At 37.2% G+C, this 72089-nt stretch overlaps 5 protein-coding genes and 1 long non-coding RNA gene across 6 annotated transcripts; 2 read left to right on the forward strand and 4 right to left on the reverse strand.

The window, feature by feature from the left end:
* Nucleotides 1-4498: 4498 nt before the first annotated feature.
* LOC145158374 (uncharacterized) lies at nucleotides 4499-5065 on the reverse strand. Its single transcript, XM_079077283.1, has one exon. The coding sequence runs from the start codon at nucleotides 5063-5065 to the stop codon at nucleotides 4499-4501; it is 567 nt and encodes a 188-aa protein (XP_078933409.1).
* An 11858-nt stretch (nucleotides 5066-16923) lies between these two features.
* Nucleotides 16924-22146, forward strand: CSLA02 (cellulose synthase-like A02). The gene is made up of 9 exons (XM_079079968.1): nucleotides 16924-17578; nucleotides 17741-17839; nucleotides 18317-18569; nucleotides 20236-20346; nucleotides 20442-20578; nucleotides 20677-20790; nucleotides 20885-21084; nucleotides 21165-21368; nucleotides 21461-22146. Exons 1-9 carry the CDS (start codon nucleotides 17246-17248, stop codon nucleotides 21621-21623), a joined length of 1614 nt encoding a protein of 537 aa, XP_078936094.1. The 5' UTR covers nucleotides 16924-17245; the 3' UTR covers nucleotides 21624-22146.
* Nucleotides 22147-24797: 2651 nt separating this feature from the next.
* Nucleotides 24798-30924, reverse strand: LOC145160687 (AP-2 complex subunit alpha-1-like). Its single transcript, XM_079079971.1, has 21 exons — nucleotides 30544-30924; nucleotides 29573-29704; nucleotides 29337-29462; nucleotides 29198-29260; nucleotides 28540-29112; nucleotides 28345-28442; nucleotides 28175-28256; nucleotides 27996-28084; nucleotides 27800-27905; nucleotides 27625-27690; nucleotides 27437-27543; nucleotides 27239-27343; nucleotides 27026-27146; nucleotides 26575-26928; nucleotides 26396-26476; nucleotides 26144-26308; nucleotides 25986-26072; nucleotides 25776-25901; nucleotides 25611-25691; nucleotides 25359-25510; nucleotides 24798-25259 (listed from the first exon to the last, which is right to left on the reverse strand). The coding sequence occupies exons 1-21, from the start codon at nucleotides 30673-30675 to the stop codon at nucleotides 25142-25144; spliced, it is 2964 nt and encodes a 987-aa protein (XP_078936097.1). The 5' UTR covers nucleotides 30676-30924; the 3' UTR covers nucleotides 24798-25141.
* Nucleotides 30925-45044: 14120 nt separating this feature from the next.
* LOC145158376 (uncharacterized) lies at nucleotides 45045-45443 on the reverse strand. The gene has a single exon (XM_079077284.1). The coding sequence runs from the start codon at nucleotides 45441-45443 to the stop codon at nucleotides 45045-45047; it is 399 nt and encodes a 132-aa protein (XP_078933410.1).
* Nucleotides 45444-49432: 3989 nt separating this feature from the next.
* On the reverse strand, nucleotides 49433-50389 carry LOC145158377 (uncharacterized). The gene is made up of 2 exons (XM_079077285.1): nucleotides 49922-50389; nucleotides 49433-49819 (listed from the first exon to the last, which is right to left on the reverse strand). The coding sequence occupies exons 1-2, from the start codon at nucleotides 50387-50389 to the stop codon at nucleotides 49433-49435; spliced, it is 855 nt and encodes a 284-aa protein (XP_078933411.1).
* Nucleotides 50390-63946: 13557 nt separating this feature from the next.
* On the forward strand, nucleotides 63947-66484 carry LOC145160688 (uncharacterized). Its single transcript, XR_013738200.1, has 3 exons — nucleotides 63947-64289; nucleotides 65366-65423; nucleotides 65877-66484. It is a non-coding gene; the product is annotated as an uncharacterized LOC145160688 (long non-coding RNA).
* Nucleotides 66485-72089: the final 5605 nt, after the last annotated feature.

Raw genomic sequence — 72089 nt, forward strand, 5'->3', positions numbered from 1 at the left:
GCGTACTAGATGTGTACGCGGGGGGTAATGGTTAAGCTGGGTGCGGATGGTCTTTGAGTACGCTTAGCTTACTAAGGGGTATGCGGGGCATACTCCCTTCAACACCAAACCCTAATTTTGGGGTTTTACCCCCTATATAAGCATCATTATAGCCTTCCTTTGGGTCTTTTAAGTCAGCCTCCATCCCCTTTAGCATACATTGAAACCCTAGAGTGCCTTGAGTGAGTTTTAGAGCTTGGAAGAGTGTTTATGGTGGTTTGTGTAAGAGAAGAAGAAAGTTGAAGACTCATTTCTTGGAGAAGAGCTTAGAGATCCAGTGTTAGCATCTTCATTTCGTGACTTTGGAGGTAAAATGTCCCTATATTGTCTACTCATTGTATAGATCTTATTTTGGGATTGTTTATGGTCATTTTAGCCTCTTTTGGTTGGTCCTTGTAAGCTAAGATTGTTCCAGAGGCTTAATCTTGTAGATCTAGACGTTTGAGGTGTCCCAAAGGCATAAAAATGTGATATTTATGGTTTATTTGGACTCATTCATGTGTTAAGACCTTTCATTAAGCTCTTTTGAGCTCTAGAGCCCCATTAAGTGTAACGACGTAAATTTCCAAAACAACTTTTCATTTTAAAAACATACTCTCATTCATAAAATATCATAGTAATCCAATGTAACACATGTTATCTCAATAAACAAATCCCAAGATCCTCAAATACATAAATCCTCTCAGTGTGTACGGATCATGCCGGCGCCTTCCCGCAATCCTCGCTAGTACCTGAAACACATAACACAACAACTGTAAGCATAAATGCTTAGTGAGTTCCCCAAAATACCACATGCAACACATACGCCACTCGAGGCTACAATACGACCCTCCGGTCGATGTGTCTCAGCGGGACCCTCCAGTCCTGTAGCTCGTTGGACCCTCTGGTCCGGTCATAGCTCGTCGGACCCTTCGGTCCAGTCTGTGTCGTTGGACCCTTCGGTCCGGTCTATATCGTTGGGCCCTCCGGCCCGGTCTATTCAACACATAGCATACATATAACACAATGCACATAACTCATATATATACACATGGCATACAAGACCCTCTGATCTACACATAAATACCACTCTAGGTAAAGTATAGTGAGAAGACTCACCTCAATGAAATTGGATAAACTCTCGTGCTCAACGTCCCGACTTAGCCTCCTCCTATTATTCAGATAACATCCCCGATCAATATTCACTCATGATCTCATCTCTACAGATTGGGTAGAAGGCCATTCTACCCTTCCCTGAACTCTCCTGAATCAGTCTTGACCAGAACCCTAAAGTCAACGAAAGTCAACGGTCAACTTTGACCCGACTCGTCGAGTGCACAAGGGCGACTCGGCGAGTCCATGCGGGTCCTCTGAATCCTTTCAGCCTCTCTTGGCTCGTCGAGTCATCCTTCCACTCGACGGGTTACACCTGTCACGAATCGCGGGGCAACCCCGACTCGACTCATCGAGTCCCATTATGGACTCGGCGAGTTGCCTCCATGTTCATCCTCAAATGACCTCCTAAGGTCAGATCTGCTTCCCGAACTATTAGATCTACCCTTCAAATGTTCAAATGTCACGTAAAGGTGCAACCTTTACGTGCATGCAACCCACAACAAGTCATAAATGGAGAAATAACTCTAAAAATGGCAACCTAGTCCCCAATCTTTCATTTGCTTGCATAAAGCTGAGGGATAGTGACTCTATGGACCTCTCATGGTCCAGATCTGATGCTATTAACACAAAGGGGGCCTCATACTCACTAGATCTTACATAAAAAGGAGGTAAAAACCCTAAAATCATGAAATCTATCATATCAACACGAAATAGAAGGGATTATACCTCCAGAGATGAACTCTCAAGATGATTAGCCCAGATCCAAGCTCCCTTCACGCTCTATATGGGTGTTTCCTTCTTCCTTCTAGCAAAACTACACCAAACGTGATGTATTATCCTCTTCTTGCTCTCAACTCTCTCACTGCTCTCTCTAGGGTTTCTCTGGGGTGCATTGGCCACAAATGGAGGCCATAAAGGCCTTTAAATAGGGCAAAGGCCCGAGGATTTAGGGTTTCACTTTACAGCGCGGACTCGCCGAGTCCACGTATCTACTCGTCGAGTCCGGTCATTAATCCAGTCAAGAACTCGCGATCCTACTCGGCGAGTCTGAGCGTCTACTCGCCGAGTCCCTCCATAAAACCCAAAATAAATAACTAAAATAAGATACCTGGGAATCCGAATGTTACATTAAGCCATGCATGCAAGTAAAGTTGCCAACTTTACGTGATAAGTCATCCATAGGAATCAAATCGGAGAGTTTGGAGCAAGGACTTAAGTGGTTAAGTGCTTAATGGAGAAAAATGGGGTCCAGGGGAGTACGCTTGGCGTACCCATCTGGTACGTTGAGTGTACTTACAGTTGTGGTTTATGGTTTTCAGGTACTTCCGGTTCGAAAGGGAGGGCCCGGCTGGCTCACAGCGCATACACCCGTGTTTTCCGCAACTCGTGATTTTGGGATTGTACTGTGATAATTGTTTTATTTTGAAATACCTCTAAATGTTTGAATAAAAAATAAATGAGTGTTTTTATTATATTAAAAATGAAATTTTTACCATCGTATTTTGGGATGTTACAGTACTAGGGCGCGCCCTAGTACGCTCAGCGTACACACATGTATGCATGGCGTACTCCTCCTGCCCTAATTTTGAAATTGCCATTAGGCTTCAAAGCATAACTTCTTGGACTTAGGGACCAAAATGACATGAAATAAAATTATAGGGATGGATTTAGAAATACGTGAACATAAGGATTTTACAGTACTCCCATAATTGCATTTTGGGCCATTTTTGGGCCTTAGGCTATGTTTAGTTGAGTTTAGTTTGGAAAGGGTAGAATGGTATTTTACCCTTAGTAAGAGAGATTATGTTTTGGATGTTAATTATGGGTTATTACACAAAGTATTAATTAGGGTGGGTTTTGGATGTGTTTACTGTGAGGACCCTTAGTAGCAGCAAGCGCGTGTGTGATTTAGTTATCTTCAGATTAAGGTGAGTAATCTCACTGTACTCGTGGGTCGAAGGCACCAATGTCGGCCCACTGGATTATGTATGTAGGATGCTAGCTGTCATTGTGACTCTTGCATGTTTGTATGATCGGGTTGAAATACACACTAGGGCTGGGCCCATGAGTATATGATGGGTTGAAAGAAACCCCAGGGTAAGGCCTCAGGGCTAGGCCCATTATTGTGTATTGGGTTGAAATAAACTCCAGGGCTCGGCCCACGATTGTATATTGGGTTGGAATATACCCCAGGGTTGGGCCCAACTGTATGTTTGGTATGTGGTACTTTGGGGAACTCACTAAGCCTTGTACTTACAGGTTAAGGTTATGGTTTCAGGTGTTGGGTTTTAAGCACTATAACACTCCTATGGTGCACATGTAACCCTAGATGCTTTGGATCTATGTTTTCTCTAATTATACATGCATTTTCAATTTTCCAAAGCATACATCCTAACTAGCATACAATTGAAGCTATACAATATAAAAACTAGTTTAGATGTATACCTCTTGATGTAGGGTGTAGTTCTTGGCCTTTGAAAGCTTGAGCACCTCAAGTGTGATGCCTCTAATGTGTCAAAAACACCAAATGCAAGAGGAGGCTTGAGAGAATAAGTTACTTAGCTCAAAATCGATTATGACTCTCTCAGAATCAATGGTGCAACGGATTTTGGCCATGAGGGGTTCCTTTTATAGTGTTGCAAATGCTAGGGTTACATCCATGCAAACCCTAATGCACCATGACCTTTCATATTACTTAGGCTCCATGTGTTAAACCTCCATGGACTATCTCATTGGTTTAGCCCATCCTAAATAACCATGGATCATTAGCCCACACTATAAGAATCTTTGATTTACATAATCAATCCCCATATATTTAATTAGTCTCTTTTGATCACAAAATTAATTATTGATCAATACTAATTAAATAATATGATTTCTCAATTAATATATTATACTTATAATATATTAATAAATCATAAATAACCTTATTCTCAGAAGTCCATCCTATCAAATTGCACTGGTGAAGGCAACCTAAAAGGACCATGCTACTATCGGGTCAAGTACATCCCAATTATAGTTATGGGCTTAGACACCTAATCCAACATCAAGTACTTCCGGCACGAAAGGGAAGAGTTTGGCATGATGACACAACATCCCCTCATGTTTCCGCACTTATGATTACTTTTACTCTGATGTTTTGGATAGTTTGTATCATGGTCGACTTTGATACTTATGATGTATGGAATTAATGATTTTAAAATGAAAAATTTGATCACTGGTTTTGGGTCATTTCAATGTGCTTCCGCCTTAATCTCAATTGGGTTCATGTTCTAGCTTTCATTGATCATGATCCCATTAATCTTGTTCTTCCTATTCTTATTGCTTACCCATCCATGAAAAAAGCTTGTATTTTCATCCCCGTTTATGGCCAAAGAATTCTGGATTTCTGTTTTAGATCAAAACTTATCACTTTTTCGAGTTTCGTGATTTTTTTGAAGCCATCTCGCCTTTTTACTCTTTCAAAATCCATGAACGCCCTTGATTCAACAATATGATCTAGCGAGTCCATCTTCAGATCTTCCAACTCTTTTGGATAACTAATCGCCCTCCATTCTTTAAGCCTCAACTTTAGATGTTTGAATTTGGCAGCAAGCAAACTATCTGCCATACCAAATCCTTGAAAATGAAGCCATGCGTTAGCTACGATACTAGAAAATTTATCCCTATCCATCCACGAGTTAAAAAAGCGAAATGGTGTGGGTCCAAAGTCAGTTGTTGTAGATGACAGAAGAACTGGGCAATGGTCTGATGTCTCCCTGAGGAGGACGGTGACAACGACATTCGGGTGAAGAGATAAGAAATCAGAGCAGACAAAAAATATGTCTAATTTACTTAATTTCAAGTCATCATGACAGAAATAAGTCATCCTGTGACCGCCCATTTTGAGATCAATCAACCCTCCTTCATGAATGAATCTATTAAAGCCCATTGCAGTTTGTGCACAAAAATTCGAGTCGAACCTTCATTAGCTCTGCAAACAGCATTAAAATCACCCATTAATATCCAAATTCCACCTTTTCGTTCTTTGAGATTAAGGAGATCCGCCCATAGTTTCTCTTTATCAGATATGGTTTGGGGACCGTAAATATCGGCTAAAACAACAGGTTTGTCAATTCCAACCCAATTGTCAATGTTGATCAGACAGTAACGAGATTTAATAACCTCCTCGGAAGTAAAGACAAGAGGATCCCAAATGTTGATTAGGCCCCAGATCAACCTGTTGCGTGAACTCTGTCCGCTGCGCATTGATCAGATCCCCAACAACTCGCCACATATATTTTATTTGTGTCCATCAATTGGGTTTCATGTATACTAATGAACTAAATGTTATGTTGTCTGACCAATCTACATACCCAAGATACCTTATGTTCTCCTGTTCCACGAATATGTGATGTCAAAGATATTCATTGATTAACATTCTTCTCCCCACCTTCACCCATAATTTCTTCTAAGATTGGTCACCTTTGCTATCTCAAAACCAAGTTCATTTATTATTTTGATTGTTTTCTATCTAAGCAAAACTTTTATGTTTATCAATATTGATTGACCTTGTATTTAAATAACAACTACAAAATTTGTATCATAATTTCTATTCAAATATTATATTTATTTTAACGAATATAAAATTTATTTACAACATGATCAATACGATTGTTTTTTTTGTATTTAATGACTAATTACTTTATATGCCGTTCAAAAATAAAAATAAAAATAACTATATATTTTCAATTGACGTGTCATGTCTTTTGATTGAATTTCACATGATACTTCATGTATTTGAACTTTTAGTTTTTCCGACTTTTATTTATGACACCATAAAATATCCCATGAACTCCTATTTGTATTTTGAGGTTAGTTTTTCTTTTTTGCAATATAAATATTTATTCTTATATAAATTATAGAATATTGTAATTTTACAATGGTAAATCATTTTAGTAGAAATGCAAAAGTAATAAAACTATATCTCGTATAGTTGTATTTATTTTTAAAAAAATGTAAACATAGTTCAATTCTAAGATAAAATAGGTTCTTTATAATCTTATCATTAATAACCATATATAAATAAAGGTTTCTCAATATTAACGATTAAGCTCGTTGATATATGTATCGATCTAATTAAGAATGACACTGATGATATAATATTTGAAGTTGATCTTTTGAATATTATATATATCGAACTTCCAAATTAATCAAAATAAGACATGGATATGAACTGTTACGTACATGAAACATTTAAATATAAGACAAAGTAATTATTATATATGTTTGATATTTACAATGAGTGCTAACTTATTATGTATCCTTGCATCAAAAACATCTATTACATTTTTAGTACACATAAGTGCTCCATGTATGCCTTTAGTGTAACGTCTTATTTTCACAACAAAAAATTTCCGTTTTATTAAGGTAAAACTATGTATTATAAAATTTGTATTATAAAAAACCATTCGTTCCAAATTACATTTGTTGAAAATCAGAGTAATATAAAACGTGGAATCTTCATTGTTGCTGATGAATGTGTACAGTCACGCCTTCGCTTTCCCACGATAACCGATGATACCTGAAAAACAATAACAACTGGGTAAACACGAAACTTACTGAGTTTCCCCCAAAATACCCCACACAACAAACAAACAAGCATGCATATTGGTTCCTCAATCATCGGACTGGAATACCCCGGCCCACAGTCTCCCGACTGGAATACCTCAGGTTTGTTGGTCTGCCTCTTCAACCCAACCGCTCTTCCCGAGCCTCTGTGCCTACGGCTTATAGCGTACCCGCACCTGGTCTCTTGGCCTACAACACACAACAAGACCGCCTCAACCTCAACCGACACAATATGTCGACATATAAACAATCAAGGATCAAGGCACATAATACATTCAGTTATAAATCATACAACTTACTACTGCCTACTAGACTCCTCACAGCACACTACTCCGCTACCAACTAATCTTCATGGAATGCATAATCATAAGTAACCAGATGTGAGATAGCCACCCAAACAGATGATCCTACTCTAGAGTCACAACCAAACAAGGAACATGAAATAAAGCCTAGATGAAGAGTTCTCTGGATATCCTACATGACTACATACAGCCCATAGGGAACTCGACTAGATGATAACTAGCCTATTGGTATTCTAACTAGCATACCACTATTGCTGCATCCTAACACACAAGGATATATATATATATATATATATATATATATATATATATATATATATATATATATATAGAAGATTACTACATCACAACAACGTCCTATACATAAGGATACATAGCCAACTCTCCAAGGAATGCATAACCATATGTACCCAGAGGTGATATAGACACCCGAACAGATGATCCTACTCTAGATCCACAACCAAACAAGGAACATGCAAGAAAACCTAAATCAAGAGTCCTCAGTCTATCCTATGTGACTACATATAGTCCCTATGGCATCCCTCTACTAAATGATAACCAAAACTAGTGGGCTGACGTTGGTGCCTTCGACCCACGGGTATAGTGAGAAAAACTCACCTGAAATGAAGAACCCATAACATTGCGATGTGCTTCCCTTTCTGCATTGCTTTCTCCCGTGAGCCCTCAAACACTAAAACATGGAAGAATCTTAATCAACAACCCAAATTCTTTAAGTTTGACCCAAAGTCAAACTGATCAAAAAGTCAACTGTCGACTACCCCTCACGATGTGACCATCTTTTGCTCACGTCGTGAGCCACTAAATAACATAATAATTGAGACTCTTTGATCCTCACGACGTTATAGGCATAGTCTCACATCGTGAGATCTGTCTGAATGACATTTTGATGAATAAACTCCTTAATCCATTAATCCACTAATCCATCTTCTCTAGAAGGCTTCCTAACGCCCCCAAAGACCATAAAAATCAATGATTTAAGGTCTTGAATGTCCAATGCAAGACTTGAGCTCAAATTAGGGCATTCATGAAGAAAAAGGAGGTCAAAACTCAAACATGAGCTCAAACATTACCCAAACCTCTGATTCATCACATATAAAAACCAAGGGACTCTAAGCACCCATAAAGTTGCTAACTTTATGGAGTCCCAACACTCTAACTCGTCTAACCATGGATAATCATTCAAAAAACCTTAGATTTAGCAACAATGACTCATAAAGCTTGAATATTGGTTACTCATAATGGTTTAGAGATGTTGCTAGAAGATGAAAATGAAGCTTCGAAGTTGGATCTATGCTCCAAAGGTGATCCATTCTTCTTCAAGCCACCAACATACCACCAAAAGCTCAAAAATCACAAGGAGAGGCTAGAGTTAGGGGTATCATGTGTTTGAGGACGAAGGAGGCTGTAAATGAACCCTAAAATGAAGTTTATGGGGTTTAAATACGAGGGAAACCCTAAAAAATCAACATTTTTCATTTAATTACTTGTCACGTAGTGACCTCTCTATGGTCAGGTTGTGATACTTGGTTTTAACTAAAAACCATGCTTTTGACTCCTTGAAGCCCTAAACTGTTCTGTTATGGAAACTAGGTGTTACATTTAGTGAGTAAGTTATGTAGATTTATGATCTATGTAGTTTTAGCGGTCCGAAATCAAATATCGGTTAAGGGCCTATATTTGTGATATCGGTTATCGCGGTGGGATATCAGTTTTTTTTATATCAAGCATAATATATATAATTATATATAGATATTGTAAAACATATAGTAAATTAGAAAATGTTCGAAGCAAATGTTTGTCAATCCCATAAAAACCCACCATATATCTACATTTTAATAATAAATGAAGTAATTTAATAAAAAATTTAGCTATAACCGCTATTTCACCGCTATCCCACCGATATTTGCCAAATATCATTCAAATATCGGTCAATATTTGCGATATTTGCAGTACCGCTATGTTGGACCGCTATTTTGCCAACTACCATTAACCGTTATCCCACCGCTACTGACTGCATAGTTTATGATATGTATCGTTTGGTGTTGTAGGGTTGAGCAACAAGTTGTTACAACATTTCTCTTTTCTCTTGGTTGATTGATTCAGTTGTTGTCCATAGGTTACGGGCTTTTTTTTTGTTGATCCCTCTTAATTTCTTTGTATTGTTGTAGTTGGAGTTTGTTTTTCTAAGAAAAATATGAGTAAGAAATTTTATAATCTTTTGGTATGAATTTGTTGTATGGTGTTTTAGTGGTGGTTTAATGTGTATACTATTGTATTTTTATACTGGTATGGATCATGAATATGTTAGTAAATCCTATAATTATGAAATGGAAGTGTTCAAGTTTTTATGATATGGTGTAATTGTAATTTACAGTTGTTTCTTTATGTTTATATATTTTATGTATTACGAGCATGCGGTAAAATATAATTTATCATAAGTATATTAGTTTGATAGGTGAATACGTGTATATGTTCGATACAGACGTTTTAACTGCTTTATTCATATAAGATTCAACCGGTATGCACGACCCATCCACGATGATATACATTGAAGATAACTACTTTAATTTTCCCTATAGAATAGTATTGCTTCCAATGCAATTGAATTATATCGTCGTTTATTTTTAGTTATTCAACCGGTATGCTCGAACCATCCACAATGATAGACATTGATGATAACTCCTTTAATTTTCCTTATATAACATTATTGATACCAATGCAACTGAATTATACCGATGTTTATTTTTAGTTATTCATAAAGCCCCAAATTATCCATGGTGTTGTCATCCATGAATCAAATAGGTCGTTGGGTTCCATATGTAGAATGCGAAAATGTGTCTCATATAATCAAATTGACATATGATGGTGGATTTGATCGTCATGAATCTCAAGCAAGCAAGGTAATTATGAATGGAAACTTGATACTTCAATCTATCAATTTTTGTATATTTTTTATTTCTGATATTAAATTGTTTGTGTTTGGTATGTATGTAAAACGTAATTGATGAGAGGGTCAATCCTTATGAAGTGGAACACCTGGATTTGTATAAAGATTGAGGTGACTAATTTTATGATTTGATTAGTTTATAATGAATATTATTTAACAAATATGGTTTATTTAATACGACTAGGAATGTTTAATGTAGTTAGATTTCGTTATTCTTATGTTTTGGGAAAAAAAAATGTTGATTTGTTATATTTTGTAGGCTAAAAAGAATAAGAATGAGGATGTTGAAGCTAATGTACACTATGTACGTCTTTTACATTTGAGTTATTTTGTTTGTTTTATATGTGATGTTATTAAGGCCATCTCAAATGCATTGAACTCAAATGAGTTCAATGGATTGTCACATGTACATTCCACTCACTATACAATTTACCTATTAAACTCTACACTCCATTAAACTCAATACAATTTAATGGATTGCCACATCATTTACGTGTGTGTGAGGAGAGAGAGTGTAGAGTTCAATGGGGATTGAACTCTCCATTCTATTGAGTGTCATGTCATTAACCCACAATGGGGATTTTGAGTTTAATGGGATTAAACTCCCCATTAAACTACCATTGGAGATGGTCTAATATGTCATGCCATGCATGCATCAATTCATCTTGAAGCAATGAAACAGACGATTGAACAATCCGATTTATATAAAGTCGATATGAAACAAAATGTATATAATCAAAATTATATATAAAGTACATATTCATTTATTATTTTTATATTGACTTATCTGTATTTACAGGATATTAAGGTTATTAATGAAAAGAAAATATCTTGGTTGATTGCATCTGTCCATGTTGGATGATGTTATATATATATATATATATATATATATATAGAAAAGTTCAATAGAGAACCATAATTATTGGTTCTTCAAGGAACTAAATTTTTTTTTCAATTTCTAGAGCTTATTCTTTATCGAAAAAAAAATCTAAAAATATCTAAATTCATATATTAACATTGTGAATGTGAAAAATATTTTCCGGATTCACCGTGTGAATCCGGATTCATATTGTGAATTTTCAAAGATTCACATTGTTAATTTGACGTAAAAAAAATCGAATTTGATATCATTGGAAAAATGATAAAAAGTTATGAATTTCTGTATTTTTAGTTTTTTTTTGATAAAAAATAAGTTCTAAAAGTTGAAAAAAAGATTGGTTCCTTGGTTAATTATGGTTCTCTATTGAACCTCACCCTATATATATATATATATATATATATATATATATATATATATATATATATATATATATATATATATATATATATATATATATATATATATATAACATACAAAAAAATTAAGGACTCATTTTAAAGTGAGAACTCGTGAAAACACCTTAAAAAAATTGAAAAAATACAAATCATAAAATCGAGCATAGATCTATGTCCGAGAGAAAAAAAAATTGGAAAATTTTTCTTGCATCATTATGATCCATGATTCAATTTTAATGATCCATTTTTTTTCCAATTTTTTTCTCCCGAACATAGATCTATACTCGATTTTATGATTTGTATTTTTTTAGATTTTTTTTTTCACTTTTTTTAAGGTGTCTTCACGATTCCTCACTTTAAAATGAGTCCTCACCCGATCTTGTTTCCATATATATATATATATATATATATATATATATATATATATATATATATATATATATATATATATATATGGAAGAGTATAATACTAGTTGCTGTTAGAGATTTTAGTGTTATCAACATATTTAGTGTAATTATTTATAAATATTGAGATATGTTGAACTTCATTTACTCACCGAGACATGAGGTGCGAGGTGCACACTCGGAATGATAAATATGAACTCGGAAATACGGGGGTGCGAGGGACAGAGCCCCTGGGTGCAGGGTTCCAAGGGGTTGCGTCCAGCTCCCCTTGAGGGGTCCAAGGGTAAGAGCCTTTGCGGTGACCTAAACGGATTTTTATATCTAGAAAAGGTATAGTCATGCAAATTCCCGCTAAAACTATTAATTATATCATGATGATGTCATAAGTTTGTTATGTCATAATAACCAACTCATTTTGAAGCCAAATGCATGTAACTTCCGTCAACTAACTTTCAACCGATTTTTCTATCATCCATTTAAGGATGATTTAAGTTCCAAAATTCGGTTGGAACTTATATACTCTCGAAAATCATTCTTCTGATTCTATCTATCTCTACAAAAACATAAAACAACAAGTATATTTTCTATGTTTCAGATTTAGAAGTTGTCTGACTTCTAAATTGTTATTCTTTTGATTATCCTAAATATGATTTCGTGATATCCCAGACTATAGGGTCAAAATCACAGATTTTGCAAAGTGATTGCAATCACGATCCTAGAATTATTCAAGTTCCTAAGACCCCAAAATCTAACAGTTATTTTTTGTTATATTGTGTTAGTTACGTTCTTTTATTATATTTTAATTTTAACAGTCAATAACTATTAATATTAATAATTCAAGTATTCAAACTCTAATCCACCATGATTTCCTTGTTTTCTTTTAAAAAGCATATTTTACATTGGGTAATTAATTATCAATTCGAATTTATGAATCTTTAGGTTATACAAAAAAATGTTTTTGGAATTCGTGGGATATACAATATGTTTCACTATTAACTAGTTTTCTTATCTCCTAACAGCATAGTAATTATTTAGACTATACTCAATCCTTTTAGTAAGCCATGTATTTTTATATATAAATATAAATAAATGTCAAATATAATGAAACATTTTATCCTATAATAAATTTAGTTTAAGACGGAACAATCAACCAATTTTATTTTGAAACAATACATGAATCAACCAATTTTATTTTGAAACAATACATGAATGTTATTGGGATTAAACAAAACAAGTTAAAGACAAAAAATAAACAATATAGGTAAAACATATGGAATAAACTTTTGAAAAACAATAATTGGAAACTGTAAAACTTAACATAATATTTATCGTGGTTCAATCGATGTAACCTATGGACACGACCGATTATGTATGTGTGTGTGTGTGTGTGTGTGAGAGAGAGAGAGAGAGAGAGAGAGAGAGAGAGAGATAGATGTGAATTTTATTAATCTTCCAAGAACAATTAAAATCACTTACAAAAAAAGGTTGCACCTCACTTGAGCTCTCAAAAAAAGAATCTCTCTTAGTAATAAACTACTCAAAAGATATGTTATCAATCTTACAATGATTGTTTTCTTGAAACCAATGCTCTCATACATGAACATATCTTGCATATTCAAAGTTGATATAGATGTGTGTGACTATTTATAGACAAACATAGAGATACCCTAATTATGATGGGCAAAACTCATCCATAATTAAGCCCTAAAGAGAATCACTCACTCACATGACGCCATACAGTTGCTTCTAAAATCTTCAACCTTGATGGATATGCATCGTCACATGCATGCACCTAGGTTGCGATTCTCCATGTATAGGGCGCATTCACCATGCATGGAGTGCATTCAACATCATATTAGCATACTAGCACACCACTGAGCCTCCACGATCAAACATATCACGTTCATGGGTAACATGGGAATCCTTCAAGGTAAAGCGCATTCACCAAGTATGGCCTACATTCTCCATGACTTGGAGCGCATTAATAGGTACCAAAGCATCCATAGAGTGCATTCATCTCACATTGGAACATTCAACAAAAAATTAGCGTGTCTTGGAAGGCTAGGAGCATTTGGCTATGCCTAGAGAGCATTAGTCGAATGCTCCAGCGCATTCTCCAAATTTCTGGTCACTTTGCCAAATGTCGGGTCATATTAAAAGACTTAGAATTATTTCGCCAATGGAGCATTCTCATTCCGACCATTCTCTCACCGGTCATTCTGATCAAGACTTCACACCCCCAACAAATATACCAAACATGTTACAAGATCATAATTATATAAAATTGTTTTGTTGGCACAGACAATAACTAGGTTAAATATTTATTGACCGAATATCTATAGTGTAATTCCGACGATGACGATGAGTAAAACGATAAAGAAGCCGGAATACATGCCATCAAGTAAGTTTTATTCACACACACACACACACACACACACACACACACACATATATATATATATATATATATATATATATATATATATATATATATATACTATATTATTAAAGATATTGTCTGCTTCTTGAAATTTAAGAGGTACAATACCTACTACCTCATGTACAATTTATTATTCAATACAACGAATTGTTTACGAAATTAATGTGGGAATTAAACAATATTTTTTATTCCTAGACTCACAATTAGTCACTAAAACCCTAAATCAGTCTTCTTCGTCGAAAAACCTTAAATCAGAATTACCTCATGCTACCATAACCCTTCTTATGCATCTGTTACCACCACCATCTAGACGCCGTCGTTACCACCACCAACGCCCGCTACCCCGTTTCTACCTTATGTCGAGACCAGAAACCCTAACCCTTTACACCGGAAACCCTAACCTTAAGTTACCTCCACCATCACCATAATTTCAAATATATTTGGGTGAATGAGTTTTACAAAATAGGTGTTGTGGATGATAGTTTTCACTGAATAAAGATTGGTTTGTCAAAGTAGAGTGTGGTCGCATGGATTTTATATGACAAGAATGTCTAATTGGAACCGAAAGAATTTTTTTTTACAGTGACAACAAGTCGTAATTTGTTGTATCTGGCCGAATAAAAAAAAAAGAATAAGAGGAATATGGAAGTTCTGGAAATGAGGAAAATGCAATGGATTTCTGGTAAAACGGTGGTGGACAAAATACTGAATATGATAGGCAAAAATTCGTTAAGAGTGACATCGATTACGGGAAGATTAAGGATTAGAAGACTATATTGCTTCGAAGACATCCAAATGAAGCAAGCGACGACTGTAGTTGGAAAAGTTGGTGCGCTCGAGGTTGATTGTGTAAGGAGAAAAATACCCGAAAGAAAAAGTATGAAGTTAATGTAAAGTTACAATTGGCTTTTACCAAAAACATAATCCCGGGTAAGAGGTCATAAAATCATTTTGAGTTAATGTTATAATTTTTTTTTCTTGATGAAACATTTTTTTTTTCTAAAAAACTATTGTCATAATATAAGAACTATAAGAACTGCAATTGTTTCTTAACAAAATTCCCTTATTATGGTTTTAGTGATATTTTATGAACAAAAACTTTTAGTTGTTTATTTTCAAATGACAATTTAAAAAAAAAAAAAAAAAACCGCGGTATTTTATAAAACGAAATAAATAAATAAATAGTTCGATACTAATTTATGTCATTAATTTTTTTATTTTTCACATTTTATGCTATGTGTATATTGTTTACATTGTCTACTTTTGCATCTCTTTTACTTGCATATTTATTGCTTTTATTTTATTTTTCTCTTTATTCACACCTTGTGTTATTCTCCATTGTCGACTAATATTACTTTTCTTTTGCAGAATGTTATAGATTTGTGGGTTAGCATTCTTATTTTGGAAATCATCATGAATGGAAATAGTCTTATTATCCTTGGATAGAATATAGATGTTCGATTATTTACATCTTACATGTCGCTTCCCTCATTCATATAAGAGCATAGGACTGGAGTAGTGTTGTTACTGTTGTATGATATCTAATCAGAATCAAACAATCTCTAAATGCAATGAATTTAGTTTATAATTGTCTTGTAATATTGTTAATTGTCTTGGATAGAATATAGATGTACATATAACATATATACCGTAAATAATAACACGGAACAAAGTCGAAGCAAACCTTTTCGTTTTATGAAATAAAAACGTAACAAACATTACTTTTTAAATTACTAATTATAACGGGACTTTGATGGGATTTAGTTTGTACGCCGGAATATCCTTACCATGCGACGTCGTTTCATTTGATGACAGCCGATGGATGCCGTTGACTCCGTTGTACTAATTCTTTTATTAAAGTTTCATTTTGGCCCCGTATCCTTATGAAATCACATTTCCACTCTTCTAAGTTTCAACATATGCATGCACAGTTGCACACTTCATTAATATTATTATCTATAATGATGAAGTTGTGGTCTACATATATAAGTCACAAAGTTGTAAGTGAATGTTGTACAATGGTGAAAAACTACAACTAATGTTCATGAATTTGTTTTATTGCTGAAATGGAAGGAAACATCGATTAATGAAAGGTCAAAATAATACTACATACTAACATGAAGTAGCAAATTTCATCAGTAGTTCATTGTCTCAAAGAATTCAATAATATAAAAATTTTCATATTTTCGTTTGGTTATGTGGGAATCCTCTTTTAGAGACATAAATTTGGTGTTTGTATCATTAAAAAGATATAATTAAAGTTTATATCACTTATATTGACGTATCTATATTAAATCGTTTGCAATACACATAGGTGATAGTAAATCATAACACATAAGATATCCTTAACGTATTCAACTCATAATGTTAAACCTTGCTATTCAACTCATCTTAGGATTTTCAAAATGAAATTAACCGGTGCAGAAATAATAATAATGAAACATCATCTATAAGGCACTTGATTTGAATAACTATACATAAACAAGATTCAAAAATTATGAAATTAAATTAACAACATAAGTGACGGTTTTTAAAACCCAATGTAGAGAACTATCGATTAAATTTTTTACCGAAGTGTCTAAAGCTTATAACTTCTATGCGTAGGATGCTTAAAAATGTAAATACAAAGAAGTAGAGGGACTGGAATTAACAGAATGCACAATAAAGAGGAAGCAAGGTAGAGTCGAAAGTCAGTAGTAGTAAAATTATTATAAAAAAAATAAAAAAATAAAAATAAATAAAAATAAAAAAAGTTATAAATTTAACTATAAAAAACCCTCCATCTCTCTCTCTCTCCTTCACTTGCTCCACTCCTCCCTTTCTCTCTCTACCCCTCTTCACTCTCCTCACCATTTCCTATCCTCTCTTCAGCAATGCCACAACACACCTCTGCTTCTCTTCTATTATGATTCGATAGAAACACAGAAGCAGTACTGTTTTGGCATAATCTGTAAGCAGAAGGAAGGAAATCAAGACAGTGTGTGTCAAAACCAACCACTTTCTCAATCTGGGTAGAGAGAGAAACCCCCAAATCTCACCCACATTTAACGAATCTCCATAGATCTACTTTCCCCTGTTTTCCCCTATTTCGGTTGAAACCAGATAGTGAAAATGGGAGACGTTATATCCGGGAAGAATCTGATACCGGAGAGTTTTCCGGGGGCGTCGGTGGACTTGGCGGCGCAAATTGGTTTGTTATGGGACCTAATCAAGGCGCCATTGATCGTGCCGTTGTTGAGATTGGCTGTTTATGTCTGTTTGGCGATGACAGTGATGCTTTTTCTCGAAAGGCTTTACATGGGTATTGTAATTGTCCTTGTTAAGCTGTTTTGGAAGAAGCCCGAGAAGCGATACAATTGGGAACCCATTCGTGACGATTTGGAAATCGGGAATTCTGCTTTCCCTTTGGTTCTTATTCAAATCCCAATGTTCAATGAGAAAGAGGTTCGTCATTTATCATTATTGTGTATGTTTTGATTGTGCTTTTTTCCGATTTCTCGTAATTCGGAGTAATTCCGTGAGTTTCTTATGTCTTCGTTTGTTGATTTATGAGGAATTTATGTTACGTTTGGTATTGATTAATTGAATGAATGGATGATGTCACAGGTATACAAGATCTCAATTGGGGCAGCATGTAATCTCTCATGGCCATCCGATCGACTCGTGATTCAAGTACTTGATGACTCTACTGATTTTGTCATCAAGGTACAACTCATTAAAGCCAATTTTACATCTTTGGTTATAAATCTATACAGTACTACTCATCAAAGCATAAAGAAGATTTCAATAATTATTCATCACATTCAACCTTTTTTACTTATTCAAATCATTACACCATTTTTTATTTTTGAGACCGAGTTTGGTGAATTCGTTGCCATAATTTTGTTATGTGTCATAAACCAAGTAAAGTTATTAATTTGGTTTTCATTACTATTAATAGTGTTTTTCCATATGAATTTTTTTCCTAAAAATCCAAGTGAACAGTTTTTGATTCAAATAATCTAAAGCAATAACGACTTTGATTGTGTTTCTACAAATTAATTAAATTTTATCTTATCAAACAAGGGAATAAACTCATTTCACATTTAAAAACTTAAAAACTTGCATTTTTCAGAAAACGACAAAGGCTACTTTCACGATGTTGTTGTTTAGATTTTTGATTAGATTGTGTTTTTAATTTAGGATATGATCGAGAAAGAATGCCAAAGATGGGCAAGCAAAGGAGTTAATATTAAGTATCAAATCAGAGAAAGCAGAGGAGGTTACAAAGCCGGTGCTCTTAAAGAAGGATTAAAGCATGATTATGTCAAAGACTGTGAATACGTCACCATTTTTGACGCCGATTTCCGACCGGAGCCAGATTTTCTCCGGCGAGCCATTCCTTTCCTTGAGTTCAACCCTCAAATCGCACTAGTTCAAGCTCGGTGGCGTTTTGGTAAGTTTCTCATTCTGATTTTTCTGTTAAATCTTGATTAAATTAAATAATATTTTATTATTTTTTTCTTATTTAGTTACACTTTTTAGATAAATTTTAAAGGGTAAGAAAGGGTACAGTTGACGTTGAGTCTTGATGGCTAATGTTAAAAGTGTCGGTGGTAACATTTTTCTTTTTTAAAATAAAAAATATATACTCCTTTTTTTATCTCGTTAAAATTATTTAAATCATAATTTAATTATTTATTAAACATGTACATTAATCATTTAATAGTAACACATTTAAAATACATTTTTTCTGCAACCTAATTAATGCAATGAATAAACATATAACTTATACGTTGAAGTCATGAGAAAAGACATGCCAACAAGAACTACATAATTTCTTTTCTTATTTGTAATAATGCCCAAAAATTAATTTTCAAAGACATTTATTTTAACCAACACCGTTTACAATTTCAAACCTTTGAATACTTTTCCTGATAAAAAAAAATGTTATTATCTTTACTAAAAAAGGCATTGGAAAGTGAGTTATATTATCTAAATAATTGAATAAAGAGTTGTATCGTATATGAACTTTTGACATGTACATATTTGATACCAAACTCCATCTATTTGCATGTACAAACTTTCGTTAACATTGAAACAACATTTTTGTGTAACATTTGATTAGATTTTGTGTATGTGGTGGTTTTGTGGAAATAAACCAAGTTTAGAAAGTTACAGAGAGCATATCTAGAAAGTACAAGGATGAATGCTAAAAAAAGAGTAAAGTACAAGGCGATAAGATGTAAATTAATTGTTGTCCGTTGCCCAATTAGACTCCTCCAATCACGGAATCGTAGCGCCCTCCACTTTGTTTACTTTGCGAGCTTATCCAGGGTTGTAACATGTGCTGAGAAAGTTGTACCCTAGTTAAAAAAAAAAAAAACAAGTATTGGAGTTTGGAGTAAATTGACATAAATGTCCGGAAATAACTCATGGGCCACCCCACAACAGTCGGCATAAATGTTGCTGGTACAGGGGATGGTTTCGTCATTTCTACATTTATCATTCATATATATATTTTTTTACTTTCACACTCAAAAGTGACCTGTAATTTTTAAAGAGGAAGCAACTTCAATGTGTACAAGGGCAATATAGTAATTAGCTATGTCTGCAGTCCACGTGCATTTATGCTTCCATGATGTAGTGTACTCTGCGCATTGTCGTTGGTACAGCTGCTAGATTCTAGTTTCACACCGACGCTCTTTTTCTTACCATCTGAAATATCATTTTTGTATTTTACCTACTTCCTTTTCATTTCTAGTCTAGAGTCTAGTCTACTATATATTGTTAATAAATAATAAATAGAAGAACGTTATAATAAAAACCAATACTTAATTATAAAAATTGAAAAATATCAAGATTTTTTTAATTAATGATTAAATAAAAAGAGGCGATGATGATGGTGTGGTTGATATAAAGGTGATCGTGGGATGTTGACAAAAAACAAGCTGTGAGTTCATGTGCTGAATGGCGTGTTGTGTTTGTGATGTAGAGACATGTGTCATGTAGCTACGATTGGTCATGGGCCCACATTATTCACACATGGACACCGCATTTACTTACTATTCACCTTTTTTCTTAAACAATATTAACAATAATTTATTTTTTATTTGTTGCAGTGAACTCTGATGAATGTTTATTGACAAGAATGCAAGAGATGTCGCTAGATTACCATTTTACAGTGGAGCAAGAAGTAGGATCAGCTACTCATGCATTTTTCGGATTCAACGGTAATATAAAAATAAATAAACAAATTTCGGCATTTATTTTTAAATAAAATAATCAAGGGGTAAGATGGTAATTAATTAATTAATAAAATATACAGGAACTGGTGGCGTGTGGCGGATTGCTGCCATTAATGAAGCCGGAGGATGGAAGGACCGAACGACGGTGGAGGACATGGATCTTGCTGTTCGAGCAGGTCTTAAAGGATGGAAATTCCTGTATCTTGGTGATCTTCAGGTAAGTACATCAATTTTTCATCAAAATCAAAAAAAAAAAAAAAAAAAAAAACTTTAATTGATGAATTGATTTTTATGATGATGAATGTTTTTTTGTAGGTGAAAAGCGAACTTCCGAGTACATTCAAAGCCTTTCGTTATCAGCAACATAGGTGGTCCTGTGGTCCTGCTAATTTGTTTAGGAAAATGGTGATGGAGATTGTTAGGAACAAGGTTAGTTAACTTCATTTTCATTGATAAAAGATAATCTCTCATCTCCCCCCATGTGTTTATTTTTAAAGTGATATTCATTGCATTAATGTTACAGAAAGTGACATTATGGAAGAAGCTTTACGTGATCTACAGTTTCTTCTTTGTAAGAAAGATCATTGCTCATATGGTCACTTTCTTCTTCTTTTGCGTTGTTCTTCCCCTCACGATATTGGTCCCTGAGGTTGATGTTCCCATTTGGGGCGCCATTTACATCCCCTGCGTCATCACCACCTTGAATTCAGTCGGAACTCCAAGGTATGTCTATATTTACATATCATCACATCACATCAAATGATTATCAAAATGGATTGCTAATTCAACTTTTGTTGTTTCAGATCCATTCATTTATTGTTCTACTGGATTCTGTTTGAAAATGTGATGTCCCTTCACCGAACTAAAGCCACATTCATTGGTTTACTTGACGCAAAGAGATCAAACGAGTGGGTCGTTACTGAAAAACTCGGAGATGCTCTCAAGAACAACAAAGCAAACGCCAAAGCACCAAAGAAATTCAAATTCAATTTCAATTTCGGTGACAGGTAATTCAAATCGTTATACCTTTCTTTCATCAATTCAACTTGAATGTTTGAAGAAATTAGCTTAATTAGGGTTAATTTTTGGTGATATGTAGAATTCATCTAACCGAGCTAGGGTTTGCTGCGTTCCTGTTCTTCACTGGATGCTATGATTTCATGTACGGGAAGCACAACTACTTTATATACATCTTCCTGCAGACGATTACCTTCTTGATCGTTGGATTTGGTTATGTTGGCACCATCGTCCCAAGCTCTTGAAGATGATTCATGGTCTGAAATCGAAAAAAAAAAAAAACAAAAGCCTACATCTTTTTACTCTTTCCATATCTCAAATTATTCACAGTATATACAATCTTTCGTGTGATTGATAAAACAAACACATGCCCATGCCGTTTGAGAAAGGGAAGAGGAAAGAGATTGGAGTTTTTGGTTGGATGTTTGTGAAAATTTTTAAGGAGACATAAGAAAATTTAATTAGGTTGTTTGTTAGAGAGCATAGTATACAGTTGAATCGAGTCCAGTTGAAGAAGAAGAAGAAGAAGAAGAAAAGAAGATGTTTATTTCTTATGTTGTTTTTGTTTTTAAATATTTATATGTTGAGTTGGGCTTTTTTTTAGATTTATGTTTTGTGGAGGGAAATAATATGGTGGCAATAGGAGAGTGAGTCGACTGATTGTAATGTGCCATCTATTATTGTACTCTCTTTTTTATTTATTTGTTTTGGAACTCATGTATCTGTAGTACAACTTCATACCATTAAATTAAACAAATGTTTTGTCTACTTTTTTTTTCCATGTGCAAAATTTTTAGAGATGATTTATTTGCATTTCTTGGATATGTATTTAGGTCCTTAAAACGAACTATAACAACTTGTTTATTTTCATTCGTTTAGGTTTAATCGAACAAATGAACCAACATTGAGAGAGTAATAAAAGATAAACATCCATAGTCATACCAAGAATTAATAAACCACTAGCAAGGAACTAGAGAGAATCCATTACAATAAAGTGCATGCCAAAATTGGATTTTGAAGCCAAGTGACCCTATTAATTTTAGATTTTCTACTCGTATTGGAAATCGAAAAAAATAACCTATCAAACAAATCAGATTTCCTAGGAATAGAAGACAATTTGGAAGCACTATAAAGCATAAATAACCACCGTATCAAAAGTCTTCCGTTTACTTTCTGTCAACCTAGTTGAGTCCGTCCACTGAAAATCGAGAAACCGTTGCAATAAAGTATGTTGACAGCACTTTAATATTTTTATCAAATCTTAAAATTGTAAAACTTGAACAATTCTTAGATGTTCCATTTAGGTTGTATAACATCCCTATTCTAATAAATGAATAGTTTTAATCTTTTTGTGCCAAGTGTCACTCTAATATAACTCTTTATTAATATTATGTCATGTGTCATGTAGATATATTAGACAACTCATTTCAAAATTCAAATTTACATTTTCTAATTATATGTTAGATTGGAAGTTATAATAACTTTAAAATTTTGGTATATCTCTTAATTAATAGTTTATTTAAAATGACTTATTTAAAATAATTGATTAATAATTATAAATTTTTATTATGAAAGTTTAATTAATTTTATAACTGTGGTTCCCACGGATTATAAACTAGTTATGTATATATTATATAAATAATAACTAAACATAAAGAAACAAACATTCATGAATATACATAAACAAACAAGACCATAATTTACGTTCCTTCATTTAATTAGACAAACAAAAAATCTTATTCATACTTATTTAACTAATAAATAATCAAACTTTCCTTTGAACAGATAAATGAATATTCCGATGAGCAGTTGGTTTGTTAACAAACTTATATAATTATATGTATTTGCTTTAATGATTTCTTATTTAAAAAGTATATTGTACTCTCTTACTTCCACCAAAAAATTAAAAAAAACGACTTTCAATATTTTATTAATTATATATAGATTAAGCATTAGACGACCTACTACTTTTGAGAATCTTAAATTGTTACAAGACATTTTGCTTTGGACAAAAGTCAAAAGAATTTTTATATGTAATACCAAAACCATAAATGGAATATGGTCATAATGAATTTGATTAGGAAGATGCCCTATATTTGGACATGTCTATATCATTATAATATTTCATTAATCAAGTTGTTGGAAATTTAGCATATAATATGTACGCATGTGACTGCTGAATCGTTTTCTAAGAACTTGTGATATGAACATGAACACCATCCTTATTTATTTTGCCATAAGAAAGAGTAACTGTTCAAAATAAATCCTGAAACTTTAACCTCTTTTAAAATAAAACCATCTTTTTTTCTAAACATAAAAAGGTTACAAAAATAAATAAATAAATAAACGTTCATTCAATTGTATCGGTACACGAACAAATAATTTTTCAATGGTTTTTCGAAAATAAAAAGCTGCTTTTATTAGAAGAAAAGTCAGTTTTTGAGAAAGAGAATAAACTAAGATTATATTAATTATTGTTTGAATTTTTTTTTAAACCGGCAAAAGAAGAATATATTAATAGTAAAAAAAGAACCCCAGCAAGCTGCTAGGATTAAAAGTACAATCTAGATTGTTTGAATTAGATAGAAAAAATGCAATAAAATTAATTCTAAGACAGAGGATAAATAAGATTATAATAATATCATTCTGTTTTAAAAATACAGTAAAATAATATTCTATATAAGTTATTAACTTCTATCTTATTTTGTTTTAGACATAAAAAAATACAATAAAAACCCGGTAAATTTATAAAATAAGATTAAAATAAATTTATAAAATAATATGTGGTAAAAATATCCATAGTTTAGTTTTTCTTTTTGGAAGTACATGGTACTGGTTAAAATCCCAATAGTAAAAAGATTTTCAGGCTTTTGTCCATTTCCTTTAAGAGAAATGATGGCTTCATCGACCTACGGTAACCTATAAATTCATGTCCATACAACATTGAATTTCTTTTGACATGACAACTGAACATGAACAAAAGAGTGGCTGGTCTCTAAATAAAAAAAAAAAAAACGAACTTTTAAAAAATAGACCTGTCCGATGAAGCTGATCTAAAGAAAAGAAAAGACATGATCGAGACCAGTTTTCTAAAAAACCAGACCGTTTCGAAACAGACTCAATAAAAACCAAAAGCCAAAGTTCAATACATATAATTTTTGTTTGTTATTTAAAATTTCTTTCTTCTTTATTTATTAACTTTTAATGTATCATTTTTAGTAAATCTTAATGTACCATTTTAGTGTTAATCACACATCTGTTAATGGAAAAACCAAAACCGAAAAGGCCGCACATAAAGACCATGAGACCGGTTTCAAAAAGACCACTAATTATCTTATGTAATAAAGCCACACATACAGTTTAATAAAGCCACACATACAGTATTAAGTTTAATCACTAGGCGAGAAACAAAGAAAATGTAATTAAAAATTACAGGGATATTATATATCTGTGCATTGATTACCAGACAAAGAAATCCAATAACCTTAGATACAACAATTCTTTACTTCCTCCCAATCCCATCCATATTACACATTACATAATAATGATGATAAAAAAAAATGATGCAACTTCCCAATTCCCATTCCCTCTATAAACCATGTAAATGTTTCAAAGAATTTCAAACCCCACCTACCAACACTCACACAATCTAATTGTGCAAAAAATCCCGAAAGAACCCCAACTCTAGTGTAACACCCACCCTCTACGGTTTTTCTTTTTCTTTTTTATTGCCATTAAAAAAAATATTGGATAAAAATTATGTTCAAAGCAAACCAGCAAGTAAAGCCCCGGGATCTGACGATGCTATTGGTTGAGGTTGTTGTGGCATACTAGGGGCTGTGGGAATGCTAATCAAGTGTTCCTTGATATATTCCTTTAACCTGAATCAACATATATACACATAATATATATATATAAATATAAATAGTATCTAAGTATTTTGCTATAAAATATTATGAAAAAGAAAAAGAAAAACATACTCGAATGTTAGTGTTGGATCTTGTGATGCAACTGTCATGCGGAGTTGTGTTCTGTCAGCTGGATCTGTTTCAATTCTTACCAAACATAACATGGCTCGTGTGCTTTCTGAATAAAAAGTTGTGGTTGCAACTAAATTACTTGGATTTGGATCCTTAAAAAAAACAAACAAACAAAAACAGTAAGTTAAAATGTATGGTGTTTTTACTTTTTACTTTTTACAAATTTCAATAGTCAGTCATAATAAAACTTACGAGTCCAGGGCAAACTATAAGCCTCAAACTGCTGAACAAATGTGACATTTCACCCAATGACATAGCTCTTACGCCTCTTACCTGTTCAATTTTATAAACATTAAACTTCAAATATAAATAATGATGGAAAAAAAAAAAGTGAATAATATATACATATAGACTAACCACTTCTTGAAGTTTCAAAGGAGGTCCAGCCAGTGATCTCCACTGTGGAAAAAACTCCTCTGTGGATACTGGTATAGGCTGGAAAAATTTGTTTATTACTGCAGGAAGCCGGAGCTTACTTTCAACCTGTGTAAAAAAAAAAAAAAAGTCAAAACATTGACTAAATGGATAAGTTGTAGTCTTGTAGAATGAAGAAGCATAAGAACATACCAAGCTGGTGCCAAACATGTATGAGAAATCAAGAACTGCAACATCCCTACTTGGACCAAGATTTACCACTTCAACTGGGCATTGAACCTGAATCATTAAAAGCCAATTTTTTAAATATTTATTTTAAATAAAAAATAAAAAAGCATACGATTCAATACCTGTGCTCGTGGAGGTATAACTTCAGGTACTGATGAGACTTCCAGTTTTAAATGAGATGGAGGCAGAACCACTGCTTCAACTGAAGTAAGTGAAGAAGTTGTTTTGTTCCCCAAAAAGATGACTAGGCGACCTTGATGACCTCGCCAGTCTGCTTTGATACCAATCTGGAATAATAATATTTATTCAAAAAAAAAAATCTAATGCAATATATGATATCATATGTGATATATAAAACTTAAACTTTTTAGTACCTGAACATAAGGATCTTCATATAGAACTCCACTATCTTTAAGACACAGGGCATGGAATCTTTCTGCAGTGTCTCCTATTGGCTATGGAAGGTTATCAACAGAAAGTTAAAATAATATTAAATAAATAAATGATATTTATAGTCAATGAGGATAGGACATGTGGCAGGCAGTAGTAGTACCTTTACAAGATTATCTTGCTCTTCAACAGGTGCAAGAGCTAATGCATCATCTTCACTTACAGGAGGAGGAGGAGGAGGAGGTGCTTCAATAGCCAGTGGGCTTAAAAGATCTCCAAGAATATCAGGTTGAGGGTGGTCAACTTCATGTGAAATTCCATTAGCTTGAGTCAACTCTTGGTCAACACTCACAGAGTTATGGTCAACGCTGGGGATTTTGACCATACCAAGTTGGGGAGGTTCGCGCTGATCTGTCACCACTAAAGCATTAGAAGCCTGCTGTTGTGTGCGTGACTTGATAGCACTTAGCTCTGCAGTATCAGCTTCAGTGTCTTCTGCTTTCTTGATCAATGAAGACTTCAAAAAGGTAAATCAAAGTCCACAACAATCACCATATCAGATATATTATTATTATTATATAGTCAATCAATTAAAACCCTAAACTTAAATATACCTCACGTTCAGGGAACTTTGGCATTTCTGCTAATATATCCATCAGGGCTTCACCTTTCCTACTCAATGCAAAATACTCCACAGCTCTTTGTTGTATCTCAGTATCAATGCATGTTTCATATCTGTCAATTTGTGTGAAATTAAATATTATCGATTTTTGCATATAGAAAAAAAAAAAAAAAAAAAGTGTAGCTCCAATTTATTATAAACTCACTTGCTGAATATTGCCCAGATCTGGTTTTGTAATTCGGGATCTGGTGGTTGAGAATGCATCAAAATCTTTGCGTATGTTGAGAGAAGAATGGAAATTGTTGGAGTCCTGTAGAAATAATAAAATAAAATAAAAACTTAGATGATGAAGAAATAATGATCACAAAAGAAAACATAGATGTATAGATATAGATATACTCACGACACAGTAGGAAGCTTCTCATGTATAATGACAAAAATGTCCTTTGGGCTACACCCAGGTCGTCTGGCCAAAAGATGGCTGTATTCTCCAAGCAGATAGGCGCTAACCTGCATAATAAAAGACCCATGATGACATCAGCATACAGTTGTCTGTAACTGTATAGGAAATATAAGATATAATCTACATACCTTCACCATTGTCTCATGTATTGCAGGCTTATCAAGATATTCTCTAGCTTTCAGAGCTGCATAAGGCTAATGATTGAAAAAAGAAAAGTGAGTCAGCAAGTCTTATCAACTTTAATAATGCAGATACCAATCTACATTCTACAATACCAAATTGATTAGCTAGATGTAAAATTACCTGAAGGTCCTCATTGTTGGTTACAAATTGCACAACACGAAACCAAATGTCATCACTGACAAAGTCTCCTGCTTTGTCAATCAACTGAAGAATAACATCAACATACCTGAACACTCATAACAAAAGTGAAATTCACAACATTAAAAAATACTATAAAAACCATAGATTTGGTATTAGATAAAAAAAAACAGCATACCATGATAAATCAGGGGCAAATTTCTCAGCAAGAATAGCAGCTTTTAGTGCCAACTCTTCCCGCATTGTAAAATCTGCTGTTCCAAGATACTAAAAGTAAATGTTTATCAGTGGCATATGAGAAAAATTCAACTGAAATATATTGAACACAGATTATATTTATATCTAGCAACTCTTTACCTGCAATAGTTCTTCAACAATGTCTTTAGCATTTGAAACATCACACATACCATAAAGTAGATCCAGTGCACGTCTCCGAATGCTGCATTCAAGAAATAACATTAAATTAAAAAATTTTAAAAAAAAAAAAACATAAACAAAATGATATAAATCAATAAATAGCAGTTAACCTGATGTCAGGATCCTTCAATGAGGTGATAATTTGAGCTTGATGTCTCTTAATTATGTCCTGGACATCTGTAACCATTAACATTCGAGTCATGTTCTCCTGCAAAAGGGTAAAATAGACATATAACATTATAACATTATAACTCCATGAGATCATTATAGCAACATTACAAAATTTCATTGATTAAATTACTTACGAGACCAAGATAACGGATATTTGGCTCACGAACAGCTATAAATTTCCCTAACAAAGCTACACACTGAGACAGCATCTCTTTTTCAGCATCAAGATGCATAACAAGAGCAAGAGCTTCAAACAAAACAGCATGAGAAGCATTGTTCTTGTTAACATTTTTCACAACATCAGTTCCCATGAGTATTCGTTGTAGAACCTCAAACAATGCTCTTCTTGTGTTTGGATCTTCAACAGTTGGGAAATACTGAAGAGCCCTCATTGTTTTGACTTGAAGCCAAGGAGATGGAATACCATAATACGTGTATTCCTGAGGAATATCTTGATTTCTAGCAAGTCTTTCCAAAACTTTAACACATTTTGGAAGGCAACTCCAGTATGCTTCATGGTTGTTAGAAACCAAAGCAACAAAAAGACTCATTGATGATGTTAAAACACCAAGATTTTTTTCATCTAATAGTTGTGTCATTCGATCAGACCACCCATCTACATTCACCACATCAGGGTTTTTCCTAAAAAGCCTCAGAAGACAAAGTGCAGCCTTTTTTCTCACCAGTGGTCTGCAACTGCTTGACACCTGAGAAAATAAAAGAAAAAGATAATAATCATTTTCATTTAAAAAAAATTATAAATTAAATGTGTAGTTTAGACTTTAGACTTACAAGTAACTTTTGAACATCGGGTGCTAGTGATTCAGCGAATTCTCTACCACCAATATTCCCAACCTGTAAAAGTTTGTTAATTTGATAACAAAAAAGAAAAGATCTTAAAAATCACAATCATGGTTTTATATCTCCATACCATTGTCAATGCAAGACACTGAAAAGTTTCATTGCGTCCGATAATATCGTTGCGAACTGTATTTATTGCTAATCTTAAAAAATCATGATTCTCATTGAGCAAACATGATGTCACTAAATACCCAACCTTCAAGAAACACACACACCATAAGAATAGAATATCATAACACTTTTTTTTGCAATACAGAGAAGGAAACATATTTAAATTAAGGAATGGGTATGTTAGTATGTATGTACCTGCTTTTCTGGATATTTTGGTGCAGAAATCAAAGAAACAGCTTCCATATGACCAAAGTCCACATCATATCCTAGCATAAATATGTAAAGCATTTTCCAAACATATTTCTTTTTGTCATATGGTGTCAACCCCTGTGACAAGAAAAATGTGAAGGATTATTATTTATTTTGGAAGGATGTTGATATTGTATGGGGTTGAACATGACTCATGACTGATCTTCTAGGATCACTAACTAGGCCTATGTATAGCTTCATGAGTCAAGGGCATCCCTGTTCTTCTAGCAAAAGTGCATACAGATTTTAGTTTACCTTATCCTCATATCATGATACATCATCTGGAGATCACTCAAGTATTGAGTCGGCTATGAATTATAATTATCCGCATAGCCAAAAGGGATTTCATACTTTTCAATCATTATTACCAATAATGTCAAATAGATGCAGATGACTAGTATTCCTTGAATCCTTACATATCCCAGGTCAAGTTGTTAGTTTGTATTAGTAAGCTCCCTTTATGCTATTGTTCATTTCATTTTTAACCATTACTCCTTTAAGTGTCAAAACAGGTAACATGACAGGCAATTGACCAATCGAAAGTAGTGCACATAAGTTTGATGAATCGGTTCATACCTCACCAACCCATCTAAGTTGTTTTAGAAATCCTCATTTCAAAGAGTTGCCAGTGTTTTCTTAATTTACTGTTTATATTCAGGTTGAAACATTATGCATCTCTTAGTTACATTGACCCCGCATTTTCTTGAATTCATCTTAATGTCGGAAAATTCCTCTACTGAACATCCAAAATGACCTCAATTGACCAAACAAACTAAACCTAACTTTGCAAATTTCACTTCGCTTCAGTCTTAATCTAATCGAATTTACAAGTTCGGCACCTTAGCGGAAAATATGTATATACTAAAAATACAACTTTTCTAAATACGTATGTGTGGGAAATAGAAATGAAGCCTGACCTTTTCGTTTTTGAAGCGTGTACGGATATTGCCAAGTTCTTTATCAACTCGAAGGCGTTCTTGTTCTTTGTTTTGGCAATTACGGATTTCGGATATGAAGACGGAGAGACCTCTCATACCTGACAACGCCATCTCCGCTAGACTCAGATCAGATCCAGCCGAGCGGCGTCTGTTTCTCTAGACTATAGCCGTTTGTTTCTCGATCCGAATCCAATTTCAATCACAAAAATGCAGTCAATGTGAAATCAAATTATAGATTCATAAATGATAAAGCAACCGAAGAATATAGTGTACTGTGATCTAGAGAGAGAAGGAGAGGGAGCAGATGGACCGAGTAAATTTTCGGAGAGCCGTCAGCCCTGTGAGAAGACTTCCCGTTTACCTTTCTCTTTCCAAAAATTAACCATAGTAGTAATACCGAGGGATGAGCATATGCACCCGGAACCTGCCGGAACCGGTACCGGAACCGGAACCGGCATCGGAACCGGAACCCGATGGAACCCGTCGGGTCGGGATCGGGACGTTATTTTTGTGGATTTTTGGAACCGGGAACCGGTAGAAACCGGAACCGATATAACCGGAACCGGTAGAAAAACCGGCACCGTATGATGTTATTTTTCGAGGACCGGTTCCAACATTTGAAGACACGACAAGAACCGGTAGGAACCGGGAACCGGTAGGACCGCCGGGCCGGTTCGGTTCTTGATTTTGGCCGAAGCCGGTTCCCGGGCCGGGTCCGGTTCGGGCCGGTTCCAGCCGGTTCGGTCCTTTTGCTCATCCCTAGTAATAACAATTAGAGCCAACAATAATCTCTCAGTTAATCCACTAAATTTGAAAAGAAAAATATATATATAAGGAAAATCATAACAATATCATTTTGTAGGATTATTTAATATAATAAATAACTTGTACAAGGGGTTAGATAGGTAATATCTAATTATTTAGGTGAATGAACATGTCTTTTAAAAGTCAACAATACATCATCCATGGCGTAAGACCTGACAATTCAAGACACGAATACACAAATCTATGAGTGACACGGCACGACACGAATACATCTTGAAAATTGAGATAAAACTTATTTCTCTTCGTGTATTCGTATTGTGTCAAATTTGTGGTTGACACGTTTTCATGACACGAATACACGAATTATCATGTCCGCGTTATTTAAGGATCACGTGAAAATTAGTCAATTCTCTTTAGAGGTTGAAGGTTATAGTTAATGAACATAATCATGAAACGATAATGTATATGGAGGGTCATTTATTTTCATAGCGATTTGTCAAATATAAATCTCAAAACTCATATATCATATGAAAAACAACGGTGTAATAAACCTTATGATATATCAAATAATCATGCAATATGTATGCATTTATTCCTCCATTAGGTTGAAGGTCCGGGTCTGTTTGGGGCATAGATGGATTCATGAGTAATTTATAAGTAGATTAGTGTACGTGTATGTGTCGCATTTCTAAAAAATAATCTATTATCATTTCTAAATACTCCACTCTCAAATAAAACCCTTATTCTAAGGTCAGGAATGTTAGATATTTGAGACCAATAATAAACGTATATAAATAATATTATCATTAATTTCAATTTTATTACGTAAGTTATTTAAAATTGTTAAAGAGTTGATTTTTATTAACAAGTGAAGATAAACACTTAACATGTTTATCTTGTGAGTTAAGTCATAGTTTGACTCAAAATCTTCTAAATCCCTTATAAACAACATGGTTATGTGAGTACGCTTCATTGTAATATTAACCTAGTAAGCACATACTAGTGAGCACACTTCCTCACAAAATAAACTCAGTACACATCCTCACAATATAGTTAAGCGAGTACATGTCATCACATAGCAGACTAACTGAGTAGATCTCCTTACAATGTAGTTAAGTGAGTACACCTCCTAACTATTCGTGTAGTATCTTTTAAAAAGATAACATAAACAGATCTTGTAGTATCTTAAAGAATGATCTACTAGAACACCTGTTTATCTACCACTATTTTTAATTCCTTCTGTTGCCTTTTTGGTGATATTCCAGTCTTCAAATATACCAGCGTTGGGTCCACTGAATACAACATAATATGATTTTGAATTTTTATTAGGAATTTGTAACAATTCCTCTGTGATTTGAATTCCCTTATCAGGTGTTCCTGATCCTGAAGATGAACCTTCGGTTTTTGGGATTTTAATTCCCCCGTTGGGTCTTAGGCTAAAGTCTAAGGGTGTAACCAACGTTATTGGAGTTTGTACTCCTGTCTGGATTTTTGGTAAATCCACAACCTTCAACGGCTTTGTTGAGTCTTTACCTGGAGCCGTTTGCTCAGGACTAGACGTTTCTTTTCTTTTTAAAGGAGGTGAAACATTGACCTCTTGTTGTTCGATGTTCTTTTGAACGGTTAGAAGTCCATCTTTATTAGGGAGATTATGGCTGTCACCTATGGTTGCTTTGTTAATAGCTTTGTAGTTAACTACCATTCTTTTCTTTCATCTTCTTATTTCTGCATCATTTTCGACCAGGAAAGCGGGAGATCTGTGAGGAGATTTACTTGGAATGATGACCTTTATTTCAAGTAGTTCTTTGATTTGTTTACTAAATTCTTCGACATCTTGAGGACTGTATGTAACGCCCATGTTTCTAGGCTAGGCATTAATATTGACATAATAGTCTAGGTTAACCTTTGTCACTCATTTTGAAGAAATGAAAAGGAATTATGTGAATGTTATGTGAATTATGTGTTTTATGCTTAATTATTACGATTTAATTAATTAAGAATAAAAATGAGCGTCGAAAATAAATATTAGATAAAGCCGATATCTATTAAAAAAGTTGTAGTGGTCGTGACAAGGATTCCGGATATATAAAGAATACCGAAATCCAAATTATAACGAAGAAGTTATGACATGTCGAAGTTTCGCGACAAAACCGGCACGGTGCCGAATGACGTAAAAAGTGAGTTTTTGATAAACTACTTTTTAGCCTTAGTGATCTAAATGAAAGTCGTAGTGTTCGTTAAACCGAGAGTATGCATAAAAAGAACGCCCAAATCTGACTTCGTATGAGGAAGTTATGATTTTTCTAAGTTTCAGCTTAGCAGTAGACAACTAAAAACTCGAATTTTAGATCGAGTGATTTTTAGCCAACACAACCTAAACGAGAATCGAAGGTCTCATCAATAGTAGTACAACCGTAAAAAGACAGACGAAAACGGACGTCGGATGAAGAAGTTATGAATTTTTAACGGATTTCCTGTCCCGGTCTGTTAAAAATAATAATATTAAAATTAAAGTCAAAATTAGCCGACGAAGTCTAAACGAAAGTTGTAGAGCGTAATTTTACCTACGCGTGCATATAAATAACGTCAAAAACGGAGCCCGTATGCGAAAGTTATGGATTTTAGAAGTTTTGGCACAAAAATAAAGAAAAAACACGAAATCCGAGGAATTTCGCATGGACAGACTTTGGCCACGTCACCCTCGCTCGGAAGCTGCCCCGTGTCCGCCCCGTGTTCCGATCTGATGATTCATCCGAGCAGCTGGCAGTGCGTGCCGCACTCCCTCGCATCCGAAGCGCTGGTCCAACCGCGGAGCGACGCGTGTCCTCCTTGCGTGTCAGAGCTTCGCAGGCGCGCCACCTTCCACCCCTCGGACCCTAGACCTCGGTCCAATCAGAAACCACCACCTGGAGCCTCGCATGCGAGCCGCGTGTTCCCTTATCTTCCCCCTCGGTCCGAAGCCTCCCCCTATAAATAGAAGGGTGCGAGACCTCCCGGGTATATTTTGGAAAAATGTCATTTTACACCCCTAAACCCATATTTCTTCCATTCCAACTTCCCCCAAAGCCCCGGTATTATACCAAACACCCAAAATACGTTCCGAAGTGCCCGAAGACCCGAAAAAATTTATCTTTTCGACTTTGAAGCCCAACCCTCGCAGAGCCCGGTTTCTTAATAAAACTCTCGGTTTTATTAGAAATAATCGTTTTAGGAAACGAAGTGCTGCCCGATTATCATTAAATCAAGTGAGTGTGTAGTTACTTTCATTTTACACCTAGATATGAAGTATTTTCTATAAAATACGTGCTATGTGTAATTATATTAATTGTTTAATTGAGGTGACTATTGAATAGATGTTTTATACAAGTTTTAAATTGTATATGTATTTTATCTACAAATATGTTGGGTAAAACATGGGTAGACGAAATAGTCGATGTGTGTTAAAATGGTGAGAGGCCTCTATGTTGTTGTTGTTGTTGTTGTTGTCGTCTAGCGGAGTATAGATGACGACCACAGACCTTTCTAGACAGTCCAGTGGAACGCTAGCAGGTTTGCAACTTGTAGGTGTTGGTGAACTATATGTTCATTGGCGTACTCCATCCCCCTCATGGTTGCCTTTAGGACATGTATGGATGAGGAGTCCCCTTAGCAGTAGTGTCCATCCCGATGATATTCCTTAGGCTAGTTCCCTTGTGATAGGTGTTTAGGGACGTAAAGTGAGGATAACGGGAATGAGTAATCAGGGTTATTGTTGATTGATGAATCTAATAGATTTATTATTATTGTGGGTTGAAAACTCTATATGCTCACCAGGCTCTCAAGCCTGACCCACTCAGCTTTTTATCTTACAGGTAGTGGACCCCGAGCATAGTCGAATGATGATGAGAGATTTTTTGGATTATAGGTCAGTAGTTGTAAATAACTGTTGTAAGGCTTATAATGTCTTGTTTATGCTTTTGATCTGTATCGGAACATGACATCCTGAGGTTTTGATATAAAATGAAAATATATATTTCTTAAATAAAGGTTTTGATAAATTTTATCATGTTTTTTTTGGGGACAAATTTCGCAACATCTTTTAAAAGGATTACTCTGACTTTATTTTAAAAGCATAAATTAAATCGGTCTTTTCTGGCCGAGAAATTAGGGGATGTCACAGTTGGTATCAGAGCATTAGTTTAAGCGAACTAGGAATTTGTAGGATTTCTAGACTTAAACTTAGAATGCTAAGTGATGATTGTGAGATGAGTGTCTACCATATTTTAGACACGAGCACTAGTTTATTTTAGGAAAGATGCCTAAAATGCTTTTATGTGCTAAATGTTATATGTTTGCCATATATGACATTATTTGTTCGGATCTATGGTCTGTTGCCGTCCGGATCTGGAAACCTTATGTGTGTAGGATTCTAAGCGTATGATTACGATATTAGAACTAACATGTAAACGTTTCGGAGTGATAAGGATAATTTAAATATCCATCAAGGATAAAGACTTAAATTCGCCTTATTCGGTATATAGATTATAATGGCAAGAACACGAAGTGGAGTTGGAAATGCAAATAGAAACCAGCAACCTCAACCTCAAGTGGTGGAACAGGTGCCTATAGCAGGAGCTGCACCAGAACCCATCACCATGGCTGGAGTACGAGCCATGATTCAGTTAATGATGGCTGAACAAAGGGAGGAAATGAGGCAAATATTATTGAACAACAGGAATGAACCTTCAGTTCCTGTTGAACAACCTGAATTAAATGACGATCAATCTGAAGAAGGAAACAACAGTAGATTTGTTGGTCATAGTGAACCGCTTGTGGTTGGGAGAAATAACCACGAGGATAGAGTGGAGAGAAATGGATGCAAGTAATGGATTGGAGTAATGGAGAGAAATGGATGCAAGTAATGGATTGGAGTAATGACTTGCAAGCCATCAACCTTCACTGGAAAAGAAGATCCCGTCGGAGTAATGGATTGGATCTCGGAAATGGAATTGGCTTTCATGACATGTGGTTGTCAAGGCAAGTTACAAACCACATTTGCAGTGCGTCAGTTCAGAGGTAGTGCTGCTCGTTGGTGGAACACTCTGGGGAAAACCCTAAGCCCCAATGAGCCACTACAACTGACTTGGGCAGAGTTCTTGGTGCACTTCAAGCGCAAGTACTGCTCGACCCAAAATGTGCTTGAGCTAGAAAACCAATTTCTGACGTTGAAGAAGGGAAGTATGACCGTTGATGAATATACAAATAGCTTCACAGACAAAATGGAGTTTGCTTTGCGTATCGTCCCAGATGAGCTGACAAAAATTGACAGATACGCAAAGGGACTTCCATGGGAGTAAGCGGTGCCAGTACGTCAGACACTTACTCTGGAGGCAGCTGTCTGGGCTGCCAAGTTTGTTGAAGATATGATTAAGGGGAGAGCCGCCAGCAAGGTTGAAGTTGGCGAAAAGAGAAAGTTTGAAGGAACTTCAGGTTCCAATAAAAAGAACAAGTTCTCGAAGACTGGTTCAAGGAAATTCGGAGGAGGAGCCGAAGCCAAGTGGTGTGACAAGTGTAAGAAGAAACATGCTGGGAAATGCAGCGTGGAAGTCACTTGTTACAAATGTGGAAAGCCAGGGCATTATGCCAATGAATGCACCTTCAATAAGAACGTCTGTTTTGGGTGCAATGAAGAAGGGCATATTTTGAAGGATTGCCCGAAGAAGAAGGATGCAGCAAAGCCCAATCTTCCACCAAAGCCGAAGGCGAGAGCCTTTCAGATTACACTTGAAGCTGCGAAAGAAGAAGCTGATGTCGCTTCAGGTACCTTTCTCGTAAACGAATTGCCTGCCCAAATTTTGTTTGATTATGGAGCCAATTACTCCTTTATTTCGCATGAATTTGGTAGAAAACTAGTTGTGCCTGTAGATAGACTAGTTAATGCTTCAATAGCCGAGGTTGCTAGTGGCAAGTTTATACCTGTTAGCCATCATATGAAAAACATCCTCATTGACTTGAATGAGAATAAGTTCCACGAGGAATTATTACCTATCGAGTTAAATGGTTTCGACATAGTTTTAGGAATGCATTGGCTTAGCGCCAATGATGCCGAAATATTGTGTAGAAAGAAGATTGTAAAAGTAAAACCGCCAGGGAAAGAGTCGTTTATGGTGTATTGAGACAAACGCAGAGTAAACTCTGGAATCATTTCCCTAATGAAAGCCAGAAAGTGTTTGGTCAAGGGATGTACATCATATCTAGCATTCATGATCGATGCTAAGAAGGAAAATAAGGAGGTGCAGAATATTCCGGTGGTGTGTGACTATCCGGAAGTCTTTCCCGAAGATCTTCCCGGATTACCCCCTGATCGACAAGTAGAATTTCGTATCGACTTGTTACCAGGAACGACGCCAATAGCAAAAGCACTGTATCGATTAGCACCAACAGAGATGAAAGAGCTTATGACACAACTTCAGGAGTTATTGGACAAAGGTTTTATTCGGCCTAGTTCATCACCCTGGGGAGCTCCGGTGTTATTCGTAAAGAAGAAAGATGGGAGCATGAGAATGTGCATCGATTACAGAGAGCTGAATAAAGCAACAATAAAGAACAAGTACCCGTTGCCGAGGATTGATGACATGTTCGATCAGTTGCAAGGTTCGAGCTATTTCTCGAAGATCGATCTTAGGTCAGGATATCATCAACTAAAGGTAAGAGAGCAGGATATTGAAAAGACTACGTTCAGAACAAGATATGGACACTATGAGTTCTTGGTTATGTCGTTCGGATTAACCAATGCACCAACGGCTTTCATGGATTTGATGAACAGGGTTTGTAAACCATACCTTGATAAATCTGTGATAGTGTTCATAGATGATATTTTGATTTATTCAAAAAGCAAGCAGGAGCATGACAAGCATCTGCGTGAAGTGCTAGAAGTTCTGAAAAAGGAGGAGTTGTATGCAAAGTTCTCCAAATGTGAATTTTGGATTCAAGAAGTCCAATTTTTGGGTCATGTGGTTAACCAAGAAGGAATAATGGTTGACCCAGCGAAGATTGAAGCTGTGATGAAGTGGGAACAACCGAAAACTCCTACGGAGATCCGAAGCTTTTTAGGATTAGCCGGATATTACCGAAGGTTTATCCAAGGATTTTCTTCGATCGCTACTCCATTAACAGCTTTGACCCACAAAGGAGCTACTTATACTTGGAATGAGAAGCATAAGGAAGCTTTTGAGAAGTTAAAGATGAAATTGTGTGAAGCACCGATTCTTTCGTTACCTGAAGGAGTTGATGACTTCGCAGTTTATAGTGATACCTCTGGAGTTGGGTTAGGTTGTGTTCTGACCCAAAGGTATAAAGTGGTAGCGTATGCATCGAGGCAATTGAAAGAGCATGAAAAGAACTACCCCACTCATGATCTGGAGTTGGCAGTGGTAGTATTCGCCTTAAAGATATAGAGGCACTATCTTTATGGCACTAAATGAAAACTTTTCACTGATCATAAGATTCTTCAATATCTCTTTAATCAGAAGGAATTTAACATGAGGAAACGACGCTGGCTAGAGTTACTCAAGGACTACGACTTTGAGATACTTTACCACCCTGGTAAAGCAAATGTTGTTGCTGATGCTCTCAGTCGGAAGGTAAATCTTGAAAAGAGAAGGCCAAGAGCACTGAAGATTGAAGTTGTCTCTACAATTGTGGAAAGTATAAAGAAAGCTCAGGAGGAAGCTTTAGAGAAAAATGACCGAAAGGAAGAACGTTTGGGAAAAACGTTAGTGTTTGATACAAACGGTCAAGGACTGAAGATATTCCAAGATAGGATTTGGGTACCTAAGACGGGAGGCGTAAGAGATCTTCTGATGGAAGAAGCTCACAAAACCATGTACTCGATTCATCCCGGCAGCACAAAAAATGTATAGGGATCTTAAACTCTACTACTGGTGGCCGACGATGAAGCTTGATGTTTCTAAGTATGTGGCCAAGTGTGTAACATGTGCTAGGGTTAAGGCACAACATCAGAAACCGTATGGGAGTTTAGAACCTTTACCTGTACCCATGGGTAAATGGGAGGACATCACCATGAATTTCGTGACTAAACTGCCCAGAACAAAGAACGGTCACGACATGATTTGGGTGGTCGTTGATCGCTTCACTAAGAGTGCGCATTTCATAGCAGCCAACGAGAAATGGTCTATGGATAAACTTGCGAATTCTTACGTTAAGGAAATTGTGAGGCTTCACGGTGTTCCGTTAACGATTGTATCAGATCGTGACAGCCGTTTTACCTCAAGGTTTTGGAGGAGTCTACAAGAGGAATTGGGTACCAAGTTGTGTTTGAGTACAGCTTACCATCCGCAAACCGATGGTCATAGCGAACGAACAATTCAAACGTTGGAGGATATGTTGAGAGCATGTACCCTGGAATTCCAAGGTAACTGGGATGAACACTTACCTCTAGTAGAATTTTCCTATAATAATAGTTTCCACTCGAGCATCAAGATGGCACCTTATCACGCTTTGTATGGAGAAAAGTGTCGAACGCCGTCATGTTGGCTGGAAGCTGGGGAAAAGCAGTTTATGGGACCTGAAATAGTCCATCAGACTGCTGAAAAGTTGAAAGTGATTAGGGAAAGGATGTTAGCAGCTCAATATCGACAAAAGAGCTATGCTGACAAGAAAAGACAACTGATATCATTCGAAGTTAGAGATTCGGTTTTACTTAAAGTCTCGTCGTGGAAGGGACTTATAAGATTTGGTAAGAGGGGAAAATTGAGTCCAAGGTTTATTGGATCGTTTAAGGTTCTTCAGAGGATTGGGAATCAATATTACAAGCTAGAATTACCATAAGAACTAGAGTGTATTCATAGTACCTTTCATGTGTGTTATTTGAGAAAGTTCACGGGAGATGTGCCTGACATAATTCCAATTTCTGAATTAAGGTTGGATGAAAACAAGAGGTTAATTGAAGAACAAGAGGCAATCGTTGACCGTAAGACTAAGAAGTTGCGACGCAAAATGGTTGATTTAGTGCTTGTGCGATGGAAACATACGAATGGGCCAAATCTCACCTGCGAAACGGAGAGTGACATGATGAGTCGCTACTCGCATTTGTTTGCTGATGTGTGATTCCGGGGACGGAATCATCCTAAGGGGGAGAGAATTGTAACGCACGTGTTTCTAGGCTAGGCATTAATATTGACATAATAGTCTAGGTTAACCTTTGTCACTCATTTTGAAGAAATGAAAAGGAATTATGTGAATATTATGTGAATTATGTGTTTTATGCTTAATTATTAGGATTTAATTAATTAAGAATAAAAATGAGCGTCGAAAATAAATATTAGATAAAGTCGATATCTATTAAGAAAGTTGTAGTGGTCTCGACAAGGATTCCGGATATATAAAGAATACCGAAATATGTTCCGAAGTGCCCGAAGACCCGGAAAAATTTATCTTTTCGGCTTTGAAGCCCAACCCTCGCAGAGCCCGGTTACTTAATAAAACTCTCGGTTTTATTAGAAACGATCGTTTTAGGAAACGAAGTGCTGCCCGATTATCATTAAATCAAGTGAGTGTGTAGTTACTTTCATTTTACACCTAGATATGAAGTATTTTCTATAAAATACGTGCTATGTGTAATTATATTAATTGTTTAATTGAGGTGACTATTGAATAGATGTTTTATACAAGTTTTAAATTGTATATGTATTTTATCTACAAATATGTTGGGTAAAACATGGGTAGACGAAATAGTCGATGTGTGTTAAAATGGTGAGAGGCATCGATGTTGTTGTTGTTGTTGTTGTTGTTGTTGTCGTCTAGCGGAGTATAGATGACGACCACGGACCTTTCTAGACAGTCCAGTGGAACGCTAGCAGGTTTGCAACTTGTAGGTGTTGGTGAACTATATGTTCATTGGCGTACTCCAGCCCCCTCATGGTTGCCTTTAGGACATGTATGGATGAGGATTCCCCTTAGCAGTAGTGTCCATCCCGATGATATTCCTTAGGCTAGTTCCCTTGTGATAGGTGTTTAGGGACGTAAAGTGAGGATAACGGGAATGGGTAATCAGGGTTATTGTTGATTGATGAATCTGATAGATTTATTATTATTGTGGGTTGAAAACCCTATATGCTCACCAGGCTCCCAAGCCTGACCCACTCAGCTTTTTATCTTACAGGTAGTGGACCCCGAGCATAGTCGGATGATGATGAGAGATTTTTTGGATTATAGGCCAGTAGTTGTAAATAACTGTTGTAAGGCTTATAATGTTTTGTTTATGCTTTTGATCTGTATCGGAACATGAAATCCCGAGGTTTTGATATAAAATGAAAATATATATTTCTTAAAGAAAGGTTTTGATAAATTTTATCATGTTTTGTTTTGGGGACAAATTCCGCAACATCTTTTAAAAGGATTACTCTGACTTTATTTTAAAAGCATAAATTAAGTCGGTCTTTTCTGGCCGAGAAATTAGGGGATGTCACACTGTATTTCATAGGTTTAAGTGTTATGATAGTGGTCGGGTCGATTAATTTTATGTTTGCTTTCATCCATTGTTTAGACTTTATTGGGTCTATAGGATTTTATGAGTAAACTGTTTCAAGTAAATTCTCAATTTTTGAAAATTTTTCTTGGTTAAGAAGAAATTTAAATTCTTATTCATTCTCCCCAATTTTAAAAGGCAAAGTTTCTTCAATTTTGCTTTGAGAGATGTTGACAGGTTCTGGTTTTTTAATTTTTGAATTATTTTTCATTGATTCAAAAAATCCAGGTTTTCCATTTCTATAAGCGTTTGTGATTTTATCAATAATGATTTGAACACCATTGTTGTGGAAAGTAACTGTTTTGAGATTTTGTACAAATGGTCTATACAAAAGACAGAAGTTATTTCCTAGGATGAAATCTATTCCACATTCTTGTTGGTATACAGAGGGGATATGGAATATTTCTCCGGCAAGTCTTATCTGTAAATCAACACATTTTTTGTTGATAATTACATGTCCGTTTGTTGTGGAAACCTTTATAGGTTTTGGAGTGTTAATCCAATGTTCTTCTGGAATAACATATTTACTTGCGATACAAAGACTGGCTCCTGTATCAATATAACAATTTAAATCAATATGTTTATATCCGGCGAATCTAAATGTACCTTTAACATAGATTGAATTAGGATTTGTGATAGTTAGTATCACATTTTTAGAGTTCATGACCTTTGAGTCAGTCTGAATCAGTGTTTGATTCTGTAGATGAAGAAGATGATGATTCATCTAGAGGTTCTTCAATCAATGTGTAGACGATTTGTTCATCTTGAAATTGTTCTTCTATATGCCTAAGGTCCATAGATGACGCTATTTCAAGGAGTTTAACTTTTCGTGGGTAATCTTTCCTATTAGGACACTCATTTGCATAGTGTCCTTCACTACAAACCCAACATCTGCAGTTCTTTTTATTTTTCGGATAAAATTGACTTTTGTCTTTTGATTTTTGGAAATATTTTCCCGGTTTAAACCGTCTAGTATCTTTCTTTTTTGAAAATCTTTTGTTCTTTTTTGAATATTTATTAAAAGATTTCTTTGAAGAATTTTTTGTTTTATGGTTAACTTTGCATCCATACTCTAAGGGTTTTTTTTTTGTTAAATGACTACAACAATTTTTATTAAAACGTTTTAGTCTTTTTTGTGTGTTTGATAGATTACAAATTTTTTGAATCTCATCAATAACAATTCTCTTAGCAAAAGCAAAACTGTAAATTGTAGCATTTGTAGATTCAGTTATAAATCTGTTATGAGATTGTTGTCCTACAATGGGAATTTTTAATAGATATTGTTTGATCAACTCAGGATATAGATCTGAATCATTTATTTTGTAAAGATTTGTTTCATAGTCACATGTGTAATGATCTAGAAAGCAAATATCACATATGGTGAGATTCGTAAGTCTGGACTTTGCTTTTTCGATCTCTTTTTTTTGTTCATTGGCTTTGTCTTCTATAAGATCTATACCAAGGAACATCATGTAGATGGCATCAAGCATGTCTTGGAATACTGTCATTGGATTATGACTAATCCAGTTTGTATTTTTGATAAATTTTTGAACTATTCCTGATGTTTTATGGTCAAATAATAAAAGGATAGATTCTTTTGTTGCATATTTTTCTTTATTAGTCTGAATGATTAGACTTATTTCTGAAGTCCATCTGTCGATAACTTCTTTTCTATTTGTTTCAATGTTGTCAATATTGAGAACGTTTGTTCCGAACTGGTTTGGATTTCCAGTGGGAAGATCTGGCATAGAGCCAGTTCTATGACCTTGTTCAATTTTAGGTCTTTTTCTTCTTTCACCTTGAAAAGAAGATTCTCCAGGATGATCGAAATGTGGTTCGGTTTTATTCATCCCGAAGTTAGGCTCTATATCAGAAGAAAGAGATTCTACTTCTTCTTCTGAAATATATACAAAAGTTTCTTTATCAGATGTTTCTTCTATGACGTTAATCGTTTCATCAAAGTGAAAAAGTTGTTTAAGTTCCTCAGATGTAGAGATTTCTAAGTTTACTGTATCCTTTCCTTTAGATTCAGCAAGATCTAGTAACCTAAGAGCTTGATCAAGAATAGATACATTTGATCCATTGATTATTAATTCTTCATCTTCATAGTTATCCCAGAAAAAAGTTTCTACTTTAGATAAATAATCTATCATGTTGACTTAAAGTAGTCTTTAGGCCATGACATAGAACTGAGATTCCTTGATGATCCTAGTTCTTCATTTCCTACATTATAATTAGGGTATGAGTACTTACCAGTGAATGGCTTTTTATCTTCAGTTTTAGGATCTAAAACTGTAGTAGTTTTATTGATTATATCAATAATTTCTTTGTTGCAAGAACATTTTTGAAGTTCCTTTTGCGTTTCATTAATAATTTTAGCAGCGATGGCTTCTAATTGGTTTGTAGTTACTAAGCCTTGGTTAATCATTTGATCAATCTTTTTTGATAGTTCTTCAACTTTTTCATTTAATTGATTAAGTGATTCTTTAATGTCAACCATAGATGTCATCCCATAAGTTGTTTTATCTGATTTTGCACTTCTTTTAATCTAAGATTAAAATCTTTCATTTGGTCTGTAAGAACAGCTTTATGGGCAACTTCTTTTAGTAGATCATCGAAGTTTTTAGAAATTTTATTAAACGTTTCTAGTAGTTTCGAGTTGTGTTCTATTATGTTGTTCATTTTTTCTAACTGAGCAAAAATTATTTCAAACTGATTGTTATCAATTTTTTCTCCATTTTGAAGGGCAAGACATAAATCCTTCTTGAATTGATTGAAAGGTATATTATTTTTTGATAAATCTTTAGAAATATCTTTTTGAATTCCAAAATAGTGATTTATTTTGAGTGTATTTAACCAGCATCTTGCGACAATCTGATTTACATTGTTACAAAGGTTAGCTAGGGTTTGAACGCCTACTTTTCCTGAAGAAGAAAAAACATATTCTTTTTTCTGATTAGGATCATCAAGATTTTTAAGTCTCAATGATTTACCCTTTTTGTAAATATGAGGAAGGTCTATCTTACTCATTTATTACTTCGCTTGGTTGGCTAATCGTTTGATTTAAATTATCAACTCTAGAAGACATACTTCTTATGCTTTTGAGTATATCTCTTGGAGTAGGTTCCAGAGATTTGGATATTTCACCTATATGAAGAGAATCTATTGAGATTCTAGGTGGTAGCCTTTATCCTAAAGCTTTTTTGTTTCTGGCTATGTTTAAAGCCCAAGAGCTATCTTGAGGATCTATGTCACAAAATTGTTTATCTTTGACATGTCCTATTTCTGAGAATACATCTTCAAGTTCTATGTATTCTTCTTTTTTATAGTCTATGCTATGATGACTATTTGTCAATGCATATCCTATAAGGTAGGTTATTGTGAAGGGTTTATCTCGTGGATTCATGAGATCACTTCTTTCAAAGTGATGAATGAAAGATAAAACCTTATTTAAGTTTGCTGATTTCAGATCTAAGGCAAATTTAGGATAAACTGAAAACATGAATTTTTGGTAAGCTATATTTCCTTTGGCTGCACCAAGAATACAATCTTGTCGATGATTGATTCTAGCATCAATCAAGGCCATTTTTATTGGAGAATTAATTCCTTCTTGAAATTGAGATTTGATTAGAATTTTTACTGCTCCGATGTGGACCATTCTAATTTTAGATCTTATTTCTGTGGGAATATTTTTTAGATTATTGTTTATCTGTTCTTTGGTTAATAGTGGTAGATAAACAGATCCTGTAGTATCTTTTATGTCGACGGACATTTCTTTTGTACTAACGAAGTAAAATATTTCGTTTTTTCTTTTTAACGTATTCAAAATATTAAATCTTGAGGGAACGTTTCTGAATATATTTTCTTTCTTTATTTTAAGATCTGTTTTCTTAATTTTTGAAAGAAGTTCTTGTTTAATCATTAGGCTTCCTTGAAAACCATCTTCATTTAATGTCAGCCATTACTAACTAAGTGTGTACACCTCCTCACGATGTAACTAAGTGAGTACACATATTGACAGTAATTCTAAATGCATGAGTTAATCCCAATAGTAGACTAGATATTAAGCCTAAATATTAACAATGTTTGGGGTTTCACTAAAGTGCCCTTAAACCATTAAAGGGTGTCCCTGATTTAGTTTCTATAACATCAAGCCTTCGAATAAATGAAATACCACACAAAAAACATATAGTAGCCATTGAGTGTGTATGTATATGTGTATGGTATTGAACACAAGGGAAAACACAAGTACAAATATATCATATATTTGGAACAAGTGTTCATAGGGTAGAGTACTCACCTGAAGTCCTTTAGTTACTTCTTATAATCCATTTCTCCATATATGATTTTGTTGGATTAGGTGTCTAAGCCCATAACTATAATTGGTATGTACTTGATTTGATAGTAGCAATTGTCCTTTTGGGTTGCCTTCACTCTAGCAACTTGGCAGAATGACTTTTGGAGAGAGAGGTTGAATTTATTATTTGGAATAATAAATTGTTTTATTAATGTTATAAAAATAATATATTAATTAGAAATCATGTTATTTAATTAGTATTTAATCATAAATTAATTTGGAATTAAGTTTGGGGTTAAAGGAACCGATTAAAGGAACAAGGGTTGTTTTGCAAATCATTGATAGTTGTGAAACTGGGCTATTGGACTCCTTAGATGGGAGTGGACAAAAACTATAAGGAGGCCCTATAGGTTTCGTCCAAGGCCTCTAGATGAGGAGTCCATGGGCTGCTTAAGCCTTAAGCAGGAAATTAGGGTTTCCTCTAGAAAACCCTAGCAGCCCACAACTATATAAAGACCCCACCACATATGATTTTCGGGGAATGCTTGCATTTGAGAACCCTAGCTGAAATTCTAAAGTATTCCTTCCTCTCTCTCCTCTCATCCTCTTGCTAGTGGTATTTGTAAGACATTAGAGGTGTCACATTTGAGGCACTAAGCTTTCAAGAGTCAAGGATCTACAAGGTTTCTTGTTAGGGAGAATTTTGTATACGCCCTTGCTAAACAGCTAAATATCGTATTTGCCCGACCTAAACTCTAAATATCGTGTTTGCCCTTCTTAATGTTTTTTAATATCATATATACCAAAATCTATTTTTTTGATTATTTTTATTGATTTATAATATTTTTTACCATTTTAAAATCATTAAAGCTAAAAAACATTTGAAATAGACAATTTTGCCCTTGCTTCTAAATTCCAAAATCATACACACGTTAACCTGGGGATTATCGATCGCAGATTCATTGCGTCTTGCATCTTCCTTCCGATCGCACTTCCTTCCGTCTTGCAGCTTCCTTCCGATCGCAGCACACAACATCCTTCTTCCCCCTGTTGTCGCACACTCACATCATCGCATCAGGTAATGTTGACTTCAAGCTATTCCTATTTTCCATCTCTTCAATTTCGTTTTTAGGGTTCCTAGTTTCAATTGTTCAAATTCTTTTAACAATCAACTTAGTTATGTTGTATTTGATAGCTTAGTTGTTTTGATTTGAGCCACAATCAGGTTTCCAATGAACTTCAAACTTTTAATTTTGCCGATCTTCAACCTCAGTGAGCTTTAACCCCAATCGAGCCAATCCAGTATGAAGTTATTCACAAGTAATTGTTTTGTTATGGTATTACATAAGCTTACCATGTATTTTGCTGATTATTAAATCTTTAAAAGTATATTTTGTTAATTCGATTTTGGTATTAGATAAGCTTACAAATAAGCCTCACATGGCATATGGAATATTTAACTTTGACTATGAGGTACATTATTCATCTTGTAATTTATGTTCTTGAATTACATTGTACCTTCAAATACACTTTAGTGTCCTTTGATTTGTTTTGATGAAAAAAATCCAATTTGTTATGGTCAATTGTTTTTCTTGATGCAGGGTAGTGATTACAGGACACATTTCCAACTAGGAAATGGTGGCCTCCTTGGAGATAGTTATATCCAGGTAAAAGATCCCTCATCTTTTATATTTCAGATATTAATTTATATTGCTTTTTTTAGTTTTTTTTTATATCAGCAGTTTCTTGTGGGTAATATTTTGCTTGAAGAGCGTGACCCTTCACTGTCTTTAGGTGGGAAAGTGTTATGTGTTGGGTCAGCATCACAAATCTGGTCTTGGCTATGCTGCAAGAAACACTACTCAAGTTATTGAAAACTAGTAATGCCTTGTTAGCAGTCAATCAACTAGTTAACAATCTCATCAAAGAAGATGACACCATATGTATTTCGTTTTAATTAGTAAGTTTGCCATCCTTAATTATTAAGTTTGACATGTTTCTTTGTTGTTGCTGTTGTAGGTTTGACATCCAAAGCATAAACTATTTGACCGGTTACTAAAGCTGAAGCTGGGTTACAAGCCACAAAAGAAAACATGCCTAATACCCTCAAATTCACTACACCAACATATTGATTTTTGGGGGAGTATTTGCATTACCTTTACCTGGTAATGAAGGGTTTCCAACATATTGTAGCCAAGAGCATTCAATCAATAATTTGATCCACTACTCATCAAATGAAGAGATATAAAAGAAGGGCTAAATTCAAGAAATAACATTGTACTTTGAGAAATTCATAAGTTATAGCATTGAACTTTCATAATTTTGTAATAGTTAATTACACTAGCTATATTTTTTATATCGGTACTTTTTAGTTGTAATATATACAATTTTTGTCCATAAAGAATATATTTGGAATTAATTATAGTTTGATCATTGTTTTTTAAATTTGGCACTTATTACATTTTGATGCTTATACTTTTTAAATTTACACTAATTACTATTTGGTCCTTGTACTTTTTGATTTTGCAATTATTACAGGTTGGTCCCTGGACTTTAAATTTTCACTTATTACATTTTGATCCCTAGTCCTTAATTTTGCACTTATTACAATTTGGTCCCTGGGCTTTAAATTTGCACTTATTACAGTTTGGTCCCTGGTCTTTAAATTTGAACTTATGATAGTTTGGTCCCTGGACTTTAAATTTTCACTTATTACAGTTTGGTCCCTGGTCTTTAAATTTTCACTTATGACAGTTTGGTCCCTGGACTTTAAATTTTCAATTATTACAGTTTGGTCCCTGGTCTTTAAATTTGCACTTATGACAGTTTGGTCCCTGGACTTTAAATTTGCACTTATTACAGTTTGGTTCCTGGTCTTTAAATTTGCACCATATATACGAATTTGACAACAAATGCAAATCCATGAAAGAAAAAAAATATCAAAATATTTATTTATGTCACATACTAACAAAAAAAATCCATCAATTGAACCCTAATTAAGAACATTTCCAACTTAAGCTAACAAAATTATCAAAAGGACCAACTAATTGCACGAGCTTTTTTTATGTAGACCCCGAAACTCCCAAATCGCCATGCGATTTTGTATTGTTTCCACGTTTCCTAAAATGAATAAAAAAATTATTTTCATTGTTAGTATTGTCATTTACTGAAAAAAATGGAAATTTAAGTAACCTTTTAGAGATGGCCGTTTCACTTTGATCGAAACTTTGAGATGCTGGATTATTACATGTTTTTTGACGGTGTCCATACTCACCATATCACGGACACTTGCGTCTTCTTTTAGACTCATCCGATGATTTAATTCTATTTTTTCTTGGTCGTCCAGGTGGGCGTTTGATAATAGGTGGATATATTTTCTCCCCATTTTTTTGCTCCCATTGATCCTGTCCGGGCATCAGAGCAATTCGAAAAGCATTTGCAGATTTAAATTTCTCTATAGTGAAATAGGGATCAACATATTTTTCCCAGTTAGGATCCCTTATAAAATCAATAAAAGCCGCTGCATGTACACATGGTCCACCCTGAACTTGCCACACTTGACAACTACATTTTCTTTCATCTAGGTTGACCTCCCAACGTGTTCCCTTGTACTTCACTTCAGCTTGATTCTCACAACTTCTAGTAACTTCATATTCACTCAAGTTCTATATGAAAAATTAAAAACATATATATTTTAGATATATGTATTATTGAAGTAAAAACTAAAACAAATATAGTCATTCAACTTAAATATTTAACATGCTTACCTTAGCGATGTCGCTGAGATGATTTTTAGAAATAGGAACCAATACGTCATTCCATGTATTCACCAAATTCCTTTTCTTATCAAACTGTTTCATAATCTTTTCCCTAATTGCGCCAAGGAAATCAAGCACGGGTTTATAATGCAATTTACCAATCCAAGAATTAAATGTTTCTGAAACGTTATTAGTGATGTAATCACACTTGGAAGTAGTTCCAATTTTGCTTCTACTCCATATTTTTTTGTGGTTGGTATTTAGATATGCAATGGAATCTTCATTTTTATCACAAATTTCCTTTAATAACCTGTCATGCTTGGTAGGACGATAGGTTTTCGCAGCAGCCCATAGTTTGGTGTTAAATAAGTCACCACGAAAGTGTTTCTTGAAGTTGCTATATAAGTGACTTATACATTCTCTATGCTCAACATTAGGATAAACATTCATGATGGCTACTTCTAACCCTTTCTGCATATCCGATGAGATAACAAGACCATTTGGCGCTCCAATTGATTTTTTGAGTGAGTCAAGAAACCATGTCCATGATTGTGTGTTTTATGATTCTAGCACATAATATGCTATTAGAAAGATAGAATTGTTACTGTCAATACCAGTTGCAGCGGCTAGTGCACCATTAAACTTTCCTTTTAAATGAAAAGCATCAATGTAATGACCCAAAAATCAAGGGTAAAATTTTCATTTTTAATATAACTAAACATTGATACCATTTATTTCAAACATATCAAATCATCATTAAGTAAAACATTTATCAGAGTTTATCGCAACATCATTCATTGTGGAAATCATAGGTGTGTGCACTACGATCAATCCGAACCCTTCTTTTCCAAATCGATGATACCTGAAACCAAAACTGTAAACTGTAAGCACAAAGGTTAGTGAGTTCCCCAGAGCATACCCCACACACAATCCACATAACACATATCATATTAGCTATAAAAGCTATCTCTACCACATACCACATATCATATTAGTTATACAAGCTATCTCTACCACATAAGCCATGCATACCAACATATAAGGATGTCGTGGGCTCCCCCCAGGGTCTTATACCTTCATGTCATGGGCTCCTCCCATGGTCTTTACCTAGGAATGCCATGGGCTCCCCCACATGGTCTTATATCCAACTGCCATAGGCTCCCCCCGGGGTCTTCCATGCAATAACATACATAATCAACTAGCATATAATATATCACAAAAGTATCTATCATACTACATAACACATACATAAACATATAAGGTTGTTGTGGGCTCCCCCCAGGGTCTTATACCATCATGCAATGGGCTCCCCCACGTGGTCTTTACCTAGGAATGTCATGGGCTCCCCTACATGGTCTTATATCCAACTGCCACGGGATCCCCCCGGGATCTTCCATGCAAATATCACATAATCACTAGCATACCACTTAGCATAAAGCTAACTATCATACCACATATCTCTATTACAGCTAGTGTACCACATATCATAAAATGGGCCGGCCTTGGTGCCTTAGACCCATTGGTATGGTGAGAAGACTCACCTCGCACTGCAAAAGCTTCCCGCATGAATTCCTTAGCTGCTGCCCCGCCAGCTTCCCGAGCTGCCACAACCAATCAATATACCCAATTAGCAATTGGGTCCCATACCATAATCCTTAATCCATGCATGGGGTAAAATGACCATTCTACCCCTGGCGCAGTATGAACCAAAACTAAGGCCCAAACCCAAAACAAAAGCCCAACACTATAATGTCCATAAAACCATCAATGGCCCAATTTTCCAAATTGGGCCCGGACCTTTCTAATGGGCCTTATCCTAAAGCCCAATATTCCCCTTAGTCAATAACCCTGCCCCCAATTGGCCCACGAAGGCCCACAACAACCTAATCCAAGAATTGGCCCAAACCGAGGCCCACAAATATGAAGTCCATTTCTATATTGGGCCACATGGCCCAATAGGCCCAACTATTACAATATTAGCCCAAGATACATTCAGGCCCAACAAACTGCAAATCCAGGCCCAAAACTATTAGGGCCCAAAGGTCCAAAGTCCACTAAGGCCTAAATCCTACTGAGAGCGTACGCCTAGTGTACCTCCTCTGTACGCTTAGCGTACTGGGAAAATAGACTGTACGTGCAACGAACTACATAGTACGCCCAACGTACAAACAGCTCATGCATAAAATCCATTAAGTGCTTAATACTTGATCCCACATGTCAAAATCACATATCTGAGTTATACTTAACGTCTAAACCCATAAAGTCACTGACTTTGTGGCTTTGCATGCCCCAAACAAACCCAAACTCCAAAAATGGCATTCTACTTCCATAAAAGTGATCCTAAATCATGCATGAACCCATTAAGACCTTCAAGATGGCAACTTTATGTCTTAGGGACTCAAATAGCATCAAGGGTGGCAACCCTAAGTCTAAGAATCGAATTTGAACCATAAAGCTTCATCCTTGGGACCAAAAAGAAACCAAAACCCAAAAATTATAGATCTAAGAGATGAATGATCAAGTTCAAAGCTTTATACCTTCATCAAGCTGAGAATGAGTCCTAAAAGCCAGATCCATAAGCTCCTCCTTGATTCCCATCTTTGCATCAAACTCCATCTTCTTGAAAACGGATCAAACACCCCAAAAATGAACTCCATAAGCTCAAAATGCCACCATGGATGATATATGACAGTTTCTAGGGTTTAGAGGGGTGGAGGCTGAAGATATTAAGGTTAGGTTATGAGATAAGGGGTTTAAATAGGGTCCACGACCCTAAAATAGGGTTTTGATCTGACTGGAGTACGCCCAACGTACATATGGTACGCCCATCGTACTGCCTTCTCCACTAGTACGCCCCGCGTACGCTTTGTGTACGCCCCGTGTACTCGGCTAAGCCTGAAAACCACGAAACTTCCGAAGGCCATAACTTCTTCATTATAAACCCGATTCCGACGATCCCTATATCCAAGGAAAGGTGACGAGAAGCCCTACACTTCTATCAACTCATACTTTCCTTAAGACCTTCCGAAGAAAAGTCCATTTTCCACAAAAGCCCAAATCGCCACTTTACCGAAATACCCCTAGGCCTCAAAACACGAACCGAACACCCGAATCACTTCTAATACATCACCCGCATCCAATGGGACTAGATCTTACCTTCTCAAAATCCTTATTCCTGATGATGACCGATATTCGGGCCACAACCTCGGACTAGGAATTGATTCGGAACAGAGCGTTACAATCAAGACCAATATACGGACGACAACCAACAACAAACCCTCTAGAACAAGCTGCTAAACAAATAAAAAACCTTTTGAAAACTTTCTTTCCACAAACTTTGTCAAAGTTAATTTCAACAACGCTTCCTTCATTCCTTTTTAATAGTTATTCTCTAAATTCGTCCGTCTTCATGAAAGAGTCTTCCCACTTACCATACATGTCGGTATAAGCTTGCTCTTTCCCTCTAAAAACTTTTAGGTACGGCACGTCAACATTGTAAGTTTTCATAATCCAATTTCTAAGCTCATATGGAGAGACATCCCCATCAGATTTCAACTTGGCAGTTACTACATTAGCAATCCAACCTTGAGTGGCACGCTTATTGCCACCCTTGTTGCTTCGAGTGCAAGTATGTACTTCTACCATTTTCTTAACCTAAAAAAATAATTAAATAAACATAAATATATTTTTAATATAAATCATGTTAAATATAACTTAACGTATACACTTACTTCAAAGGTAACTTCATCTTGTGTAATAGAAGCATGAATTCTCCACTCACATTCTAGGTTTTCACACCTTGTTGTGAATCGTGTCGGGTCACTTTTCTGAATGTAGTAGTGAAACTCATTTGTGACTGCAAAGTGGTTCAAAGCTCTCCTGAAATCAACCACGTTTTCAAATTTTGAGCCGACTTCCATTCTCATGCTATTCTTACTAAATGAGTTAACTTTATCATCATCATTCATTAGACCGTCTTCATTATCAGAACTGAGATGACTATGATAGCTTTCTTCACTAGGACAATGGTCTGCATCATACTCATCGTGCCGACTTCCATTCTCATGCTATTCTTACTAAATGAGTTAAATTCATCATCATCATTCATTAGACCGTCTTCATTATCAGAACTGAGATGACTATGATAGCTTTCTTCACTAGGACAAAGGTCTGCATCATACTCATCGTGTGGTTCATCTCTGTTGGCACACGAATGGTTAGTATGAATATTGGAGCCGAGGTTATTCTCTGTTGTCACATAAGTGGTTACTTGTTTCTCGCTTCCATACATGCTAAGCATAGCCATGAACTTTTCATCAAGATAAAGCTCAATAAAAGATTTGTCTGGTGCATACTTGTCAACACAAAGAATAGAAAATTTTGGGTTGTTCTTTGATGAATAACGCTTTATCACTTCTTCATGTAGTTGACTTAACGTGTATAAAGTTGTGTCTATGTGGATACATTTTTGAGAGCCAAAGCAATATATTTGCCTACAACTGTTCTTCGTTAGCCGAAAGTAACCCCCATATTTCAATTTTAACTTGAACTTGGATGGTTGTATATGCTTGAAATTGAAATTAATTAGAGAAACAATCATACAATTTTGTAAAGGTTTAATAAAATTATAATTAAGATATTCACATAAACATACTCGATTATTGGAGATGTAGCCCTACTTTCCCATATTGGTTTTGATGTGTCATCAAGGGTAATATCTTTTGTTTGAGAATGATCTTCTGACATTGGTTTGTATCGCGTCTAAAACATAATTCTAAATCAACGATAACAAAAACATATATAAAGGTATAACAAATACCAAATGTATGCTTAAATAAACGTAAAGAATTAATGGATTGCATTGAAGTAGTGCCCTCACTAACATGACTTCAAACATTCGAGATAGTTGTAATTCAAGATTATAAATACAGTATCTTCAAACATCAAACTCACAAAAAATTGACACAATAGAAAGAATTCAATGTAATCAAGTATAAATTTCAACACATTATTCACATTAATTACAGTTTTTTAAACCGTGAAAATACTTGCATTTAAATCTTTTCCAGTTGTAATTCAAGATTGTAAATACATTAGTTTGAAACATCAATATCGCAGGGTTTCAAAACATTCACGTGAACAAATTAAGCAACATCAAAAACGAAATTAAAGAAAGTGAAAATAGGGATAGGGTCGCCTTTGGTTTATCACGCATATAATCATGAATTGAATGTTCAGTTTACAAAGAAAGCCAAAAATTAACCTGTAGCCGATTGCAGCAGGGAAGAGGCGAGAAGGCAACAACGAAGTTCGACGTGTGATTGCTGATTGACGATTGTGCGATTGTTGCGTGATTGTTGATCGATGAAGACGCAAGGGATTACGATTGATGAAGCAGTATGCGATTTCTGCGATTTCTATCTGTTCACGTGTGTATGATTTTGGAATTTATAAGTAAGGTAAAAATTGTCTATTTCAAATGTTTTTTAGCTTTAATGATTTTAAAATGGTAAAAAAGTGAAACATCCCAAATATAAAGTCCAAAATTTTCGTTTTAAAACTTGTAATAAAACCATGAATCATCCATCACCATAAAGAAAATCAAGAATCATGTATCCCAAAACATCATGTCAAATACTGTGTCAAAATCATATGAGAAAAGTATCAGTCTAAACATCCCAGGCTATAGTTGTGGTGTGTGTCATGCGATCATCCCGAGCCTTTCCCCTTGCTAGTGAAAGTACGTGAAACCAAAACTGAAAATTGTAAGCACGAAGCTTAGTGAATCTCCCCAGACTACCACATACCAACATATAACATGCAACTAAGAGATACGGGCCCCGCCCACTCTCATGGAGATTCAGTCCTCGCCCACACTCCGATGTCTAGGAGATTTGGACCGCGCCCACACTCCGTTGTCTAGGAGATTCGGGCCCCACCCACACTCCGCTGTCTAGGAGATTCGGGCCCCGCCCACACTCTGCTGTCTAGGAGATTCGGGCCCCGCCCACACTCCGCTGTCTAATATGCATACAAGTATCACACAGACAACAAGTATCTCTACTCCTATCAAGCAATCACATAACTATACTCAAATAATACTACGAGTTTCGGGCCTCGCCCATACTCGATTGCTATGTGATTTGGGCCCCGCCCACACTCAACTACCATCATGTCACATATACGGGCCAACCTTGGTGCCATAGACCCGTTCCTACTGAAGGAAACTCACATCGCAAGACTGACTGCTGAAAACTCGAGTGAGGAATCTCTGACGGCTGCTCCGGTGACTCCCCGACTATCAATTTCATAATAACACTTAAACAAAATCTGATAATCCTTCCTAGGGTAAAATGACCATTTTACCCTTGGTCAAAGTCAACACTTGGGTCAAAGTCAACATTCTGATTAACCCAACTCGTCGAGTTACTCCATCAACTCGTGGAGTTCTAGGTCCTGGAATCGCGATCTAACTCGTCGAGTTTCCATGCTACTCACAGTCGCGATTTACCGCTTTGACTCGCCAAGTCCCTTCACCGACTCGTCGAGTTCTTTCTGAGGCTAAAACGGGACAACCCACATCAACTCGTCGAGTCCCTCTGAGGACTCGTCGAGTTCCTCTGTCTGATTGATCCATCTTAACAGATTAAGTCCTTTTTATCTAGATCTATAACCCCTACTTCGCTTGTTCACTGGAAATGACCTTTCTAAGGGTAAAGTTTCCAACTTTACCTGTTGATAGCCCTTATTGAAGGGTTTAGCTAAAACCCTAATTCCTTTAGGACATAGATCTTGTCCAAACAACCTTAGTATTCCAAACCAAAGCATGAAATCCTAGATCTAGGGCCTAGATACCAGTTAACCACATAAAGTCTCGAGCTTGCTTCCATGCATGGCACTTTGGGGCTTAAAAGGCCATAACAACATCCTTAAGGTTTGCATGAGACTCAAATGGCATAAAGTTTGCACATTTATGCCTTTACAGCCCTTAATGACTCCAGATATGAAAGTATAATCAACTTGGGATATCCATGACTCATAAATCATGCCACTTGGACAAAAACCCCATAAAAGTGAGCACAAAGAGATCTAAGGAGCTATAAGGCAAGTTAAGCGCTTGATTACCAGAAAGTGATGAGAATGGAACGAAATCCCTGGATCTATAACCTTCTCCTTGAACCTTCAAGCTCCTTCTTCTTCTTCTAGGCTTCAAGAACACAGAAAACAGTCAAAGATGGCTCACACACTCCCAGAATGCTCTAAGGTTTCGTGGATTAGGGTTTAGGACAAGGAGGCTATAAATGAGTCCAAGGGGTGGGGGTTAGGATGCTTAAATAGGGTGCAAAACCCTGAAATTAGGGTTTCACCCTGGCCGAGCTACTCGTCGAGTCAGGGACCTCGACTCGCCGAGTAGATAACTCAAACCCCGCGCATACTTAGCCCTCTACTCGATGAGTTAGGGCCATCAACACGTCAATTCCTTCTTTTCAAATAAGCAAATAATTAAATTAAATGCGTACCAGGGAACCAGGCGTTACAATTCTCCCCCACTTGTCTTAGACTTCGTCCTCGAAGTCTGTTGCATCTGGAAACATCTCCAGGTAGTGTTCCCTCATCTCCTCCTCGGGCTCCCATGTCCACTCTGAACCCTTACGCTGCTGCCACTGAACCTTCACTAGCTCAACCCTCTTGTTCCTCAGCTCCTTCGTCTTACGATCCAGAATCGTCACCGGTCTCTTAATGTAATTCAAGCTGTCATCAACCTGAATATCCTCTAAGGGCACAACTGCCGTGTCATCCACCAAGCACTTCTGTAGCTGGGAAACATGGAAAGTGTTGTGGGTCTGACTAAGCTCTGCGGGAAGATCCAATCGATACGCTACCTTGCCCACCCAGGCAATGACTCTGATGGGGCCGATATACCTGGGGCCCAGCTGAAACTCCAAGTCTGAATGCCGCTTGTCGGCGTAACTCTTCTGCCGACTCTGAACAGTCTGAAGCCTGCTCCGGACCTGCTGGATCTGCTCTATGGTCTTGAGTACTACCTCCGTACTCCCTATGAACATCTGACCGACCTCACCCCAACAGATTGGGGTCCTACACTTCCTCCCGTAGAGCATCTTGAAGGGAGGCCGGTCTATACTGGCGTGGTAACTGTTGTTATACAAAAATTCCGCTAACGGAAGATACGTATCCCAACTGCCACCGAAATCCAAAACACACGCACAAAACATGTCCTCGAGAGTCTGAATCGTCCTCTCGCTCTGACCGTCTGTCTGGGGGTGGAAAGCGGTGCTGAAGTGGAGACGAGTACGCATATCGTCGTGAAACCGCTTCCAAAATCTGGAAGTAAAACAGACATCTCGACCTGACACCACCAAGACAGGCATTCCATGACGCGCCACTATCTCTCGCACATAAATCTCGTCCAACTTCTCGATCGATATGCTCTCCTGGATCGGGATGAAATGAGTGCTCTTTGTCAACCAATCCACGATGACCCATATCGAATCCACTCCACGTGTGGTCCTGGGAAGCTTGGTGATAAAATCCATAGTCCTGTCCACCCACTTCCACACGGGGATGTCTAACGGCTGCATCTTACCGTGAGGCCTCTGGTGCTCGACCTTGACCTTCCTGAAGGTCAAGCACCACTCCACATACCATGTTACGTCCCGCTTCATGCAGGGCCACCAGTAATCGGGTCGAAGATCTCTGTACATCTTCGTTGCCCCGGGATGGATGAAGAACCTCGACTTATGGGCCTCATCCATTAGAACCTGCTGTACTCCGCCCGAGTACGGAACCTAGACCCTCCCATACAGGGGCAACAACCCTCGACTGTCATAATCAAATGAGGCCACCCTGCCCACAATACTCTCGCACCTCTGGTGCTCTTCCTTCAGGCCCTCCACCTGCGCCTCTCTAATCTGATCCAATAATGGAGTAATCATTGTCATCCTCAGACAAATGTCTCGAATCGGGGCCGCTACCACCTTGCGGCTCAGGGCATCAGCCACCATATTGGCCTTGCCCGGGTGGTAAAGGATCTCACAGTCATAATCCTTCACTACATCTAACCACCGACGCTGCCTCATGTTCAGATTCGGCTGATCCATGAGGTACCTCAAACTCTTGTGGTCCGTGTAAATGGTATAACGGACCCCGTAGAGGTAATGCCGCCAAATCTTGAGGGTGAACACCACAACCCATAGCTCTAAATCATACGTTGGATAGTTAGCCTCGTGAGGCTTCAGCTGCCTCGACGCGTAGGCTATCACATGACCCCTCTGCATCGGAACTGCACCCATGCCCGTAAGTGATGCGTCAAAATACACCATGAAGTCATCTACTCCCTCGGGCAGAGTCAAAATCGGTGTCTTGCACAGCCGCTGTCTGAGAGTCTAAAAGGTCGCCTGCTACTCAGGCCCCCAACGGAATGTCACCAACTTCTTGGTCAGTCGGGTCAAAGGAACAACAATCTTGGAGAAATCCTGGATGAATCTCTTGTAATAACCCGCTAGACCAAGAAAACTCCGAATCTCAGTTGGAGAACTCGGAACCTCCCACTGCATCACGACCTCTATCTTGGCCGGATCGACCAGAATACCCTTCTGGTTGACGAGATGCCCTAGAAACTGCACCTCGCGCAACCATAACTCACACTTTGAGAACTTTGCGAAAAGTATCTCCCTCCTCAGTGTCTCTAGCACCTCCCTCAGGTGCTCCTCATGCTGCTCCTGAGTCTTGGAATAGACCAATATATCATCGATGAAGACTATCACAGACCGATCCAACATCGGTCTGCATACGCGGTTCATGAGGTCCATGAACGCGGCTGGAGCATTAGTGAGCCCGAACGACATCACCACAAACTTATAGTGCCCATAGCGAGTCCTAAAAGTTGTCTTCTGGACATCCTCGTCCCTGACCCGCATCTGGTGATAACCTGACCGCAGATCGATCTTGGAGAACCAAGATGCTCCCTGAAGCTGGTCAAACAAATCATCTATCCTCGGGAGTGGGTAACGGTTCATCACTATCACATTGTTCAGCTCCCGGTAGTCTATACACATGCAATGTGACCCGTCCTTCTTCTTCACAAACAGGATCGGGGCTCCCCATGGCGAACTACTCGGTATGATGAATCCCTTGTCTAGCAGCTCCTGCAGCTGTGTAGACAACTCCTGCATCTCGGGAGGAGCCAACCGATACGGTGCCTTGGCTATCGGAGCCGCACCAGGGACTAGGTCAATCCTGAACTCGACCTATCTCTCCGGAGGTACCCCAGGAAAATCCTCTGGGTACTCTCGTACAACCGGTACGTTATGCACTATCGCCTTCCACTTATCCCGGGTATCCATAACATAGGCGATATAACCTGTGCACCCTTGCTGAATGTAGCACCTAGCTCTCGCTGCTGAACAAAGAGTCAACCCACGTTTCGGCCTCTCGCCCTGAATCACTAACCCTCCCCCACTAGGAGTCCGAACCCTCACTAGCTGCTGCTCGCAGTCGATCATTACCCCATTGGGGCTCAACCAATCCATACCTACTATAACCTTATTCCCTCGCAGGGGAATAGGAACCAGATCCACTGAAAACTGCTCATCGAATAACTGTAGTGTACCGAAGGAAACTCACCTTGCAAGACTGACTGCTGAAAACTCGAGTGAGGAATCTCTGACGGCTGCTCCGGCGACTCCCCGACTATCAATTTCATAATAACACTTAATCAAAATCTGATAATCCTTCCTAGGGTAAAATGACCATTTTACCCTTGTTCCAAGTCAACGCTTGGGGTCAAAGTCAACATTCTGATTGACCCAACTCGCCGAGTTACTCCATCAACTCGTGGAGTTCTAGGTCCTGAAATCACGATCTAACTCGTCGAGTATCCCCCTGACTCGTCGAGTTTCCATGCTACTCACAGTCGCGATTTACCGCTTTGACTCGCCAAGTCCCTTCACCGACTCGTCGAGTTCTTTCTGAGGCTAAAACGGGACAACCCACATCAACTCGTCAATTCCCTCTGAGGACTCATCGAGTTCCTCTGTCTGATTGATCCATGTTAACAGATTAAGCCCTTGTTCTCTAGATCTACATCCCCTACTTCGCTTGTTCACTGGAAATGGCCTTTATAAGGGTAAAGTTTCCAACTTTACCCGTTGATAGCCCTTCTAGAAGGGTTTAGCTAAAACCCTAATTCCTTTAGGACATAGATCTTGTCCAAACAGCCTTAGTATTCCAAACCAAAGCATGAAATCCTAGATCTAGGGCCTAGATACCAGTTAACCACATAAAGTCTCGAGCTTGCTTCCATACATGGCCCCTTTGGGGCTTAAAAGGCCATAACAACATCCTTAAGGTTTGCATGAGACTCAAATGGCATAAAGTTTGCACCTTTATGCCTTTACATCCCTCAATGACTCCAGATATGAAAGTATAATCAACTTGGGACATCCATGACTCATAAATCATGCCACTTGGACAAAAACCCCATAAAAGTGACCACAAAGAGATCTAAGGAACTATAAGGCAAGTTAAGAGCTTGATTACCAGAAAGTGATGAGAATGGAACGAAATCCCTGGATCTATAACCTTCTCCTTGAACCTTCAACTCCTTCTTCTTCTTCTAGGCTTCAAGAACACACGAAACACTCAAAGATGGCTCACACACTCCCAGAATGCTCTAGGGTTTCGTGGATTAGGGTTTAGGACAAGGAGGCTGTAAATGAGTCCAAGGGGTGGGGGTTAGGATGCTTAAATAGGGTGCAAAACCCCAAAATTAGGGTTTCACCCTGGCCGAGCTACTCGCCGAGTCAGGGACCTTGACTCGCCGAGTAGATAACTCAAACCCCACGCATACTTAGCCCTCTACTCGACGAGTTAGGGCCACCAACTCGTCAAGTCCTTCGTTTAAAATAAGCATATAATTAAATTAAATGTGTACCAGGGAACCATGCGTTACAAAAAGATTACAAATCAATAAAAATAATCAAAAAAATAGATTTGGATATATATGATATTAAAAAACATTAAGAAGGGCAAACATGATATTTAGAGTTTAGGCCGGGCAAATACGATATTTAGCTGTTTAGCAAGGGCGTATATGAAATTCTCCCTTATTGTTATTGCTACATAACAAGTGAGGTAAACTTCTAAACCATAATTATATGTAGATTTCCATTTATATATGCTAGATCTAGGGTTTTGCTTTGGTATTCAATTTTCATGTTCAACTAGTGAAAAACTTAGATCCAAAGCAATTAGGGTTGTATGAACACATAGGTTGTAGTTATGCTCAAAACCCATCAGTGGTATCAGAGCCTAGGGTGTTTTCAGTTGAATTTGATGCATATGTAAATTGTCCAAAGGCGGAGGGAACAGATTCGTCAATCTGTTTATTGAACTCGACGAGTTCCTCATGGGACTCGACGAGTTGGTTCTACTCGGCGAGTTCACTGACCAGAACTCGACGAGTTGACTCGTCAGATCCCTAATTTTTCGATTTTCATATCTTGATTTGATTAGGATAATTGTGTTAATTCGTTTTTACTGCTTAAAATTGAATTTTCTGAAAAGGTTAATTGTATATCCTTATCAAAATAAATGATCTGGTCAAATTTTTAGATAAAGACAAAATTAATTTATTAATTTGATTATTTAAAATTTAATATAGTATTTTTGAATAGTTTTAAAAATACACCCTTTGGTTTTATAATTTAAAATTTAATTAAATAGTTTAATTTTGAAATCTTAAATTTAAGAACCCCAATATTTTAAAAGGTTTAAAGTACACCCTTATGGATGTTGTTAATAATTAATTAATAAATCCATAAAAAAGTTTAAATTTAATCAAATTAAAAGTTTAATTTATTAAAAGATTAAACCTCTAGTATTTTAAAAGTTTAAAATACACGCTTATACTATATAAAATTGAAAGTTTAATTTATATATATATATATATATATATATATATATATATATATATATATATATATATATATATATATATATATATATATAAAAGAAAAGTCAGTCTTACAGTTAGTAGGCCTCATTCACGAAGCTGGTAAATGTTTACCTACCTAAAATAGATTCGAATTTGATTACGACATCCCTCTTCAGAATTCGAATCGAAAATATGGATCCTAGCCTTATTTTAAATTATGGGTTAATAATTAAGGATTAAATAAATCAACTAACTTAGAATTTTCTCCCTTTATAGATGTCAAGTTCAGACACCTATAATCCTTCTGGAAATAGTTTTCCTTCTTAATCTGAAGATGATCTTCCACAAGTTGATCAAGGTGAAAGAACATTCTCTTCTTCGAGCGTTGGTGGAACTGGAAATCATACTTCTCCAACTCTTCCTCCACCTCCTCCAGTGATACTCCCCGACCCACGTTTTTGTCAAATTGAAAAGTTCAAGGTTACTCAAGCCCTATTGGCATGTAAACACTTAGATGAAAATTTTGTGTGTGCACATGTTCTTAACATGGAGTCGCACATTGATATATTGGGAATGTTGGGTGTTGTTTTCCCAAAGGAGGTGGCTGTTGACTTCGTTTTTCACTCACTTTCTGAGTCATATAGTCATTTTGTTAAGGACTACTATTTGACGGACAAGGAAGTGACCCTTATTGATCTGACATATTTGCTAATTGTTGTTGAAGCAGAAATGCTAAAGTGAAATGGTCAATGTAACATTATGTTTAAAGCAAAATAAGTAATTAAATAAATAATAATACTTAAAAACTTCGAGATGTAATTTTTTATATTTTATTTTAATTCTAAGTCGTATTATTAACGGGGAGTATGCATCGGGGTGTTAAGAGTTGTATTTTCTGTGTGTTGAGGGTTAAACGGTATCATATGGACTAGTTATGAATAGACTTTTGTAGAGCACGGACTGTAGTGTAAATATTGGACCTTATTGAACTAATCTGTGGAGTCAGGGACCAAACTTGTAAAAATGTATAAAGGATTCATTTGGAACACGGGATTTGAACCCGTCACTTTCCCCTCCCGTTTTTAAGGGTCATGTAACCCTAAAACCCTAACCCTAAAACTCCAGCCGCCTCCACCTTATCTCTCCCATATCAACGCAGCCATCCCCTTCATTGAACCATCACCGCAACTATTCTTCTGCCCGCGACGACCAGCGCTGCAAGGGAAGTCTTCAAGGCCGGAACGACTGTGAACGATCGCTGCCATATTTCCTTCGCCACTTCTTATTTTTCGTTGTCCTCCGCAACACGGCAGTCCGACCGCCCCTCTCCTTCTTAATGTTCCGCAAAAGCTAGTTGCAACTGTCGCCGCTCGTACAGTCCTCCAATCTGCTGCTCCGGTCGTCATACCACCCCCGAAGAAGGTTGTTGTGGACGCGTTTGTGTATGTGTTCACGTGTGTGTTTGTGTGTTTTCAGTGTTGATGCCCGTGATTGGCGTGTTGTTGGCCAGAAAACCGAGTAGAAAGACCACCATGGCAGCCAACCATGGTGGCTGCCGTCCATGTTACTCCTTCTGTCGCCACCAACCACCGTGAGAGGTGTTTGTGTGTGTGTGAAATGGTGTTATGTGTGTTTTTATTTCTGTTGAAGTTGTTTTTGGGTGTTGCTTGACCGGAAACTGAAGAAAAACCACCACCACCACCGTGAGGTGGTGGCTTCCACCTCATGTCGCCGTTTACCGCCACCAGCCGCCACTTTGGGTGGATGTATGTATATGTGTGTGTGTGTTTGGAATGCTTTATCACCGTTTTGGCCTAAAATCATAACCATCACCACCGTGAGGTGGTGGCTGCGGCCGTGAACCACCGTTGACCACCACTACCCGAGGTGGTAGTGGGTCATGCCCGACTTATTTAACATTAATTAACCTAAAAATTTAACCATTGGAATCATTGGCACGCCATTGGGTTGGAAACCTTGATTAGGGTTTAGAAAACCCTAATTTGGATATGTTAGTTTTGGAGTTGTCGGGACCCACACTTTGAACCATTGGAATTGAATTATGAGTTACGCCCGACCACACCGTATGATTGACCTAGTAGAATGATGGAATTAATGGATTAAGCCCTTAATGGTTTAAGTGTATTTAATTAACCCAAATCGTCATTTTATGTGAAAACCCTAATTGTGTTGGGTTTTGAGTTGGGCTTAGATGTTTGGATTCTGGATGGGCCCTCTAATAACAAGTATATGGACTAGGAAATTTGTATGGGCTTTAGGGTAAGGCCCATGTGAAGGGTTTGGGCCCAATTTGGAAAATTGGGCCATATGTTGGGCCTTGGTTCATTGTTTGCCTTTTGGGCCTTCAGAGTGTGTGTTTGAGCCCTATGATGGTATCAAGCTAGGTTGGGATAAAGTAGTCTTTTTACCCCAAACATGGACTTATGGTTATGTATTGGAACCCAATTATTAATTGGGTGTTGTTTTGATGTTGACAGTTTGGGGATCTGTCAGCCAACAGCCACAACTTTATCCGTGGGACTTCAACAGTGTGAGGTGAGTCTCCTCATTGTTTGTATGGGTCGAAGGCACCAATGCCGGCCCATTTGGTTTATGTATAGTAGGAAGACCCGGGGGTTAGCCCTAGGCATTATGTACGAAAGACCAGGAGGTGGATCCTGGCACACTGTATGCTAATTAGCTAAGTAGAGTAGTATGTATGCTAATTGTCTTTGTGATGCTTGCATGGAAGACCAGGAGGTGGCTCTTGGCACTTGTCTGTAAGACCTAGGGGGTGGCCCCTGGCTTGTCAAGAAAGACCACGAGGTGGCCTGTGGCATAATGGCAAGACTATGTGCGACACATAACACTTTTATTGATTATGATATATGAATGATATGTATGGCTCACGATTATGTATGAAATGTATGGATCAGTTGATATGTATGGTATGTTATATTTGTGGAACTCACTAAGCTTCGTGCTTACGGTTTTCAGTTTTGGTTTCAGGTACCTCCAGTTTTCAAATAAAGGAGCTCGGGACGATCGCAACGCATACACCTATGTTTTCCACAATATGTGATTTCTGGGAATGAACTCTTATAAATGTTTTATTTAAAATGCTTTTCGATGTGTGAACCAAGTTACAAATGTGTTTTAGTTATATTAAAAATGAAATTTTTGGTCATGAATTTTGGGATGTTACAGTCAAGCAAATGGGTTTGAATGATCAATCTCCCAAATTTCCATGGACCTTAACAATGACAACATTGGTAGTCCAGAAAAGGTATCTCTTCCCAATGGAAATGGATTGTCCAAGGTCAAACCGTTTGACCAAATGGTAAAGAGAAAGGCCAGTTTTGAGACAGTACCATGTGCCATTCCTGAAGAGTCCATATGTTTTTATTACCAATTGAAGGGACATTGGATGCGAAGCTGTCCTGTCTACCTGAAAGATCACATGGTTCGTGGATAAGATTTTTTGAGTTGCTGCTTAGGAGTTATGATAGATTAATAGATTGCTTAGGAAATATGTAGAAACATAGTTTTCATATATTTGGATTGTAAGGATAAATTTTTCCGCATTTTTATTAATAAAGTGAATTTTTGTTACTTTATATTTCCTTTCAATGACATTTATGAAAATTGGTGATGATATTTCTATTATTAGCAATATTAACATTGGATTTGATTCTTAGTTGTATCATTTGTGGTAATGTCATAATTGACCAAGTGAAAAGGAATTCTCATCACCCAAGTTTCAGTTGGATAAAAACTTGGAGTCATACAATTTGAATTGTGTGATGTATGAGAATCTTGATCTTTGGAAGATTAAGACTAATTCCTTGATCACATGTTTATGTGAGTCAAGTGAAGGACTAAACGATCTAGTACACATTGATGTGAACTGGTCAGATCCACCACAATGGATGATGAATCTATTCATCATGATTTACTGATGGTTCAGTAAACATGGTTGTGTTTATAAGATTAAGCACAATTCTGACGCTATGAAAAGTTTCAAAGAGAAGCAGAATGAATATGAAGAATCTATTAGGCAGAAAGATAAAAGTTTCTCCGATCTGTAAGGAAAGGAGAGTACTTTAGTATCATGTTTTATGATCATATTCATAATTGTGGAACCATGTCACAATTGATCCTCTAAGGACATCTTAGTTCAATTTTTTTTACTAAGAAGAGGAATCTGATATTGTTGAAATGGTTTAATCAAGAGACGAGTCATATTTCATATCAAATAAAGTTTTAGAGTCACGCTCTAGTAACTTTGAATCGTGTCTCGAAGCTTGTTTCAAACTAAGTAGGTTTATAACACCTCATGATATGTGGAGTAGAAAAGTTTTCTTACTCTAGCACATTTGAAATTGGTAGTTGTGATGTTTTTGGTTAAAACAAGGATAAACTAAGACCAATTAAATGAAGTGTTATCTTGATAAGAACCCACACTAACTTTTGAATATTTTTTTTTGCTTGTCAAGGAATGTTCCTTAACAGGAAAAACTTATATGTCAAGTGTAACGCCCCGATTCTCAGCTTGGAAGAGGATTTTGTGGAGAAGGGAGCTTGGAGATCAAGTATCCAGAAGCAAGGAGCTTGTGGGATCTGAAATATATCTTACTTGGCATCTTCTGGAAGGTATAAATCGCTACCCTGACCTCATTTCATTTCTAGATCCCCTTTTGGACAAATTTTAGGGTTTTCCTAGTATGTTTGGAAGCTTTTCTTGTGTATAAGCTAAGATCTGAAGTTGTAACTTCAGAACTGAACTCTCTTGGGCTTCTAAGTGCATAAAGCTTCCAGCTCTTTCAAGGATGAGACTCTCCTAAGGTGTAAAGCTCCATTAGAAGCTTAGATTGGTCATTTAGAGCCTCTAGGACCTTGCATGCACGTAAAGTTTGCAACTTTACATGATAAACATGCCTTAGAAGCTTGGAGCTGTAATCTGGAACCTTGGCATGGATTAAAAAGTGTTTGTATGGATGAAGGTCTGAAAGGACTCGGCGAGTTGCATAGTCAACTCGTCGAGCCACATGAAGATGGCCATGTACTCGACGAGTTGGATGAACAACTCGGCGAGTCCGTTGAAGATTGCCTTGAACTCGGCGAGTCGGCTAGGGTTTCTCCCAACCTTTGGTCACGTATGAACTCGACGAGTTTTGGGGGAACTCGACGAGTCAACCTAGGATTCCATGACTTCTCGAGTCCAGGAAGAACTCGACGAGTCGGTGAACGGCACTCGACGAGTCGGGTCAATATGGACTGTTGACTTTGACTGTGGACTTTGACTTTGACCAAGGGTTGACCAGCTGACCTCTGGGGTATTTTGGTGATGTGGAAATTTATGAAAAAAAAGGTTTTGTGGTAACTTTAGGTAAAGGAGTTCGTGCTGGTGATCCGAGGGTTGAGCTTACCACTTCCGTGCGATACTTGAGAGGTGAGTTATCCTCACTATATCAACAGGGTCTAAGGCACCAAGGTCGGCCCTTATGGATTTGTATCCGGATTATTACATGATATGTTTATTGTTTTCATCCTGGTAGTTAGGATGGTGATATGCTTATGCTTAGTGACCTGGTTCGGTCGATATCATAGTTATAGGATTACGCTATGTTAGTGACCTGGGTAGGTCGGTGTCCTGGTTATAGGATGTTGCTATGCTATTTGATCTGTTAGATCGGTTTGACTGATATTATGACAGCATATGATATGTATGTGGACGTGTTTGTTTGATTTGGGGGTTGGGTTGAGGTGGTCCTGCTTTGTGCTGAAGGCCAACATACCCAGGGCGGTCCGGATATACTACAGACCCAGGAGGGTATGCTAGTCAGACCGAAGGCCCGACGAGCGGTCCGGATAGGCTGTAGGCCCTGCGAGGTGGTACAGACATGTCGAAGGCTCGGAGAGCGATCCAGATAGACTGAAGGCCTGCGAGGCGGTCCAGTCAGGCTGAAGGCTCATTATGCATGCTGTTTGCTTATATGTTTATATGACATGGTTATGAGGTCGGTATTTTGGGGGATAGCTCACTAAGCTTTCAGGCTTACAGTTTCAGTTGTTGTTTCAGGTACCTCTGGTGATCGCCGGAGCCAGTAAGTAGCCCCAAAATACCATACAGATATTTGATTATTTGATATGTTAGAACAACATGCTAGTGCTAGGCTAGGGATCTTCAGGAATTGCATGATAGAATTGCCTGATTGTATGATGCCTGATAGCCTAGGGTTTTCCTTATATGAAATTGACATCATTACTGTAGTTGCTTAGGGTATGTATCACGGTTATACATAATTAAGATCTTATAGCCTTAGAATGTTTGATTTGGCCTTATGTTGTGTTCTTGTTTGATTGGGAGCTTAGGGTAGGATTGGATATTCGAAAGTCTATAGGGTCCAGCGTTATGTATGGCTAGCATACACTAGCGCTGCGGATTTGGTGGAAGTTTCATGGATGGGTGGGTTGTGTGAGGCCGGGAGGCTAGTTATGAGACATTTAACATTCCTCTGGGAGTAAGGATTGAGCGCTCGATATGTTATGTATGTTGTTAGGGTGTTGTGGTGACACTTGAGACAAATATGGGTAGGTGTGGAAGGTAGTATGGGCCCGTACTACTGAAAGCACAGGACCCATACGCGTACCGAGGAAGTCACAACCCCTAGGGTTAGTCGGGAGTTGACTCCCAGTTATTTATGTGGATTATCTGATGTCTTGTGGTATATTTCATAATGGTGATGACGAGACGCTTTGTGGCTGGATCCGGTTCGGGATCTAGGTCAGGAGACGGAGGCCAGGAGGGGCCAACAGCACCTGAGCCAGTGGTGTAGATGGGTACGGACTAGTTGGATGCCAGGATTCGAGAGATCCTGCATGATGAGGTTGCTGCTATGTTCTGGGCACAGCTACCGGAGATGTTCGGGTCGATTAAGACCGCCATGGTTGAGTACTTTGATCAACGCTACGCGACTCTTGCAGAGACAGCTGTCGCAGCAGCTGCATCAGCTGTATCCGCGGCAGGGGGAGGAGTCAGTAGGGGTTTCCAGTACCGGGACTTTGATAACACGAAGCCCCCGACATTTGACGGTACCCAGGATCCTATTCGAGCCATGAGGTGGTTATCCGACGTGGAGGGTTGTTTCTTCACGTGTTCATGTCCTACTGACCAGAAGGTCAGGTGCGCCTTGAACATGCTGAGGCTCGGGGCCAAGGACTGGTGGAGGCTGACGACAGGGTCATATACGGATGAGGAGAGAGTTGCGGTTACTTGGGAGCAGTTCCGGGACATGTTCCACGCCCGTTACATTCCGCGGGTCGAGCGGGAACGTTTGGCACAAGAGTTTTTGAGTTTGAGACAGGATGGAGAGAAGGTGACGGAGATCACCCGCATGTTCACTGAGAGGGCGATGTTCTGCCCTGAATTTGCGTAGGAGCAGGCCCAGATGACACGTTATCTGAGCATGCTCAAGACTGATATTCGACAGTTTGTTGCCACATAGCAATGTGATACTCTACTGGAGTTACAGGAGGTCGCTAGGCGGCGTGAGTTGGAGATCGAGCTGCAGTTGAGGGAGCAGTGGCCGGCCCTGGTGCAGTCGCAGCCGGCGTCGAAGCGGTCTAAGACCGCTGATTCTAGGACCGAGGGTCAGCAGGGTCGGACTTGTGGAAAGTGCGGAAAGGGTCATACTGGGGTTTGTCGAGCAAGTAGCGGGTGCCACAGGTGTGGCAAGGAGGGGCATTTTGCTAGGCACTGCCGTTAGTCTGCCCCTGCCTCGGATATGTTATCATTGTCATCAGGTTGGTCACGTGAAAACCAACTGTCCACAGCTGGCGTCCAAGCCGGCGCAGGCTCCAGCGCCAGCTACACTGAGGATTACCGATGGAAGGCAGGGTAGGGTAGAGCCCCCGAAGGCTCAGGGGCGCGCCTTTCAGCTTACGGCCGAGGAGGCCAAGGCAGCACCGAACGTGGTTGCTGGTATGTTTCTATCCTTTATCTCATTTACTATATCTGTTGTATGCTTATATGTTGTGCATGTGACTAGGTACGTTTCTAGTGAACTCCTTACCTGCATTGGTTTTGTTTGACTCGGGGGCGAGTCGGTCTTTTGTATCTCAGACATTTAGTAGGGAGCTCAGAGTGCCAGTAGGCGAGCTAGAGTGTCCGTTGCGAGTTTCTATCGCCAACGAACATGTGGTTTCTACTTCTTCGATCTATCGAGGGTGTGAGATGGAGATCTTCGGGGTACCTTTTCCGATAGACTTGATTCTGATCCCCATGGGGGATGTATGCGTGATTGTGGGGATGGACTGGCTAAGTCGTTTCGGTGCCATGATTGATTGCGAGGGTCAGCAGATAGTGGTTCGAACCCCAAGTTGACTGTATATGGTGAGGGCACCAAAGTGGGATCAGAGTTTTGTTCAGCCGCCAGGGCTCGACAGTATATTCAGCACGGGGGTGCGGGTTACCTAACGTATGTATTGGATACGCGAGCCAGGGATCAGATTTCGGTTTCCGATGTTCCGGTGGTCAGGGAGTTTGCAGATGTGTTTCCAGAGGAGTTGCCAGAGATACCTCCGGAGAGGCAGGTCGAGTTTCGGATCGACCTGGTGCCTGGTACGGCCCCTATTGCCAAGGCGCCGTACCGATTGGCGCCACCCGAGATGCAGGAGCTGTCGTCACAGTTGCAAGAACTGTTGGGCAAGCAGTTCATCCGACCTAGCAGTTCTCCATGGGGAACACCGATTCTTTTTGTCCGGAAGAAGGACGGTTCGCACCGGATGTGCATTGATTACCGGGAGTTGAATAAGTTAACGGTGAAGAACCGTTACCCACTCCCGAGGATAGACGATCTCTTCGATCAGTTGCAGGGCGCATCTTGGTTTTCCAATATAGACTTGAGGTCTGGGTATCATCAGGTCAGGGTCAGAGAGGAGGACGTGGAAAAGACCGCGTTCTGAACTCGTTATGGACATTACGAGTTCGTGGTGATGCCGTTTGGGCTCACCAACGCGCCAGCAGTGTTTATGGACCTGATGAATCGGGTCTGCAGACCGATGCTCGATCACTCGGTCATAGTGTTTATAGACGATATCTTGGTGTATTCCAAGACCTGAGAGCAGCACGAGGAGCATCTACGGGAGTTATTAAGAGTTCTAAGACAAGAACCTGTACGCCAAGTTCTCGAAGTGTGAGTTTTGGCTACGAGAGGTCCA

The sequence above is a fragment of the Lactuca virosa genome, chromosome 2, assembly GCF_052849685.1.
Source record: "Lactuca virosa cultivar CGN04683 chromosome 2, Lactuca_virosa_CGN04683_v6, whole genome shotgun sequence".
NCBI lineage: Eukaryota > Viridiplantae > Streptophyta > Magnoliopsida > Asterales > Asteraceae > Lactuca > Lactuca virosa.

Bases quoted from the DNA above. Each gene is read 5' to 3' on its own strand.
- CSLA02 (XM_079079968.1), top strand. From the start codon at position 17,246: ATGGGAGACGTTATATCCGGGAAGAATCTGATACCGGAGAGTTTTCCG. The intron at 21,085-21,164 runs GTATGTCTATAT...TTGTTGTTTCAG, and splicing joins AATTCAGTCGGAACTCCAAG to ATCCATTCATTTATTGTTCT. The intron at 21,369-21,460 runs GTAATTCAAATC...GGTGATATGTAG, and splicing joins AATTTCAATTTCGGTGACAG to AATTCATCTAACCGAGCTAG.
- LOC145158377 (XM_079077285.1), bottom strand. From the start codon at position 50,389: ATGCAGAAAGGGTTAGAAGTAGCCATCATGAATGTTTATCCTAATGTT. The intron at 49,820-49,921 runs GTAAGCATGTTA...TTTTTCATATAG, and splicing joins ATCTCAGCGACATCGCTAAG to AACTTGAGTGAATATGAAGT.
- LOC145158374 (XM_079077283.1), bottom strand. From the start codon at position 5,065: ATGGGCTTTAATAGATTCATTCATGAAGGAGGGTTGATTGATCTCAAA.
- LOC145158376 (XM_079077284.1), bottom strand. From the start codon at position 45,443: ATGGCCTTGATTGATGCTAGAATCAATCATCGACAAGATTGTATTCTT.
- LOC145160687 (XM_079079971.1), bottom strand. From the start codon at position 30,675: ATGGCGTTGTCAGGTATGAGAGGTCTCTCCGTCTTCATATCCGAAATC. The intron at 29,705-30,543 runs GTCAGGCTTCAT...TTCTTGTCACAG, and splicing joins CACGCTTCAAAAACGAAAAG to GGGTTGACACCATATGACAA. The intron at 26,477-26,574 runs GTACTACTACTG...AACCTTCCATAG, and splicing joins AGCAAGATAATCTTGTAAAG to CCAATAGGAGACACTGCAGA.